Here is a 72089-nt window from a genome sequence, read left to right as displayed (position 1 = left end):
CACCATTGTAAAAAGCGTTAATAGCACCAATTTCATTATCAAATGAAAAACTAAATCCTTGTTTATACAAACCATGAAAGGAAATAATATTTCTCGTCATAGGACTTCTGGAGTTCAGTTGTCATAGCAGCCAACATGATACAAGACACCTTGGTGGCATCCTTCTCATGAGTCCTAAACTCAGCAATCTCCTGAGGAGTAGCAGAAGACTCATTGATTTCCTTATGCTCCTTGTCTAGGACATATTCCTTATCCTTATAGCGAGTGACAATCCTAATGTTCCTAATCCAGTTATTGAAATTAGTTGCATCAAAGATGACTCTCCCACAAAGGTTCATGAGAGAGAGAATGAGCTAGTAGGGTTTGAGCCAGAAGCAGTGTTGGAAGACATCTGAAAAGAAAGGACAAAGTTTAGATTAGATAATAGTCCTTAATATAACACCCAAATGAAATATTAAGGCTAGGACCTAACACAATATTTTACAATTTGGAAGAGGGATGCCGTAATCCAACTTGCAAAATATTTGAAAGTAGGTAAATAACGAATTTACCAATTTCCACCATGAAAAATGAAATAGATTACTAAGTTTTAATTCGATTGAAACTCCTAGATCCTTTGAGATTCATTGAACTATTCAATAGCATGTTTAAATCTCAACTATGCCCTTCAAGTTTGTGATTGGGATACCAAGGATCACAAACAAGGTGTGAATAACTATGCAACTTCACTTGGTACACTTGATGTCATTTATCACCTAATCGATGTGTCGGTTAACCACACACGCTCCATCGATCTATGAAAAACATTAAGCTACCTTTGCCACCCTTACTAGTCCAAGTTAATGTGTCGGTTAACCACACATGCTCCATTAACGACTTAGCAAGGTGCAAAGTGTAATTTCATGGATTAACATCAATTTCACATTTTCCTAAAGTAACTAAGATTGAATATTTTAATAAAACATTTAGTTACTTTATAATTATCATTATACTTTTAACGAGAATTAATGTCCTATCCTACCCATTCGGCTAACGACCCTCCACCAGTCAAGGAAGCGGTGGGTGAGAGTGGACACCCGTTAAACCACCATTTTATAGACAGTAACCTTATACCCCCTTATGGACCAGCTTAGTGAATGAGGTCTACTAACGGTAAGACTGACTTGACCTTATACACACACACACTCATATATATATATATATATATATATATATATATATATATATATATATATATATATATATATATATATATATATATATATATATATATATATATATATACACACACACTACTAAAAAAAACACGCCTTTTCTGAGGGACAATTTCCTTGGAAATTCCTAGGAAACCGGTGTTTCCGAGGAAATACCGAGGAAAAGTTGTGCGTAGGTAAAACCCTCCTAAGAAACTTTTTGTAAGGGATTTCCGAGGAATATTGCGAGGCATTTCCGAGGAGATATGTTTTGTCGGTAGTTCCGAGGAATTTTCTAGGCTATATGTTTTTGAGAAGTTTCCTAGGAAATGTATTTCCAATGAATTTCTTAGGAATTATTTTTCCGAGGAATTTTCTAGTAAATATATTTCCGAGGAATTTCTTAGGAAATATATTTCCGAGACATTTCCTTGTACAATACTTTTCTGAGGAATTTCCTAGGAAGTATTTATTCTGGCAGTTTTTGCAACAGTTTTTTAGTGACACTTTTATAATAGATTTTTCTAGGCATTTCCGAGGAAACCTGAGTTTTAAAAAAAAAATCAAAATGAACACACGAAACAAAATTTTTTTCTGACCAAAATATAGAAAAAAAAATCTAATACAAATGACCAAATTTTGTTTGAAGTTTATATACAAACACGGTAAACATAAATCCAAAATATTATCCATTACAATACAACTTCTAAACAAAGGTTTAAAAACAAACATAATATAAATGTCTAAACATAAAATAATATAATTGTTTTAAACAGTAATGGTGTTTACAACAATAATATAAGGATAATTAGGTGGATTGCAAGCTTGTTGCATGGATCAATCTTACAGCTCCACCAAGAAGTCCATTGTTATTCAAAACCAAAAGAGTTGAAATTTATTTGTCATTATGAGTGAAACGTTTCAAAAGTTAGAAAAACCATACCATGTGTAGCATTGCTTTCTGTATAGGTAACCAAACTGTATTTTTTGACGGTAATGGAATCTTCTATTACATTCCCTTCGCCATTCCATCATACCAAAAAGACACTAAAATTATTAATGGACAACATGAAGTTGGCGCTTAGTTATTCATCTTCATTTCTTGTTGTATCTGTCAGCATGAGAAGATCATAAACAAACAAAATTATAAGGGTCGTGTGCAGGTCCTAAAAAATGAACACCATAAACAGCAAGAATACCATTTTGTGTATATTAAAACTTGCAAGCTTTTGATAGTAATCTGCTCTCCATTTGTAGTCTGTTGAGATTTGAAATAAAAAAAGAAGATGATTTAGAATTTGAAAACATATTAAAAACAATTTACAAGAAAACCATATAAATTGCAGATAAGGAAACAAAAGCAATTCAAATAATAAATATGGAATATAAGATATTTAATCAAACAACGACTTTAGTTAAAAGAAGCAAGAAATTTAATAAAAAGAAAAAACACGATGTTGTCATATATGTATAAAAGCCTAATTTAATCTAACTCTACCTGTTAGCAAAACCTATAATCTTTGAAAATTATAAGTTTAAAGAGGGTGTTTCAACAAATATTAGCAAAACATCAATAATGTAGGAATAAAGCAGGAGTAAGGAAATTGCTAGAAGAAACCATGAACTTGTTAAGTGGTCTGATGGTTGCAATGGACAATCGCCCCTACAGTTAACAAAAAAGACAATTTGAGTAAGCCTTTACAATTAACCATTTTAGAAGGAATTGTCTCAATACTCCAAAAAGGTCTAGCCATAGACAAAAAATCACAACATGAAGGGAGAAGCAACACATCAGTAATGTAGGAACAAACCTCTACTAAGGAGACTACAAAGGTATTAGAGCTAGGAATAGAACTTATTAAAGTTCAAATAATCAGATACATATAACATAACATAACCTGTTACGATTGTTGTTGGTCATAGCAATAGAAGCAGGACAAATCAATGATCGTAGGAGCAAAATCAAGAAAATTTTACTAAAACACCCACCTTACTGAAAAAATCAACCCAATACTGCTCCAATTCCTAAACATCTTCCTGAAATATCTAATTCCTCTCTCACTGCCATCTCCACTATGTGAACATTATAAGGACTTATACAAACACAAGTTCTTTGAGGAATAAACTCAAACAGTTGGTATCCACAATACAAAATGTTAGGATAAACCTGTTTCTAGATACCAAATACAAAGTGTAACTGATTTGATGCTCAGGAAAGAGCATTAGGATTTAGGGTAAACAAAAGAAAAAATGGCAGAAACCAAACCTGGCGTTGGGAGGCAGTAACGATGCTGACAGAGGGAGGCGACAAGGGAGTTGGCGGTGACACATAGGAAGATGAAGTCACATAAGAAGAGATTGGAGAACAAAGTCGTTGACCGGACATTGACCGGCTAGTGGTGAAGGGTTGCAGATCGACTGCTGCACCAAAACGCCTTCAATGGTGAGTTGTGGTGTGGCGGTGAGGGCCGGCTAGGTCAACGAGAGAGAGAGAGAGAGAGAGAGAGGGAGAGAGAGGGGGAGAGAACGAGATGAGAGATATCAGAGAGAGTGCTTGTGTACCTTACTCCAGTGTGAGTGATCAACGTGACTGGAAGACGAAGAGAAGGATTGACTAGTGAGAGATCGGATTGCATAATGGTGGCACAGATTTTGAGGATAAACCTAAAACCAGGAAGCGAAGAATTTAGGGGGGGGGGGGGGGGAGGAACTGAAAATGGTTGAATTTTTTAGAATGCGACTTTTAGGATTTAAATTTGTCAAATTTTTTAGACATTTCCTAAGGTCCTCGGAAATACCGAGAAAATACCAAGGAAATGGAAACATTTGTTTGTGAATATCTTTTAAAACATTTATATAACTTTATCATTAACTTCAATTAAAATTATTATCACAAACATTATTTAGAATATTATCAAGGAAATCAAATACTTTTTTTTCGTTTATTTAAATAACACCATCATAAGGATTATTTTTAGTATATATATATATATATATATATATATATATATATATATATATATATATATAATAATTTCATATCCAAATATGTGTTGAAAAATTTAGATTACGATATAAATAGTTGAAAAAATAATAAATAATATTCAGTTTCCTCAGAAATGTGTAGGAAGTAATTTCCTCGGAAATGTGTAGGAACTTCCAGAGTGATTTCCTAGGAAATAAATTCTTTTCTCATTTTTCGGTGTTCAAACGCCATTTTTTTAGTTTCTTTTTTTTGTTCAACTTTGTTATAAACAAAATACTTTTAGCTTACCAAGTTATACTTATTATCCACATACACACAAAAATAAATATAAAATGAAAATGAATGTTTTGAGTAATAGATTATGAAGGTGTAAACGCATGCATGTACATATATATTGTATTTAACCGAGTAAGATAAAATTATTTAATGTATAACAAAGTTGTATTAAGTATGGAATGAAAAAAAAAACAACGTTTAAACCCCGAAAAACAAAAAACAAGTTTTAGTCCTAGGGAATCCCTTGGAAATACCTACGCATTTCCAAAGGATTAGTCGTTATTTTTTATTTGTTCCATACTTTGTGCAACTTTCTTATACATTAAATACTTTTATCTTACCAAAAAATGTATTATGCACATACATAAACATACATATGTACACATACACTATATAGAATGTATAATGATAAACAAATCTTTTGAGTAATGTGTTATGGTGGGGTCCACACTTACGTATGTATATATCATGCATAACTTGGTAAACTAAAAGCACTTCATTTATAATGAAGTTGCACAAAATATTGAACGGAAAAATAAATGTCTCGTATTTTAATATTAGAAAACGGATTTTGTTCCTAGGAAATCCCTAGGAAATATGTGGGAACTTCCGATGGATTTCAAAGAAAATACATTAGTTGTCACAAATTTATGGGAAACTGTCACACCCCAAAACTGAGAACGGCGGAATACGTTCTGGGGTGTAGGACGTTATGTACAGTATCATAACAATGCATAATAGTAAAAACAAGCAATAACATCCATTGCATTAATATAGTATTGTAATACAAGCGTGTTCTGTACAGTTTGATAGACACCAAAAGTTTAAACAAAAATGAAAGATGGGTCTTGTATGTGCTCCATCTTCTCAAAAGCTGCATCAATACCTGTCTATTTTTGACCTGAGAATACAAGTTATTTTAAAAATGAGTATCAACATAAAGTTTGTGAGTTCATAAGTATTTAGTGTCATTGCTTGTATAAAAGTGTTTTAATCGCGTACTGTAAAGGTTGTTATGTGACATCCCCAAAATCTCGGCCAGAAAAGACCGATTTTCATTTATGCTTTTAAATATTTTCAGAGTAAATCCTTTTGATTTGAAAGAGTTGCGGAATTTGTTCCCAAAAACAAAACATGATAAAACATTGTTTACCGAAGCATTTCATAAAAGAAATGTATTTTCATTATAATCAAAACTCGGGGTGTCATGTTCCGATTCAGACCAATAAGCATAAACGAATACATTACAAGTCATATAACAAATATAAACATATGCAGACTTGTAAACAAAACAACTTGATGGTTCATCCATCTCATGCCCTTCCGCCACTACCTGTAATACAATTTAAAACTGAGTGGGTCAGGCTTGGGAGCCTGGTGAGCATATAGGGTTTTCAACCCACAATAAATATCATATTTAATTTTCACCAACCAACAATAACCCAATTACCCATTCCCGTTATTCTCACTTTAATGTCCCTAAAACAACTAACATAAGGGACCTAGTCTAAGAATATTTCATCGGGGTGACAACACATGCTTCGGGGGTACCTCGGCAATATAAGTCAAATAAGGCAACCATGAGGGGGATGGAGTACAGCGAATGAACACCCAAGTTCATTAACACCTACAGGTGGCGAACCTGCTAATGTTTCCACAAGACTGTCTAGAATAGCCAGTGGTCGTCATCTAAACTCCGCTAGATGACTCAATCAAACAACAACGAGGCCTCTCATCTGTTTATTACACACCAACTGTCTACCCATGTTCTACCCAACATATTAGTAGATAAAAATATACATTTGTATACATAGTTTAAAGAAAACCTGTATAGCATGCTTTAATCAACACATATATCACATAACAGATGAGGCACACACACACATAACACATATCTCATAAAGAAATAAGCAGATCTATAAGATAGAAGAGAGTGAATACTCATTCACACATAACACAACCAAATATATACACATAGCACGTATTTTTATATAAAATACTTCGTATTATTGTATTAGAAGAAATAACTACACACTCACTTGATCAGAAGATGATCGGACAGCACTACGGCTTATAGAAGTAGTAATCCACAGCAGATCTGGAAGATCTTCTCGAAAATCGAACTTCTCGCGGGCAGAGCTTCGACTCGGGAACCGCACTTTTCGGGATCTTCAGGATCTCGGGACTTGCCTCGGGGCTAGAGTATGATACCGGGACTTCGGGGTAGCTTCGGGGGTTTTTGCACAGAGCTTCGACACGAAAACGAGAGGGAATTGGCAAAAATACCCGGAACCCTCGCATCCTATTTATAGGGGGCTGGAGCCTCGGAGTACGCGGGGCGTACTGCGTTACGCGGGGCGTACTGCCCAAAACGTCATTTCTTACGTATCCGAAGTGCTCGAGTGCGAGTGTCGACATCCCTCGGAGTACGCGGGGCGTACCTCGGATCAGATCGGTGACTCCTTCGGATAATGCTTCCGAATTTTGAATTAAAAATAAATACAAAATGATTAATAAACTTCGGAAATTCATAACTTCATCATACGAACTCCGTTTTTGACGTTCTTTATATCCACGCGAAGGTGAGACCATGCTCTACGACTTTCGTTTAGACTCCGTCGGCTAATTTTGACTTTATTTTTATTAATTATTTTTAATAGGCCGGGACAGAAACTTTCGTTATAAATTCATAACTTCTTCGTTTGACGTCCGTTCTCGCCTAACTTTTTATCGTTTCAATACCAACAATGAGATCTTCGATTCTCATTTAGATTGCTTCGACTAACAACCGCTCGATCTCAAATCGAGTAAAACAGGCTGTATATCGCTAAGCCGGAACTTCGATAAATCATAACTTCCTCATACGAAGTCAGATTTGGGCGTTCTATATATATTCGGAAACCTCGTTTCAACTACTACAACATTAACCAAATATATTAAGTTTATTTTACACTTAAATTTTGACGCTTATTTTTATTCTTAATTAATCAAACCACATAATTAAGCAATTAAGCACAAAACACACAATACTCAAATAATACAATCTTATTATTTCAAAACGGGTTACAGAGGTTAACCTAGACTATTACATTGCTACAAATGGCAAGCCCGAAACACAGGCGTTACAATTCTCTCCACCTTAGAATGATTCCGTCCCCGGAATCACACATCAACAAACAAATGCGGATAGCGACTCAACATGTCACTCTCCGTCTCCCAGGTGAGATTCGGCCCATTCGTGTGTTTCCATCGGACAAGCACTAACCCAACCATTTTGCGTCGCAACTTCTTAGTCTTTCGGTCAACAATTGTCTCTGGTTCTTCAATCAACCTTTTGTTCTCATCAATTCTCAATTCAGAAATTGGAATTATATCGGGAACTTCTCCCGTGAACTTCCTCAAATAACACACATGAAAGGTGTTGTGAATTCCATTCAGTTCTTCGGGTAATTCGAGCTTGTAAGCTTGATTCCCAATCCTCTGAAGGACTCTAAACGGTCCAATAAACCTTGGACTCAACTTTCCCCTTTTACCAAATCTTATAAGTCCCTTCCACGGCGAGACTTTAAGCAAAACCGAATCTCCAACCTTAAAAGTCATCGGTCTTCGCTTCTTGTCAGCATAGCTCTTTTGACGATCTTGAGCTGCTAACATTCTTTCCCTAATTATTTTCAACTTTTCAGCAGTTTGATGAACCAACTCCGGTCCCATAAACTGCTTTTCCCCAGCCTCAAGCCAACAAGACGGCGTACGACACTTTTGTCCATACAAAGCTTGGTACGGTGCCATCTTAATGCTCGAGTGAAAACTATTACTATAGGAAAATTCTACCAACGGTAAATGTTCATCCCAATTACCTAGGAATTCCAAGGTACATGCTCTCAGCATATCTTCAAGTGTTTGTATTGTTCTTTCACTCTGACCATCAGTCTGCGGATGGTAAGCTGTGCTTAAACATAACTTGGTACCCATTTCCTCTTGTAGACTTTTCCAAAACCTTGAGGTGAAACGGCTATCACGATCCGATACAATCGTTAACGGAACACCGTGAAGCCTCACAATTTCCTTCACGTAAGAATTCGCAAGCTTTTCCATAGACCATTTCTCCCTGGCCGCTATGAAATGCGCACTCTTAGTGAATCGATCAACGACCACCCAAATCATGTCGTGACCATTCTTTGTTCTGGGCAGTTTAGTGACAAAATCCATAGCAATGTCTTCCCACTTACCCATAGGCACAGGCAATGGTTCTAAACTCCCGTAAGGTTTCTGATGTTGTGTCTTGACTCTCGCACAAGTCACACACTCGGCCACATACTTTGCAACATCAAGCTTCATCGTCGGCCACCAGTAGTAGGGTTTTAGGTCCCTATACATTTTAGTGCTACCCGGATGAATCGAGTACATGGTCTTGTGAGCTTCTTCCATCAGAAGATCCCTAATTCCTCCTGACTTAGGTACCCAAATACGATCTTGGAATACCTTCAGTCCATGACCGTTAGTACCAAACACCAACGTTTTACCCAAACGTTCCTCCTTTCGGTCATTTTTCTCAGAAGCCTCCTCTTGAGCTTTCCTTATACTTTCCACAATAGTCGAGACAACTTCAATTTTCAACGCTCTTGGCCTCTTCTTTTCAAGATTGACTTTCCGACTGAGAGCATCAGCAACAACATTAGCTTTACCGAGGTGGTAAAGTATCTCGCAGTCGTAGTCTTTAAGTAATTCTAGCCAGCGTCGTTGCCTCATATTCAATTCTTTCTGATTAAAGAGGTATTGGAGACTCTTATGATCAGTGAAAAGTTTGCACTTCGTGCCATAGAGGTAATGCCTCCATATTTTCAGAGCGAAAACTACCGCTGCCAACTCCAAATCATGAGTCGGGTAATTCTTTTCATGCTCTTTCAACTGTCGAGACGCATATGCTATCACCTTTTCTCTTTGGGTCAAAACACAACCCAATCCAACACCAGACGCGTCGCTATAAACAGCGAAGTCTTCGACTCCATCGGGTAGAGAAAGTATCGGTGCCTCGCATAGCTTCTTCTTTAACTTCTCGAATGCTTCTTTATGCTTCTCACTCCAAGCATAAGTAGCTCCTTTGTGGGTCAAAGCTGTTAATGGAGTAGCAATCGAAGAAAAGCCTTGGATAAACCTTCGGTAATATCCGGCTAATCCTAAAAAGCTTCGAATCTCCGTGGGACTTTTCGGTTGTTCCCACTTCGTCACAGCTTCAATCTTCGCTGGATCAACCATTATCCCTTCTTGGTTGACCACGTGACCCAAGAATTGGACCTCACGAATCCAAAAATCACATTTGGAGAACTTCGCATAAAGCTTCTCCTTCTTCAAAACTTCTAACACTTCTCGCAAGTGTCTGCCATGCTCCTCCTGGCTTTTCGAGTAGATCAGAATGTCGTCTATGAACACTATCACGGATTTATCAAGGAAAGGATTACAAACCCTATTCATCAAATCCATGAACGCTGCTGGAGCATTGGTTAGTCCAAACGACATAACCAAGAACTCGTAGTGTCCATATCTAGTTCTGAATGCAGTCTTCTCGATATCTTGCTCTCTTACTTTCAGCTGATGATATCCTGACCTAAGATCGATCTTCGAGAAATAGCTCGAACCTTGCAATTGATCAAACAGGTCATCAATCCTCGGCAACGGATATCTATTCTTTATTGTTGCCTTGTTCAGCTCTCTGTAATCGATGCACATTCTCATACTTCCATCTTTCTTCTTTACAAATAACACCGGAGCTCCCCAGGGCGATGAACTAGGTCTAATGAAACCTTTGTCCAATAACTCCTGAAGTTGCATCATCAGCTCCTTCATCTCCGTCGGTGCTAATCGATAAGGTGCTTTTGCTATTGGCGTGGTTCCTGGTAACAAGTCTATTCTGAACTCCACTTGTCTATCAGGTGGTAATCCAGGAAGATCCTCGGGAAATACTTCCGGATAATCACACACCACTGGAATACTCTGCATCACCTTCTTTTCTTTCTTAGCATCAATCACGAATGCTAAATATGATGTACATCCCTTGGTCAAACACTTTCTGGCTTTCATTAGAGAAATGATTCCAGAATTCACTCTGCGTTTGTCCCCATACACCATAAACGAATCTTTCCCAGGCGGGTTTACTTTAACTATCTTCTTCTTGCACAAAATTTCGGCATCATTGGCGCTAAGCCAATCCATTCCCAAGACGATGTCGAAACCATTTAGTTCGATAGGCAATAATTCCTCGAGAAACTTATTCCCATTAAGGTCGATCAAGACGTTTTTCATACGATGGCTAACAGGTACAAACTTGCCACTAGCTACTTCGACTAATAAAGCATTATTTAGTCTATCAACAGGCAAAGCTAGCTTTCTACCAAACTCATGCGAAATAAAGGAGTAGTTGGCTCCAGAATCAAACAATATATGAGCAGGTAATTCGTTTACGAGAAAGGTACCTGAAGCGACATCAGCTTCATCTTTCGCAGCCTCAAGTGTCATCTGGAAGGCTCTCGCCTTCGGTTTGGTGGAATGTTGGGCCTAGCTGCCTCCTTCTTCTTCGGACAGTCTTTCAAAATATGCCCCTCTTCATTGCAACCAAAACACATCCTTTTGTTGTTCGGACATTCATTGGCAAAATGTCCAACCTTTCCACACTTGTAGCAGGTTACATCCTCGCTACATTTCCCAAAGTGCTTTTTCCTACACTTATCACACCACTTCGCTTCGCCTCCTTTTCCTCCAAACTTTTTCGAATCAAATTTCGAAAATTTACTCTTCTTACTGGAACCAGATGTTCCTTCAAACTTCCTTTTCTCACCAACCTCAACCTTGTCGGTGGTTCTTCCCTTTATCATGTTCTCCACAGACTTGGCAGCCCAGATAGCTGCCTCTAGAGTAAGTGCCTGACGTACCGGCACCTCGTACTCCCATGGAAGTCCCTTCGCATACCGATCCACCTTTGTCAGCTCGTCTGGAACGATACGCAAGGCAAACTCCATCTTATCGGTGAAGTTATTGGTGTATTCATCTACTGACATGCTACCCTTCGTCAATGTCAGAAACTTGTTCTCCAACTCCAACAGATTTTGAGCCGAACAAAACTTGCGCTTAAACTGCACCAAGAATTCTGCCCATGACAATTGCAGTGGCTCGCTAGGGCTTAAGGTCTTCCCTAGAGTGTTCCACCAACGAACGGCTCCACCTCGGAATTGACGCACGGCATAGATAGTCTGCAACTTGCCTCTACAGCCACATGTCATAAAGGCTAACTCCATTTCGGAGATCCAATCCATAACCCCAATCGGATCCTCCTTTCCATTGAAGGTCGATGGTTTACAAGTCAAAAAGTCCTTGTACTTGCATCCCATTCCATCATTCCTTCCATCATGGTTATCTTGCCTAACTATCGGTGGGTTGGCTGGACCAACAGACCCACTGAAGTTTCCACCTTCTGAGTGCCCTTCATTTAATTCAGGCTCTTCCACACGAATCGACAGTTCTTCACGATTTTGTTGAAGCAACCGTCTAGTTTCATCCATCTGACGATCCAACATCGTCTGAATCATCAATTGCACACCAGCCATGGTTATTGGCTCAGGTGCTGCTGCTACGACAGGTATTGGCTCAATCACTGGTGGTTGATTCCTGTTTTCGTCAGCATTTCCAACTCCACTTCTTGTTCTCACCATTTTGATCTACACACCGAATAAGGTGAAATTAGATCCTCAATCATGATAGATATTCAAATCATCCTTATCACTCCGAAACGTTTACATGCTAGTTCTAATATCGTAGACGTACGCTTAGAATCCTACACACATAAGGTTTCTAGATCCGGTCGGCAACAGACCATAGATCCGAACAAATAATATCATATATGGCAACATATAACATTTAGCACATAAATCATTTTAGGCAACTTTCCTAAAATAAACTAGTGCTCGTGTCTAAATCACAACAGACACACATCTCAAAACTTCACTTAGCATTCTAAGTTTAAGTCTAGAAATCCTACAAATTCCTAGTTCGCTTAAACTAATGCTCTGATACCAACTGTGACATCCCCAAAATCTCGGCCAGAAAAGACCGATTTTCATTTATGCTTTTAAATATTTTCAGAGTAAATCCTTTTGATTTGAAAGAGTTGCGGAATTTGTTCCCAAAAACAAAACATGATAAAACATTGTTTACCGAAGCATTTCATAAAAGAAATGTATTTTCATTATAATCAAAACTCGGGGTGTCATGTTCCGATTCAGACCAATAAGCATAAACGAATACATTACAAGTCATATAACAAATATAAACATATGCAGACTTGTAAACAAAACAACTTGATGGTTCATCCATCTCATGCCCTTCCGCCACTACCTGTAATACAATTTAAAACTGAGTGGGTCAGGCTTGGGAGCCTGGTGAGCATATAGGGTTTTCAACCCACAATAAATATCATATTTAATTTTCACCAACCAACAATAACCCAATTACCCATTCCCGTTATTCTCACTTTAATGTCCCTAAAACAACTAACATAAGGGACCTAGTCTAAGAATATTTCATCGGGGTGACAACACATGCTTCGGGGGTACCTCGGCAATATAAGTCAAATAAGGCAACCATGAGGGGGATGGAGTACAGCGAATGAACACCCAAGTTCATTAACACCTACAGGTGGCGAACCTGCTAATGTTTCCACAAGACTGTCTAGAATAGCCAGTGGTCGTCATCTAAACTCCGCTAGATGACTCAATCAAACAACAACGAGGCCTCTCATCTGTTTATTACACACCAACTGTCTACCCATGTTCTACCCAACATATTAGTAGATAAAAATATACATTTGTATACATAGTTTAAAGAAAACCTGTATAGCATGCTTTAATCAACACATATATCACATAACAGATGAGGCACACACACACATAACACATATCTCATAAAGAAATAAGCAGATCTATAAGATAGAAGAGAGTGAATACTCATTCACACATAACACAACCAAATATATACACATAGCACGTATTTTTATATAAAATACTTCGTATTATTGTATTAGAAGAAATAACTACACACTCACTTGATCAGAAGATGATCGGACAGCACTACGGCTTATAGAAGTAGTAATCCACAGCAGATCTGGAAGATCTTCTCGAAAATCGAACTTCTCGCGGGCAGAGCTTCGACTCGGGAACCGCACTTTTCGGGATCTTCAGGATCTCGGGACTTGCCTCGGGGCTAGAGTATGATACCGGGACTTCGGGGTAGCTTCGGGGGTTTTTGCACAGAGCTTCGACACGAAAACGAGAGGGAATTGGCAAAAATACCCGGAACCCTCGCATCCTATTTATAGGGGGCTGGAGCCTCGGAGTACGCGGGGCGTACTGCGTTACGCGGGGCGTACTGCCCAAAACGTCATTTCTTACGTATCCGAAGTGCTCGAGTGCGAGTGTCGACATCCCTCGGAGTACGCGGGGCGTACCTCGGATCAGATCGGTGACTCCTTCGGATAATGCTTCCGAATTTTGAATTAAAAATAAATACAAAATGATTAATAAACTTCGGAAATTCATAACTTCATCATACGAACTCCGTTTTTGACGTTCTTTATATCCACGCGAAGGTGAGACCATGCTCTACGACTTTCGTTTAGACTCCGTCGGCTAATTTTGACTTTATTTTTATTAATTATTTTTAATAGGCCGGGACAGAAACTTTCGTTATAAATTCATAACTTCTTCGTTTGACGTCCGTTCTCGCCTAACTTTTTATCGTTTCAATACCAACAATGAGATCTTCGATTCTCATTTAGATTGCTTCGACTAACAACCGCTCGATCTCAAATCGAGTAAAACAGGCTGTATATCGCTAAGCCGGAACTTCGATAAATCATAACTTCCTCATACGAAGTCAGATTTGGGCGTTCTATATATATTCGGAAACCTCGTTTCAACTACTACAACATTAACCAAATATATTAAGTTTATTTTACACTTAAATTTTGACGCTTATTTTTATTCTTAATTAATCAAACCACATAATTAAGCAATTAAGCACAAAACACACAATACTCAAATAATACAATCTTATTATTTCAAAACGGGTTACAGAGGTTAACCTAGACTTCGAGGACGAAGTCTGAGTCAAGTGGGGGAGAATTGTAACGACCCGTTCCCGGTATGTTAATTTATTGGGCTTTGTTGTGAGTTTTGCAGGAGGAACTCGGCGAGTTCATAGCCTGACTCGCCGAGTAGGGTCGCGGCTGCGAGCACGCGTGAGCCGGGGACTCGGCGAGTCCATATTCTGGACTCGGCGAGTCCATCCGTCTGGGTGAAACCCTAAATCCCCGGGTTGCCCACTATTTAAACCACCTTATAGCCCCATTCTCGCCTCCCTCACCCTGTGAACACTGTAAGAAAGAACCCTAATCCTCCCTTGTGTGAGCTAAGTGTTTTGTGCCATTTTGTGAAGGTGTGAAGAAGGAGAAGAAGAAAGAAGCAAGGAGAAGAGTTGGAGTGCAAAGATCCAAGGGCAAATCTGAGTTATTTGAGGTATTTTCGGAGTTCCCTCTTGTTATATGCCCTAAACTTCCATTGGAGCTCTTCTAAGAGCTAATTGATGTTTGTTCCAAGCCTTATGTTTGCATGAATGTCTTAATAAGTCGAAATACCTTTGGATCTGAATGTTGGGGTGTTGTAGAGCCCATATCTTCTGTCTTTTTGGAGTTACTTTGCATAATAATCATAGATCTACCCATTTTATGCATCTTTTAGCCTTATTTCCCTTATTCATGAGGTTGTGCACGTAAAGTTGGAAACTTTACGTGGTAAATCAACTTATTGGACTCAGATCTATCTATTGTATGCGTTGGATTCAAGCAAAATCGAGTAAAAATCAGTTGCATGGCAGCAACTCGGCGAGTCGGGAAGAACGACTCGGCGAGTTGGGTCGCGAGTTCCCGAGTCCTTCATTTTGACCAGTGTCGAGTGAATCCAGTGAGTTAGAGAGTGGACTCAGCGAGTTGAGGGTAGACTCAGTGATGAAGGGACTCAGCGAGTTGTTCATACAACTCGGCGAGTCCAAAGCAATCTTCTTAGGATCATGAACAACTCGTCGAGTTTGTTCATACGGCTCGGCGAGTCGGATGAAGATTGTCTGAGTTCTTGGATCAAGAGGGTACTCGTCGAGTCGATGCCACACTCGACGAGTAGCAGCATGTAGAACTGAGAAGTGAGAGTAGGACTCGGCGAGTTGGGGTGGCCCAACTCGGCGAGTCAGCCCCAAAAGTAAGTTGACTTTGACCAAGGGTAAAAGAGTCATTTTACCCCAAGTGCAGTGTTTAGTATTTGATTGAGTGTGTTCATGGGCTTGTAGCCGAGGAGATTCAGGAGCAGCAGCCGGTAGCTTTCAGAGACACACACTCAGCCGCCAGTTTACGAGGTGAGTTTCCTTCAAGTAGGGACGGGTCTAAGGCCACAATGCCGGCCCGTCCAGTTAGCAGTAGTTTCCGGACTTCGGTCCGATGTAGCAGCTAGAATGTTTGATGCCTTCGTGGCTCAGACAGGATTTATGTGCTATGTTTTATGTGTTACGTGTTATGTGTTTCGGGCTACGGCTCGATGTAGTATGCAGTATATGTGTTCATGCTAGTTGATATGTCATGATATGTTCAGTCAGTTAGTTCCGGACTCCGGTCCGATGCAGGGGACAAGGTCCCAGTTAGTTCCGGACTTCGGTCCGATGCAGTTAGTTCCGGACTTCGGTCTGATGCAGTTAGTTCCGGACTTCGGTCCGATGCAGTTAGTTCCGGACTTGGGTCCGATGCAGGGGACAAGGTCCCAGTCAGTTCCGGATTTTGGTCCGATGCAGTTTCCGGGCTTCGGCCCGATGCAGTGGGCAAGGCCCAATATGTGTTATATGCTATTGTATGGTATGTGGTATTTTGGGGGAGCTCACTAAGCTTCGTGCTTACGGTTTCAGTTTTGGTTTCAGGTACTTCCGCAAGCAAAGGGAAGAGCTCGGGATGATGGCATCGCACACACCACCGCCTCAGCTTTAGCCTGGGATTGATTTAGATGTTTTGATCTGATGTAGTATGATACAGTTTTTCCGCACAGTATTTTATTATGTTTTGGAATACATCACGTATGGTTTTATTATATGATGCTCTGATTACAGTTTTGATTATATTAACAACAAAAAATTTTTGGGTCGTATTTTTGGGTCGTTTCAACCCTAAGACCACAATCAAACAAGAACAGGAAATAATGTATGCTATCAGTCCTAAGCCCTTCAATCCTTACTTATATAAATATATTGGGGTAGATACATTTTGGGAACATAAGAAATTTAAAAGAGTTTCAAAATCGTTTTTATAACAATTTAACACAAAAAAAATGAGTTTGATAAACATTTAAAGCAGTTTTGATGACATAACGGTTAAAAGTATAGAAATCCTAACTGAAAAGGGAGTGACTCACAACTTCTCTGCTCCCTATACTCCATAGAAGAATGGCATAGTTGAAAGACAAAACCGTTCCTTGTGTGAAGCAGCCCGATCCATGCTCAGTTTCGCTTGCTTACCTCTGTATTTCTGGGCTAATGCTATCGCCACTGCATGCTACACTCAAAATAGATCCTTCTTGAATAAGTGATTTTCCCTTACTCCATATGAAATCTTAAATAATCGCAAACCTAACATCAAGTTTTTTCATGTCTTTGGTTCCAGGTGTTTCATTTTTAACTCCAAAGAAAACCAAAACAAGTTCGACGTGAAAGTGGAGGAAGGTATATTTTTGGGTTATTCGTTAACCTCCAATGCATATAGGGTTCTCAACAAACGATCCAAGAAAATAGAAGAAACCTATTATGTCACGTTTGACGATAATTATCTAAAACAGCTTTAATCAAGTGAAGGTCAAATGGAGGAAATCTTTCCAACACCAAGTCTAGCCACAATCCCAATAGCTAATCTATATCAGGAATATATGTTACTTTTTGATGAGCCAGAGAAGGCTATCAACTCTGAAGCAAAAGCAGCAGATAATAAAGTTGATGAAATAAAGAAGATAATTGATGATGCCACAAAAGAAGTGGAAAGAGAACCTCGAATCTCAAGCGAACCTCCAGAAGAAAGCACTCCAGGGGGTTCGTCTACAACAAATAAATCAGATTCGTCTTTCCATGGGAGAACCCATATCCAACCATGACCCATGAAATTTCACTCGAGGGGGAGAATTCTAAACCTGATGTTGAAACCTTCTCATCATTTGAGGGGGAGAATAAAAATACAAATGATGATTAAGATGTTCAATCAGAATTCGAAGAGGAAGCCAATGCTGAACTGGATCCTGCATATGATCCAAACTACCGTCCACTCACAAAATGGACAAAAAAATCATCCAAAATCTCAAGTTATTGGTGAATCATTTGAGGGAGTTCTTACACGATCTCAACTGAAAGCGAAGCAAACTGCTTTATTCTCTCAAGTGGAATAGTGTATGTTTAATTTGTTCGTCTCCAAAATAGAACCGAAAACAGTTAATACTGCACTCGATCACTCTGATTGGGTTCAGGCCATGCAAGACGAACTCAATGAGTTCGAACGAAACAAGGTTTGGAGATTGATTCACACACTACCTAATGCATTTGTGGTCGGTCTAAAATGGGTGTTTCGCAACAAGATGGATAAAGAAGGCAATGTCATAAGGAACAAAGTGAGACTGGTGGTGAAAGGATATTGTCAGAAAGAAGGGATTGACTATGAAGAAACTTTCGCTCCAGTAGCAAGGTTAGAATCGGTTCAAATCTTCCTAGAATATGCATCACACAAAAACTTCGAGGTATTTCAAATGGATGTCAAGTGTGCTTTCCTAAACAACGAATTAGAAGAAACTGTATATGTTGAGCAACCACCGAGTTTTGTGAATGAAAAGTATCCCAACCATTGCTATATTTTGGACAAAGTTGTTTATGGTCTGAAACAAGCTCCTAGAGCATGATATGAAACTTTAACTCGTTTTCTTAAAATGTCCAAATTTAAAAAGGGTTCGGTTGACCAAACCTTCTTTCGCAAGAAAGAAGGTGACCATTTAATGATCGTCCAAATTTATGTTGATGACATCATCTTCGATTCCACAAATTCTAGCCTAACCGCTGAATTCCAGAAGTTGATGGAGACTAAATTCGAGATGAGTTCAATGGGTCCAATTAACTTTTTCCGTGGATTGAACATAAGACAGGGACTAGAAGTCATCTTCATCAATTAGAAGGTTCCAATGGCATTCAAAACGAAGCTAACACCATCTCTAGAAAAACCAGCTGCGGATATGACACTCTATCGACAAATGATAGGATCACTAATATTGTATCTTACAGGTAGTAGACCAGATATTATGTTTTCTTTTTGTTACTGTGCCAGGTTTCAAGCCAATCCATGCGAACCTCATATGGTGGCAGTTAAGAACATCTTCTATTACCTGAAGCGAACCTCATCTCTCGGCATATGGTATCCATTGAAATCGGGATTCTTTGTTCAAGCATTCTTAGATGCTGATCTTGGAGGATGTGGTCTAAATAGGAAAAGTACCACAGGCGGGTGTCAATTTCTGGATGGTAAACTCGTCAGTTGGCAGTCCACAAAACAAACATGTGTACAAAGATACACATGTCGAAGATGGTAACGTTGAAATTCTTTTCATGCGTTCTGCTGATCAATTGGCTGACATATTCCAAGGCTTAAGAATGATAGAAGCCGAATCTGTACCGAAATCACCTTCACTTCCATAAGTATACTTTTTGCTTTCGCCTCATTAAAATTTAAACAAGCGAAATAGAGTGAAGGCTCAGTCTATTTCGGTTCCGATTTTTCCGGGCACCGAATTGTACCGACCGCTTGGTATATTTCGCTTCATCCATCAAAAGGTAAATGTTCGGTTGAAACTCTATGTATACTTTTTGTATGAATATTTTCTTTTCTGTTTTTATTTCTTTTTCAAAAAAATCTAAAATACAAAAATATTTTCCTTTCTGTTTTTATTTCTTGTTCAGAAAAATCTAAAATACAAAAATATTTTTCCTTTCTATTTTTATTTCTTTTTTAGAAATGCAAAAATATTCTCTCTTGTTTGTTTAATCTAAATTATTACGTATTTGCTGCTTGTCTCAACAATGCATCATGGGGAAGGTATAAACTCTTATTCTATATACTAGCTAAGTATCCCTAGAAGCATGTTGATGTATGTTGCCCGAAGCCTCATTTGACTCTACAATGAAGCCTTAATGGATCGATATACACCAATCGATTCTTCCCAATTAGGCTTCTAAATTCACTTAAGTCATGAGCTACCTTACTCTTCTCACATTGAGTTAAGAGTTGTCTGCTTGGTCACTTTCGTATAGTAGAGGTACTTTCGGTTCTTCAACCCATACACCATTTTTCTCCATTAAATTCATTTCCATTCAATGTAACCCTTGAGGCTCTCGGAAATTACCACTGAGGATTATGGTTACACAACATTTGTGTTGATGATCTTAATTTCATTTAACCACGTACTAAGTGAGACCCATAATCCAACACCCTAATGAATTGACGGTGAGCAATTAAATGTTCTAGTTTTTCACCCATGCATTAATGAAACCACTCTTGTGGTATGTACTAAGAAATCTCTTTTATTTTCTTTGCTGTGAGATCTTTATGAAATTGTCTAAAACTAAGGCTTTTATTCCCAAAAGATCCAATTTTATTTTACTTTTGAGATTTCTATCATTTCACCAAGTCACTGAAAAAGATTCACACCTACTTGATGTTATAGGCTACACTGGCCACACAAGTACTTCACTCAACTTTCAAACTAATGTCAAGTTTCATAGTTTGGTTGAAGAGAAAGCCACCCTTAAAGCCAAAATTAAAAATGCCTTTCAATGTTTCTTAACAAACATTTGATCGTACATCAACGGGAAACCACACAAGCACTTCTTAGTCTCTCTTGACTTTGAAGGAAGCGATTCGTGCCCGGGATCTATAGTTTTGTGTCTCTAATGACATCACTTAAGTCCCACAGATATAACTTGTTTTATTTCTTTTTCTTTGGCACTCTCTTGCACGAGAATCTCTTGATTTTCCAAAAGTCTTTTCCGTGGTACTTATGGCATTTTCAGTTTTGCAGATATTTTATTATTCGCTTCCAAAAGTTAATTAAAAGCGAAGGGATATATGGTGTCATATTGTGAAGATTGGGAATTGAAATGTTAGGAACAAGTTAATGATGACACGGCACACTTTGAGGATAAGAATTCAAACCAAAAATACACGTGAAATTTGAAACATCCTTATCATCACGCCATCTGAAAACTTTTTCGAAGGAACAGTTATCACTTGCACTTTTTCAAGCGTCGTTTCAGAGTTGGTCACACAATCGTCATCACTATTTTCTCTTTCCTAGTAATCGTCTAAAAGGATTTCCCATAAGGTTTTTTCTTCTTCATAGATCACAAAAACCCTCGAGCATTCAAAAGGGAAAAACTCTCTACTGTTCATCTTTCTCACCAAGCTTCAGCAATGGCAGAATCATCTTCAGTTCAAGAACACACTGCCCAATCCACTCTCTTCACGATCAAACCCAAAAAGAACCTGATCATCGCCTTGATGCCTTTCAAGTATGATGCATTCTTACTCTAGATCGTTGAATGTCTAAAATACTCACCACTGGTAATCGCTTTAACCAAGGTCGATATTATTCCTATGTCACTCCTATCTCAGGTTTACTCTTCGGCGAAGTATGTTAAGGATGAAGAACATATTATGTTCGAGATTTTCGATAAGAAAACTTCTGTCTCCAAAATTAGCTTTTGCTCTCTGTTAGGGCTACCCTATACAGACTCCATGGTGAATCTTGACTCGATTACTACAACTCAGCTCTTCGAAATGTTCTACAACATGGGTACACTGATCTTCTCTCAACTATCACAAAGGTCAAGAAATCTTGCCTCCTTTCTCAATGGAATGGGTTGTTTACCCTTCTCTTTAAAAGCTTTTCTGAACAAGTTGTTGGATCTGATGGTGCTAGCAAAGCCTTCATGACCATTCTCCATGGTCTATACCATGGCATCAATCTTGATTATGGGTCTATTCTCTGGACTCAATTGGTTCAGAGTTTGAATTCTTCTTCTCGTCACATCGAGATTTCATATGGGAGATTCTGGATGATCATTAATCAAAGGGCTATGGAGAAATTTCGAGTTCCTATTATGGCAAATTCTTTAATCTCTGCTATTGCTACTTTCCACACCACAAAGATCATCATCTCAGACTTTTCAAAGTTCGCTTTTATCGGGTCGATTCCTGAGTCAATTTATAGGTGTGTTACAGTTGCAAGCAAAATTATAATCGAATACAAGAAACTTCCAGCTTCAGGTCCAAGGCCCCTTACTTCAGAAATGAAAAGCTCCATCGATTAAGCTGACAAGTCAAAGAAAGGAGGTAAGAAAGGGGATAAAAGGAAGGAAATTCAAGAGGGACCCTCATCTAAAACTGTCACGCCTAAGAAGCGAAAGGTTCAAACCACCAAACCTTCGGCTCCTAAGAAACGAAAGCTGCGAAAGATGACTCTCAAGCCGAAAGCTCCATCATCAAGCGATAGTGACTACGTTCCCTCGGATCAGGATGATTGGGTTGAACACAAAAAGGAGCACAACGAGTCTGAGGATTCGGATCATGAAGACTCACCTGAAATAATATTTACTGAAACTGTTCCATGTCCATCTCCTTCTCCTAAACACACTGCTGCTCCTATTTTTATTGCTCCTTGACCGCCTCCTATTTCATCTCAACCACCCACTTATACACCTTTACCACCACCACTTTTGACCGAAACAACTACTACGACCACTACCACTACCTCTGCTGGACCTTCTGTTAATGTCAACGCATCTGATGCGGGGGCAAAGACATCAGGTTTCACTACATCTACTACATCTCTAGTTGCTCCTCAACAGCATGGTTCCGGAGATGTTCATAGGGGAGAAGGCTTTGATTTCGACACATTCCATTACAGTCCTTTCTCTATTCAAGACGATAGTGACAAAGATGCTCCCATTACTCAGAAGGATTTGAAGGCCCTGAATGACAAAACTGGATTCTATCCTTGCTTCTTCCACTGTTTCTTCCATCAAATCTTACTCTGAAGCCACTGTCAAGGGTATGCTTGACACCCTTGTTAAGGAACATGCTACTAATCTTAAAAAAGCCAACGAAGTAGTTGAAAATTCTACTCAATCCTATCTACAAGCGACCAAAAAAGTCGATAAACTAGTCTCTAAAACAAAAAGCGTGTCTAACCGAGATCAACATAGCTGCTGCAAACAATGCTGCTAACGCGAATGATGCCATCATAAATCTCAACGCTTCACTGCGAAAAGAACTAGAGTCCATTGCGTAACTTTGGGCTAATATTTCAGCTGACAACTCTGCGTTTAAGGAGTCTATCTCTTCAATACTTTCTACATTTCAAGAAGACTTAGCAGTTGAAAGCAAAATTATGGACCAACTTGCCATTCGTACAACTCAACTCAAGACTCAATCCGTTAAGCTCAAGCATGCACAGCAGGAGATAGACGAGCTCAAACTTGAGCGAACTGGTATAAAAATCCTTGTGAGTGATGTTAACTCACTCCTATGCAACCTCCTTGAAGCTCATGACCCAATCCTAACAATCACCATCAGACAACATCTCGTTGACAAGCTTCTCCCTGCAATTGCTATGTTAAACAGAATAGAGAGTGTTCTGGAGGTCCCTGTCCTTCCAGAACAAGGGGAGAGAAAACAAAGGACAAAACAAAGGCTGATAAAAGGAAGAAACCAATGGGAGATTCTGATGAAGATGATGATTCTGAGGAAGAACAATTAAAAAGAAAGGCTCGTGATCTTGGACTTAATGAAAATGCTTGCATAGCGAGGGAAGCTGAAGAGAAAGAGTGAAAGGAAAAAGAAGCACATGACGCATTGGAATGTAGAAAACTACTATTTCCTCTATGGACGTTGGAGAGAATGATGCACGAAGTTGTTGATTTGCCAAGTGTACACTGGTTGGAGCCAGTTGCTTCCTTTGATCTGGTTAACACGAAGGACTCCCAGTTTGATATTCTAATTACAAGAAGAGCCTTTGTGTTCCATTGCTTTGATAAAATAGCCGAAGTTCCTTCTTCGGGTGCTAAAGTAGACAGAGCCCATGTTGATTTTTATCTTACCTTCACTAAACCTCAATATTTAACATGGAGTGCCCATAAGATCACAACAGTCAAAGTCATCGGACCCATTCCAGCTGGTGATTTTGTGAACGTCAAATTCAAGGTGACTAGGGGTTCGGACAATTCTCTACATGAATTTTCTCTTACTGATCTGCCAAACATTAACCCTCATGACTGGATTGTGTTACTCAATCTTCTGCTGACCTACGAACAGAAATACAAACCAATCATTGCTCAACTGAAGAGAATGTTGGTTTCGTACATTTATGAAGCAGTGAAACTCAACATTGAGATAGCTAAGGTTATGAAGAAAAACCCTATTGTTAATCCAATCGGCAAAACCAGCGACATGAGCGAAATGACTTTGGGAAAAATTGATATGGCTCATTTGACGGTGATGTTTCAGCAAAGGATCGAAGTTGCTGGAACTTTTCTAAAATGTCTTTTTTCTCTGCCTGACAAGCATTTGTTCTCTACATCTTGTCTGTAACATGTGTTGGAAATTATCAACAAGTGCAACCTGAATGATGATGATGCAAAGAGGCACTTTAATGACATTATTTGCTGGTACATCCTGTTTCGTAGGACTATTCTTGCTGTGTTTCCCAAACTCTTCAAGACTGTCAAGAAGACACAACAGTGAAGCTCTCTTGCCCCAAATGACGCAAAGGGGGGAGATTGTTAGGAATAATTAGATTGTGTATTTGGGCCAGTTAGTATAAATCCATTATACGTTTTTGGGCTTGTCCAACCATTTTGTATTAGGGTTATTATATATATGGTGTGTGCATGCACCGTATTAGAAAAACGGTTGATTTTATCATTCAAAACAATATTGTAACCCTACCACACCTATACATTAGCAATTCTTAATAGAGTTCATCTGAGGTTGTGGCTTTTTAATCATTTGAAAATAGTTTGATTCATTTTGTGTTCTTGTTTGATTTACATTCTTGGTTTGATTGTTAAGAATCTAATCGATCTTAGAGACTTTTTAGTCTCATCAGGTTTGAACTCCAATCGAGCAAAAAACTTTTTCATCTTCATGAGAATCAACTTGAATCTTCTTATCATGGACTTCAAGAACATCAAGAACATCACATTGAACTCCATAATCTTGAACTTCAAAATACTTAAGAGCATGAAGATCACTTGGGTTTTCAACGAGAGAAATGTATTTCTTATTAAACAAATCTCTTTCTTCTCCTTCTTTTTGATTTCCACTCCAAGATAACATGTTCAAGGAGAATTCAACCAAGCATCCAGTCTTTGAAAGTGGTTGAAAAATCAATCCTCCGCGATCATCTTTCAAATCTCCATAAGAAACCGTAGTACTCCATGCAATCAAATCTCCTTTCAACAATAATCCATAGACTTGATTTTTGTTAACTTTGTATTTCACACCTTCAATGATTACAACCCAAGAATCATAATCCAAGAACACCATCTTTAATCAATCAATAAGATCTTGAGTTTTTGAAGAGAGAGAAATTGATTTGAAATGGGTTTTCTCAAGAGAGAAAGCAAAAATCACTTGAATTCTAGTGAAGAAAATCGAATTATGAGTAGAATCAATGAGGAATTCGATTTCTAGAATCCAAACTCTCATTAACATGATGATCAAAACTCAAAATGAAGAATCACCAAATCTAGAATGCCATCATAGACCGATTCTTGATTTAATCAAGAAAACCCGCTCTGACACCAATTGTAGTGGTGATGATTATGATGGCATGTGAGGATTTAGAAAAGATCTAGTGAATCATCATACAAATAATGAACACATGGAGTAAATAAATCTGGTTTAAGCTCTCATTAGTTTGATTAGAAAGAGTACAAGTAGGTTTGCTAAATTCTCTCTCTAAAACTAATGCTCTCCAAATGTTCCTTACAAGATCTTACATAATGAGTGTCACTCACTTCCTATTTTTAGGAACGGCAACTCATTTACACATACAAGAAGGCAAACACTAACACTCCACATCCAAGCGTGACTTTGCACCCTAACAACTCCACCAACTACAATAAAGTATAATGTGCAATTTTATAGGTTAGCATACAAATTCACATTTTCCTAAATTAAATAATATTTTGATTTAAAACAGCATGTCTAGTTACTTTTAATCTCATTATACTTATTAATGAGAATTAATTATCCTATCAAACCGTTCGGCTAACAACCCTCCACCAATCAAGGAAGTGGTAGGTGAGAGTTGACACCCATTCAACTACCATTTTATAGCCACTTTCCTTATACTCCCCTTATAGACCGACTTTGTGAATGTGGCATATTAGAGGTTCAACTAACTTAGTCTTATATGTATAGTAATAATTAAACATTTCAAGTCTACATATAGTTTAAGGCATATTTTTCAAAAAAATTTCAAAAATACTAGATTATATTTTAATATTTGAAAATTAAACCATTAATTCAAATTTATAATAAACCAAATAATATTTGACATTAATTATTAAGTTCAATTAATATCCAAACTAATTATTTATACACTTAAAAATTAATCATATTAATCAACAAATAATTAATCAAGTCAAAGACTTATCTTCTAACTTCTATGATTTTATTTTATAATGATATATTAAGTAAAATCGGATATGAAAAATAAATATAGTAGATAATTATCACATATAAGCAGATTAAGCAGATAAGCTTCCAAAAATTTCATCTGAACTGAGCTCACGTCATGAGCAACTGACTTAGTCTTATATGTATAGTAATAATTAAACATTTGAAGTCTACATATAGTATAAGGCATATTTTTCAAAACTTTTTCAAAAATACTAGATTATATTTTAATATTTGAAAATTAAACCATTAATTCAAATTTATAATAAACCAAATAATATTTGACATTAATTATTAAGTTCAATTAATATCCAAACTAATTATTTATACACTTAAAAATTAATCATATTAATCAACAAATAAGTAATCAAGTCAAAGTCTTATCTTCTAACTTCTATGATTTTATTTTATAATGATATATTCAGTAAAATCGGATATGAAAAATAAATATAGCAGATAATTATCACATATAAGCAGATTAAGCAGATAAGCTTCCAAAAATTGCATCTGAACTGAGCTCACGTCATGAGCAACGACTTTTAAAAAAAAATTAGTTTCTTTTGCTTTAATCAATTCACCAATGTACAAATACATGAAAGAAAGTCATAGACTTTGATACCACTGATGGAAAATGTAGGTTACAAAATTCTATGCACTAAATGGAAAAACATTTAACAATTAAATGATTAGGGCACATGTAACCTATGAAGGATCTGTCTTTCACGTAAAGGCAACATACTATAACTAGCATCCTACAAGACTTTTGTATATGTAACCCAATTCATAAGGATGAAAACTTACCTTAATGATTGTTATTGCAAACAATCTTAAATTTCTTCTTCAAATCTTCTGGAAGCAAACACCACAAGTGTCATGCCTTTGATGGTTCACACTCAACGCAAGAAAGAAAGATATTGAGTGAGAAAAGGGAAGGGGATCAAAAATTTCAGCCTAACTTTTATAAGGTATGAGTGGACGAAAATCTTAGCCCTAGGGACCTTTATATAGTGCAGTCAAGAAAACCCTAGATAAACCCAAATCTAATATAACAATATTATCTTGAATCGAGTAATTATCTAGCTTACTAATTATCCATCGAGGAGGGTTCTAGAATGCCTCTTGTTCAACTATTTAACAATTGCACTTCAGTACCTGCACTTTCAACTATTTGTTTTAATCACCAAATTAATTCCAATTAATTTCTGATTAAATATTAATTAAGTATTACTATTTCTAATTAATATATTATTTTCACAATATATCAAAAAATTATTTATTTCAATTTATTAATCAAATAATAAATCATTCTCTATCTCCAAAAATATATTGTCTATTGCTAGATTTGTGAGTAACCTACAAGGATTGTGCTACCATCAATTCAAGTTTATACCAGTTATAGTTATGGGCTTAAACACCTAATCCAACACTAACATCCTAATCATATTAATCATGGGCCGCCATTGGTGTCTTCGACATGCCAAACACAGTGTTGAGACTCAACTCAATCTGCCAAATCTATTTAATAAAATCTCGGATCGTTGATTCCGAATAATACCCATTCTAACACCATCAAATAATGCCCCATTAATAATTGGTCCACAACCCATAACCAAAATCCTAGTCTGGTGTCCAACCCTGAGGGTAAAAGTCTATTTAACTCTTTCCTTGCTTAGCCCAAAGTCCAAAGCCCAATCCAATAGCTTCAGAAAGTCAAATACGGCCCAACTTCCTAATTACACCGAAAATCCATCATGGGCCTAACCCAAGATGGCCTAAGACCTAGCAATGACCCAAAAATCAAAAGACTAACAACCCAACAAGTCCCAAACCCTAAAAGTCCAAAATATGGCCTAATATGTGAAAGTCAATAAAAGTCAAACTGTTGAGCACGCTAGGCGTACTCAGACTTACACTTAGCATACTCCTTCCAGGGTCAGTACGTGTAGCGTACGAGATGGGTACGCCCCATGTACTCCAGACACAGCCAACCCATCTTATTAAGCACTTGATCGGTTAAGCCACTAATCCATACTCTCATATCTGGTCCCAAATTGTAACTTAACATCTAGAGTTGGCAACTTTACTCCCATTCATGAGTTAATGGGATCCAAAACTCAAAAAGAACCATAATAAGGACCCTAACACATGCACGAACCAAAATAAATCATAAAGATTGCATTTTTACAGACAAAGGGCCTCAAAGGTGCTACAATCTAACATCAATGGCTTCTGGAGTAGGACTATACTCTCAAATATGGATTAAAGGACCTAAAAATGCATAAACTAGGCCATAAACTAGATCTAGCATAAGAAATCATCAAGTAGATAGCTTTATACCTCAAATAGCTTGCAATGATAATGATAATCCTGGATCTACAAGCTTAAGCCACACCAAAGCAAACTCCAAGTGTTCCTCTTCCTTCAAACTACCCAAAAACACCACCAAAACTCACTTCCAAGCTCAAATATCATAAATGGAAATTAGGGTTTTGATCTTAGGTTGTAAGGGAGTGGAGGCTGGCTAAAGGATACAACCAAGGCAACATAAGTTGTTTAAATAGGGCACAAACCCTAATTTTTAGGGTTTGCCCATGCTTAGCGTACGCCCTGCGTACTCCCACATATGGCTAGCGTATATGGGCACCTTCGCGACCATCAAACGAGATAGTACGAAGGAACGAGAGGGTCAATTCCTTGAAGAGCTTAAATCAAATCAAAGAAAGTAATGGAAGGGGGCTGTGATCGAGAATCAATTAGAAAGAGAAGAGGGTTGCGATCTTTGGTGATTGTGTATGACGATTGAGGGTGAAGACGAAAAGAAGAGCAGCGATCGGTTTCTTGGGAGGGTACGAATTGAGTGTGAATCAACTTTAGAAGAAAAAAAAAGAGATTTAATAAAGTCAATTTTTGTTGCTGGATGTTGGTATACATGAAGACAAACAATAAATCGAATGGGTTGTTATCTTTCATTCTTCTCCCAAATCACTTCGATCTTGTGACATAAGCATTTCATCCTCGAACTTATTATTATTATTATTGCTTTATAAGGGCATAAAGTGAGTTTTTTTGGTGTAAATGGTCACTATCACATGGTGAGAATGAGTAAAAGAGCAGGTCGTATCCTAGTTTAGGGACCCATAAAGCTCAACAAAAACTTTAGGGACTGAATCGACCAACGCAACAAACTTTGTAGGGAATTTTTGTTATTTCCCCATTTAAATAACAAGCAATTTGAAATAGGGATGTCAATGGGGCAAACAGAACGGGGGTTGCAGCCCCCATCCCACCCCCGAAATTCCTCTGTTCCCCCACCCTCGAAATCTTCAACCTCCCTACCCCGCCGCCGCCCATGCTCCCGAATTCCTGGATTATCCTCGCCCCTTATTGAGTTTGGGTTGTCTTTTTTTTTTGGGCTAAATAATTTTTTTGGGGCTAAAATAAGTTTTGTTTTGGGGGGTAAAAGATACTATCTTTTAGGTAAAAAAATAATTATTTATAGCATAATTTTACATGTTGAAAAAAAAATGTAATTACATCTTAAAAACATTATACTATCAACTTATAAAGATGGTATATAGTTGAATTTTAGAAGTTCAAAATGATTGTTATTATATATATATATATATATATATATATATATATATATATATATATATATATATATATATATATATATATATAATAAAAATGATTTTGATACTATAATATTTACAATCAATTTATGCATTGAAATCTTGTAAGTCATAAATTCAAAACTAAGGACTGATCGTCTCTTAAATATATCAACACCGAACAAACTCTTCAAAAACATGAATTAGTCAAAATTGAATCGATATTTCTTCACATTATTTAGTCGGTTAAATAGGTCAACGGAGATACACTTTATATGTCATATCTTCTCTCAGATTTGTCAAAATGGTGCTACCTTCGACGACTCACCATCGCCATCTCTCTAAAAAAAACTATACTCCATCACCATGTTGCCATCCCTCGTCTTCTATAAATATATCGCCATAAACCCTAGATGAAGTCACATTCTCCGTTATATGTTCCTTTAATGCTGTAATGTTTACTATCATAAAAGGATCATTTTGAAGTATATAAATGCTATTTTTTAGTTAGTTTGATACTTCCCAATGGCATTTAAGTGCTATTTTTCCTATAGGTCAAAAGTACGGGTGTTGGGAGAGCTCTAGACCGACATTTTTTTTCCTCTGGCTCTCTTTATTGTTGCTACATGTAACTTAGTGAGCTTCTATCCATGAATCATTTTTGCTACCGATCCATGGTTTTCCCTTCACTTTTGTTCATATATTTGTGAGTTTCTCTATAGATAATGCTTTCGTGCATTTTAAAATAGATGCATGATGCATCCCCTTTTCATTTATAAATGTTCTGTTTTTTGCTACCAAATTAATTCTTTGGCTTTATGTTATTTCATATATTTGTGTCCTTTCATATTTTTATCAACACATCATAATCCTGCATAGGTGATGATTTAGAAGTTGTAATTCATGAGGCAACTATATGCCAAAGTTTGAAGGGATGTTGGTTGACTACATATTTTAAAGGTTTGTAAACATAGAAATGATATTATGTTTCCATAATTGATTTTATTATTTGTAGATTAGGCAGTCAAATTCGTTACTTTGAAACTTTGAAAGAATGTGCATTACATGAAAGAAAAGTTAAAAGGATGAGACTTTGTTGCATTTTTAGAGGAAACTTGAGGGTCATTTTTTCGTTTATGCGTGGCCTTAAGTTTTCAATTTTTAAACCTATAATTGTTCCATTAAAATGAGTTATTTTTTAACTTATTTTGACTTTTTTGTGTTATTTCATATGGGAACATCTTCCCATATTTTTATATGGAATCCTACAAATAGGATTTGTTATTTTGGAAAGTACATTCAAGCCTTTTAGTTAATTTTAATGTTATATGATGGTGATTTCAATTTTTGGAACAAAACTACCTTTGCTTTAGGTTTAATGTCTTTTCTGTCTATTGGGATGAAGTGTAATAAGGTATTTTGGCCTACATTGGTCGATTTTTCCCTTAATGCTGATGTCACTGTTTCTTTCTGATGGGGTTATTCGGAATATGGAAACTGCTATCTTTGGTCTTTGATATTATTGTAATATATATTCTCTATTAATTTAAGATGAAAACAAATTAATAGGTATAAAGGATTAAGATATTATGATGGAAGATTTCTGGTGGTGTTTGGGGATATGTTTACTTAATCTAACCAGTCGAAAATGTCACTAAACAGAAGTTGTTTAAGATAAAGCAAAGTCTCGATGGTTAATTGAAACTTCATTCACTTTGGGTGATATTTATGGAGGTGTTATAAAACACTGTTGATGTCAATGTTAAAATGGAGTGCTCAATAGTTAATGGATATATCACCTCAAATATGACTGTGAAGTTGTTTCTCTTCATCATTTACAGATTTTGATGTCTTTCTTTGTTTTACTCTTTTTAAAGTTGCTTATTTAGTTTAGGAAGAAGTTCATATATGCCCCTCTTAAACTTTAAAATATCATATTTGTCCAACTTAATTTCTCAATATCATATTTACCTTTCGAAACATCATATTTGCCCAAATCTTATTTTATAATGTTTTTAATATTTTATAATCATTTTTAATACCTTAGAATTATTATAATAATTAAAAATTTAAACATATTATCTTTATGTGTATGATAATCGAGTGTGAACTTCTAAATTGTTTGAATGTCGTCCTCTTGGCAAACAAGAAAATTCATCTCCAACCCTTTATATGGAATGTATATTTTGATTGTTTAGTTTTTGTTGTTGTTGATTATTATCATGTTGTAGATGGAGAATATTTTAGATATTATCATTGATATTTTGATGTTTAAAAAGTTTATATACGATATTTTGATATTTAAGAGAGGCATATATGATATTTCATGTTTAAAAAGTACATATATGATATTTTGAAATTTTATGAAGGGTAAATATGATATTTAGAAATTTTATGAAGAGTAAATTTGATATTTAAAAATTAAGTTGAGTAAATATGATATTTTGATGTTTAAAACTGGCATATATGAAATTATCACTTTAGTTTATTATGCTTAGTTTCTGTAATTCTCTTTTGTTCTTTGGATTCTTTGTATCTAGACTTGGCAATTCGTGTATTCGTGTTATGAAAACGTGTTAGCCCCAAATTTGACACGATACGATTACACAGTGAGAAATAAGCTTTATCTCAATTTTTAAGATGTATTCGTGTCGTGTCGTGTCTCTCATAGATTCGTGTTTTCGTGTCTGAAATTGTCAGGTCTATTTGTATTAGTCCAACTCCCTGCTAATATTCGTTACAAAATTTATGTTAAAATACATTAAATCATGTAGTTGGCTTTATATTAAAAAGTTTTCATTAATTATGGTAATATCGTTTTACAATCATATTTTACTAACTTAATAAAGAGTGTAATTTTTTAAATTCATTTATTTTGAAATGTATTTTTTTAAAGCTTTCTGACAGATGTAATTAAATTTAAAATCATAATGGACATTAGTTAAAAAAAATGATTAAACTATTTAAGATTCAAATCAAATTGGACCATTAGATAAAATCAAGGGTAAATTACACGGATTTACTATATGGTAGGGTGTTTGGTTCCTAACAATTTCTTTTAACTTGGATCATCCATACTTTATATTATTGTTGCATGCTTGGTCCTTGTCCATTCTAAAAAGACTGATTTAGCTCCGTTCAAAAAAGACTGATTTACCAAGACCAAGAGTGCAACAAAAATATAAATATAAAGTAAGGACAATTCGAGTTAGTAAAAATATAAAGTAGAGATGGTCTGAGTTAAAAAAAAATGTTATTAATCAAACATGCAGATTACCCTAGACTACAGGGAGCATTCGTGTAATTTACCCTAAAATCATTAATCCATTTTTATAATATATTTATTGCAAATTCATTATTTATTGTGAATTTGGATTTCATTAAAAAAAATGCAAGGATACTTAAAAGAGGCATAAAAGTTCTATATTTTATGGGCTTTTATAAAATTTCTATTTTGTTTTTGTCGCGTACTTAGAAGATAAAAGTTACTTAATGGTTGTTATGGTTGCTGTTTCACATCCTATTAAGGTGAAAAGAAAACTTTGAAAACCGATTAATTTTGAAATTGGTCTTGATAATGAAATATATTATTCAGAAAAAATACTAAAGTAAAAAATGCAGCCACTAAAAACTAATTAAGGTAACAATTTCTCCATTTTTCGTTTAATCACAATTGTCTTAAGTTAACAATTATTTCTATAGCTTTTGTGTTAAAGACATCCAATCACTGTGGTAATGCGTTTTACCTAACTTCCTAACACATGCAATTTTTATGGTTATAAGAAAGGTAAGTACGATGTTATTATGAGAGGTATGTTGTTATTTGTAACAACGGAATTATGTTGCAGAAAAAAAAAACAATTAATTGTGCGTGATCTTTATTATAGTTTACCATTATATTATTTATTATTATTAGTACATGTTACTTTGAAAATTGACAAATATGAAAAATAATACATTGTGCGTTGTAAAAAAAATGAATCATTGAATTGAAACTGATGTTTAATGACATTTGTCAATATATTGCGTCTTATTTTTAATATAACATATTTCTTAAAACAAAATAATTGTTGAATTGAATCTAATCATTGTTTGCTCAAAAGAAACAAATTACCAAAACAAACTATTTATATATGTTGTTTAACACGGCTAAACGGCTAATATATATATATATATATATATATATATATATATATATATATATATATATATATATATATATATATATATATATATATATATATATATATATATATATATATATATATGGGGCCTAATTAGGGGATTGGGACAAGACTCCTAACCATTCCCTAAAATTAAAACATGGGTTAAACTTGTTTCCGCCCCGCCCCGCCCTGCCCCTAATATTTTTAACAAATATCTTTCATACGGGATCGGGGTCCCAAGGGTTCGAGTACCACTAGACTTTTTGACATCATATTATGAAACAAGGCTTTTAAATTGTAAGGTGATGTGACTTTGGAATCTCCGTTCCAAAACAACTCTGCGAATTGGCGGCTTGCGGCTTCACTAGGATGAGGGGCATCAAAGAAGACATAATCATCAGGATTATCACATAATTCAAACTCTCGTATTCCTCTTTTTCCTCCACAACTATAAATCCCTCGTAAAGGACCACTACTACAACACGAACTATCTCCTACCTTAAAACCTGCACATCCATCAAATTCCAACCATGATTCATATGATACTTCATGAATTCAAAGCAATGAAACTCACTCAACTATGAGTACCATATTTTGAGGGGTTCTTCATTCGTTCGCTAAGAGCAATCGAGTGATCATAGTTTGCATACATGAGTCCTTCAAATTGTTGTGTCAGCTGTTGTAATTTCTTGGAAAATGCGCGATTATGTATACTCGATATTGTGTTAAGTTCTTCATTGCAGGTAGTGCCTGGTTGTTATGCACGAACATAAGGCAAGCAACCTAATGGTGGGATGGAAACAATACCAATCTTCCTCCCACCTTTTTCATAGATTCCCTTTTTATGTTAAGAAAAAAGAGGTGTTTAAATATTAAGATAATTTATTAATTAAAAACGTAATTCCTGTTTAATTACCTTGAACACATTGGTCAAGTTTCCAATCACCACTCCCACATACTCCTCGTAATGAAGATTATTCAAGTTGTTGGCGGTGAGGTCTATATAGTCGTTGCATCCGCAGCTAAACAAGTAGACAACATTGGACAACAGCTGCTCGGCTTTCACATCACCTAAATCTTTCCTATAACGTTTTTCTAAATCGGATAAATATTGTAGCTGTGTTTTGAGATCAAGTACCTACATCCAATTTGTCAGATGTCATTTTATGGTTATTTTGAATTATTATTTTTTCACATGTCATTTTATGAGTTTTTCTATTTTATTAAATTACACATAATATTTTAATATAATAATTACAATAAATGTAGTAATAAATGAATATCAATTTCATTAATAAACTTATCTTTTAATTTTAAAATTCCTAAAATTAAAACTTATTAGTTTCTTTTATTTATTTATTATTATTATTTTAATTTAAAAGATAAAAAATATTTTCATTATAACAATTCATTATTTTTCTTATTTTCTTATAAATTCAAAGTTCTTAAATATTTTAACATTTATATTTAGTTTTTTTTTTTAAGTTAAATCATGTAATAGATGAGTCTTACGCCTAGTGAAATCAATATATGAGAAAACTCAATTGTAGATATGAAGATGGAATACATACCAAGAATTTTGTATTGGTTTCAAATAAAGCACCAGCTCCCCTAAAGCAAAGTTTGCTCCATACAAAAATTCATTATAATGGGGGTCAAGATACGCGGGAATGAGAGGCAATCCAGCATAATCAGCTGTCAACGAAAACAAAATCAATAGTAATAAGAAAGAAATTGAAAGAAAAAAAAAGATTGACGATTGTTTGAGATGTTGTCACCGATGAAATCAGAGATGAGACGACCATTAGAGAATCTTCCACTTGGCAGATTGAAGTATGATTCTCCATATGGCCAAAAATTCGCTTGGAAGCTCGGATCAGTGTTTATGTAGTTATTGTTTCCAGGATCGAAAAGTGAATCTCCAAAAATGAAGAGCGCAACATGTTTGTTGAAATGCCCCTGAGAATTCTGGCAACCTGTAAAGAGGAGGAACAAACACAATGTAACAGCCCGGATTTCCAGGTATCTTTTATGCTTATGATTTTGATGTTTTGTGAGGAGACTCGGCGAGTTGGAGCTCAGACTCGCCGAGTAGGATCGCGGTTCTGGACGCGGGTTTGCGCCTGGACTCGGCGAGTCCAAGGTATGGACTCGGCGAGTCCGTGCTGTTTAATGAAACCCTAATTTCTCGGGTTTGGGACCTATTTAAAGGGCCTTAAGGCCATCATTTGTGCTCACCAGTCCCTTGAGTGAAACCCTAGCGAGTGTGAGTGTTTAGAGCAAAGTAGGAAGCCATTATTGACCTTGGAGGTGTCATCTTGCAAGGGAAAGGAAGAATTAGCTAAGGGAAAACAAGAGGAGCCACTTCCTGAAGGTTTGAGGTCCAGAACATCACATTTGAGGTACTATCTTCGAGCTATTTTCTGTTATGTTGATGTTTATATTGATTTAGGGCTTATTGAGCCCTTTTGTGGCTAGATCTAGTGCTTCCTTGGTCCTTCAAGCGATTTAGATTATAGATCTGGACCCTTGGAGGTCCAGAGTGTCCCTTTGCCCAAGCTTTTTATGAATCCATGGGGGTTTTGGATTAGGATCTTTATGCTTAAGGTCAAAACACCATTTATGAGTCATGGGGTGTGTTATGAACACCAAGATAAGGACTTTACGTGATGAATAAGCTTAGGAAGGCCAGATCTATGAATTGTTGGAGCGGATCTGACCTCAGAAGCAAGTTTGAGTTGATGCATGGCATGGACTCGCCGAGTCCGACGAACAGACTCGGCGAGTAGCATGAAGATGGTCCTTAACCACTCAGTGAGTGGTCCTGCCGAGTTATAGGTTGACTCAGTGAGTCAGGGCGAGTTAGAGAGGGTTGACAGGTAGACTGAGTCGAACTGGAACTCGCCGAGTTGTTCTTGGGACTCGGCGAGTTGAGTCGGGGTGGCCCCGCGATTCTTACCAGGTGGAACTCGTCGAGTCAGGGGAATACTCGACGTGTCAAAAAGGGAATCCTAGAGAGTTGGTGAAAACGTCTAGACTCGCCGAGTCACCCTAGTGCACTCGTCGAGTCTGGTCAAAGTTGACTGTTGACCGTTGACCAGAGTTGACTAGTGTTGACTTGATAGGGGTAGTCAACCTTAGTGGTAAAAGTGTTAATTAGAGACATATGATGTTATAGGGGGATTGTAGCTCGGAGGATCGAGCACGAGTGATTCCCAGGATTTGCGAGCTATCGAGATACACGAGGTGAGTCTTCTCACTATACTATACTCGGAAGGGTTTTGACTGTGTGACCAGAAGGTCGGATATGGTATGAGACATATGTGCTATGTGTGATAAGTTAATTATTATATGTGCCATGTATGATATGCTTGATATGGGCCGGAAGGCATTATGTTATGGGCCGGAAGGCGAATATGTTATGGGCCGGAAGGCGTTGTAATGTGGACCGTAAGGTTGGCGTGGGTAGGACCGGAAGGTTCACCCAGTCGGGACGGAAGTCCCCTGAGACACACGGACCGGAAGGTCGGGGCCTGGAAAGGCGTATGTGCGTAGGTTGTATTTTGGGGAACTCACTAAGCATTTATGCTTACAGTTGTTGTGTATGTGTTTCAGGTACTAGCGAAGACCGTGGGAAGGCGCCGGCGTGATCTGTACACACTGATGGAGGATTTATGATCTTGGGATTTATATGATTTGTATTGTGACATGATACATTGGATCTTTATGCCTTATTTTGGATGGAAATACATTTTTAAGAAATGAAAATTTTGTTTTAAAATTTCCGTTGTTACAAGTTGGTATTAGAGCCTTGGTTTGAGGGATTCGGGTACACCTTGGGGCGTAACTGAACTCAAATCGAGGATTTGAGGAAAACTTTCAAAAACAAAGGCATAAATTTTTTTTTATAAAGGATTTTGTGGTAAACAAGAATGAAGCAGTGTGTATGATCAGCCAGCGCCCGAACGGTAAAAATCCCCAAAATACCCTCACAATATTGTGTTATGAGATATGATATGATATGATATGATATGATATGATATGATATGCATGCTAGAAGACTAGGTATTCATAATAGGACTAGAGTGGCCTGATTTGTGATGCCTTAGTCTAGGGAAATTTGTTGCTATGAGATGCTTTGAGAGCGAGCGGGTAGTTAGTGCATGGCAAGAGTAGAGTACTCAGGATCCGGGGTTTGGGGAGGAGGACTTGGGATGAATGCTGATGCGGTGTAGTCGGTAGTATTGGGCCCGTGCTACCGAAGACACCGGGTCAGTGGGCGACCCAAGTAAGAATCCCTGGGTATCGGAGACTGAGTAGGGTTGCGTTATCGAGTGCGATTATGCTCGATAGAGTCTCTGATATTTCTATGCTGTATTTCAGAGGCATCATGGTTGGACCATGCCACAGGCCTAGTACGAGCAGTGTGAGTGACGAGGAGATTCGTCAGATGATTCATGAGGAGGTGGCTGCAACGATCCGGGCTGAGATTCCGGAGATGTTTGGGTCTATTAAGACCACTCTGATGGAGACCTTTGATGAGCGGTACGCCGCGTTGATTGAGGCTGCAGCCGCTGCAGCTACCGCAGCTGTGGCCGCTGCCAGACCACAGGGAGGTGACTCGTTGCTGTTCCGGGAGTTTAGCAACACGAAGCCACCTGAGTTTGATGGGACGCAGGATCTGATCGTTGCGATGAGATGGATTGCTGATATTGAGGGATGCTTCTACACTTGTTCATGTCCGGAGCATCTGAAGGTACGGTTCGCCTTGAACCAGCTCCGCCTGGGAGCAAAGGATTGGTGGAAGTTTGTGACGGCGAACTTCACTCTGGCAGAGGTTTCAGCTGTGACATGGGAGAGGTTTACCACTATGTTCAGAGACGAGTACGTTCCCCCGGTGGAGAGGGAACGGTTGGTTCAGGAGTTCTTGACCCTCAAGCAGGGTAATGATTATGTCACGGTGATCACACGGAAGTTTCATGAGAGGGCGATGTTCTGCCCAGAGCAGGTGTCCACGAAGCAGGCTCGAATGAGCCGATATTTGGGGGTGTTGAGGAGGGATATTCAGGAGTTCGTATCGAACTCGTCATATCATACTTTTGCTGAGCTTCAGGCGAATGCCAGGAAGCGCGAGATCGAGTTGGAGACCCAGGCCAGGGAGGAGGCCGAGTCTCAACGGGTGGATCGGCGGCCGGCTCAGTCTCAGCCGGCTGCCAAGCGGACTAAGTCCGCCGATTCGAGGATGGGAGGCCAGAAGGGCCGCACTTGCGGAAAGTGTGGAAAGGGTCACGAGGGGACATGTCGATCAGGTGCTTGCTACAAGTGTGGCAAGGAGGGGCACATTGCTAGGGATTTCCCCAAGGGGTTTATGGTTTGCTTTCATTGCAACCAAACCGTCCATCGGAAGGCCGAGTGCCCTCAGCTTCACCAGGGATCTGCACCTGCTGCTAGGGCTGCTGAGACTCGACCAGTGAAGACCGAGGCCCCGAGGGCTCGTGGGAGAGATTTCCAGTTGACTGCAGAGGAGGTCCGCGCGGCGCCTGATGTTGTGGCTGGTATGTATTCTTTCATGTAATTATTATTCTTTTATGGAATGTTATGCTTATTTCATGTTTATGCGTAGGTACTTTTCTTGAGAATTTTGTACCTGCTTTAGTATTATTTAACTCGGGTGCGAGTCGGTCTTTCGTATCTCTGGCCTTTATTCAGCATATCAGTGTTAGTCGTGAGGCGTTAAGTCGGCCTCTGAGAGTTTCCATAGCTGACGAGAGAGTGATTTGTGCCACAGAGGTTCTCCGGGGATGTGTGTTAGAGATTTTCGGGGTTGAGTTTCCGACTGATCTGGTTCCTATTGCGATGGGTGATGTCTGTGTCATTGTGGGCATGGACTGGTTGAGCAGATTCAGCGCAGTTATCGACTGCGAGCGTCAGCTGGTGACCATACGAGACCCTAGTGGGGGAGTTCTTTCGGTGTACGGCGAGGGTACACGTTCGGGATCAGCTTTTTGTTCGGCCGCTAGGGCGAGGCAGTGTCTACAGCAGGGCTGTAAGGGTTTTGTGGCATATGTGATGGATACGCGGGTGGCTTCCGAGAGGCCGAGTTCAGTTGAGGAGGTTCCGGTGGTGCGTGAGTTTCCAGATGTTTTTCCCGAGGAGTTGTCGGGTGTGCCTCCTGTGAGGCAAGTGGAGTTCAGTATCGATTTGATTCCGGGGGCCGCGCCTATCGCTAAGGTGCCCTATCGCCTTGCACCTCCAGAGATGCAAGAGTTATCCTCGCAGCTTCAGGAACTGCTGGGAAAGGAATTTATTCGGCCGAGCAGCTCGCCGTGGGGAGCGCCTATCCTATTCGTCAAGAAGAAGGATGGTTCACATCGGTTGTGCATTGATTACCGGGAGTTGAACAAGCTGACGGTCAAGAACCGTTACCCGTTACCGAGGCTCGACGATTTGTTCGATCAGTTGCAGGGGGCATCTTGGTTCTCCAAGATCGATTTGCGTTCTGGATATCATCAGGTGAGAGTGCGGGATGAGGACATCCAGAAAACAACGTTCAGGACGCGTTATGGGCATTATGAGTTTGTGGTGATGCCTTTTGGGCTCACCAATGCCCCGACAGTGTTCATGATCTCATGAACCGAGTATGTAGGCCGATGTTGGATCGGTCGGTGATTGTATTTATCGATGACATTCTGATATATTCGAGATCTAGGGAGCAGCATGAGGAGCATTTGAGAGAGGTCCTTGGGGTTCTGAGATCAGATAAGCTTTATGCAAAGTTCTCCAAATGTGATTTCTGGTTGCGGGAGGTCCAGTTCTTGGGACATCTTGTTAACCAGGAAGGGATATTGGTCGATCCGGCCAAGGTTGAGGCGGTGATGAGTTGGGAGGTGCCGAAGTCACCCTCTGAGATCAGGAGTTTCTTAGGGTTGGCAGGGTATTATCGGAGATTTATCAAGGATTTCTCCAAGATTGCAGTGCCACTCACCAGATTGACCCGGAAGGGTGTTGCTTTTTCATGGGGTCCCGAGCAGCAGGCCTCCTTCGAGACACTTCGCCAAAGGTTGTGCGAAGCCCCTGTATGGGCTCTTCCGGAAGGGATGGAGGACTTTGTGGTATATTGTGATGCATCGATTTTGGGGCTGGGAGCAGTGCTGATGCAGAGAGGACATGTGATAGCATATGCATCGAGGCAGCTGAAGCCTCATGAGACGAGATATCCCACCCATGATCTTGAGTTGGGGGCAGTAGTGTTCGCGCTCAAGATTTGGCGTCACTACTTGTATGGGGTTCGGTGTACGATTTACACGGACCATAAGAGTTTGAGGTACTTGATGGATCAGCCCAACCTAAATATGCGACAGAGAAGGTGGTTGGATGTGGTCAAGGATTATGATTGTGAGATCTTGTACCACCCAGGCAAGGCTAATGTGGTAGCCGATGCGTTGAGCCGCAGGGCGGAGAGCACTCCACTGCGGGATGTATGTTTGAGATTGACCGTGATGGCTCCGATATTGGATGCCATTCGTGGGGCACAGGCCGAGGCTGTGCAACCTGAGATGCAGAAGTGGGAGCGGGTTGTTGGTTTGGTATCAGGATTCGTTACGAATGGTAGAGGGCTTATGACTTTTCAGGGTAGGATTTGGGTACCGTTTGTGGGCGGTACGCGTACTATTTTGATGGAGGAAGCGCATCAATCGAAATTCTCGATTCATCCCGGGGCTACGAAGATGTATTTGGATTTGAGAAAGGAGTATTGGTGGCCCTGTATGAAGAGGGACGTCGCGTGGTTTGTTGAGAGGTGCTTGACCTGTCGTAGGGTTAAGGCCGAGCACCAGAGGCCGCATGGCAAGTTGCAGCCATTAGAGGTTCCCGAGTGGAAGTGGGAACAGATCACTATGGGTTTCATCACCAAATTGCCAAGGACTGCCAGAGGAGTTGATGCAATTTGGGTGATTGTGGACAGGTTGACGAAGAGCGCTCACTTCCTTGCCATCAGTGAGAGTTCTTCAGCAGAGAAATTGGCGGAGGTGTATGTGAGGGAAGTAGTATCTCGGCACGGGGTGGCGATCTCGATTGTTTCAGACCGTGATGTGCGCTTCACTTCCAGATTCTGGAAGAAATTTCATGAGGAGTTGGGTACTAAACTGCATTTTAGTACCGCATATCATGCCCACACAGACGGTCAGAGTGAGCAGACGATTCAGACGCTTGAGGACATGCTCCGAGCATGTGTGTTGGATTTCGGGGGTAGTTGGGATGCGTATTTACCCTTGGCAGAGTTTTCCTACAACAACAACCATCATTCGAGCATTGGTATGCCACCCTTTGAGTTGTTATATGGGAGGAGGTGTCGGACCCGCATTTGTTGGAGAGAGGTTGGGCAGAGAGTGATGGGCAGTACAAAGATCGTGCTTCAGACGTCAGAGCAGATTCAGCAGGTCAGACAGAGGTTGTTGACCGCTCAGATTCGACAGAAGAGTTATGCAGACAGACGTCAGTCCGAGCTTGAGTTCCAGGTCAGCGACCTTGTTCTCCTGAAGGTCTCTCCTTGGAAGGGAGTGATTCGATTCAGGAAGAGGGGCAAGTTGGGGCCCCGATATATTGGTCCATTCCGTGTGATCGCGAGGGTAGGCCGGGTAGCCTATCGTTTGGATTTGCCAGCAGAGTTGGGGCAGATTCACGACACTTTTCATGTGTCGCAGCTGAGGAAGTGTATAGCCGATGAGTCGGCAGTGGTTCCATTAGAGGATATTCAGGTGGATGCGAGCCTGAATTATGCCGAGAGACCAATGGCCATCAGAGATCGGAAGATCAAGGTTCTGAGGAACAAGGAGGTACCCCTGGTTTTGGTTCAGTGGCAACATCGGAAGGGATCAGAGATGACCTGGGAGCCAGAGCGTGAGATGCGTGAGCAGCATCCGGAGCGATTTTCAGAGCGAGACTTCGAGGGCAAAGTCTAGTTCTAGTGGGGGAGAGTTGTAACAGCCCGGATTTCCAGGTATCTTTTATGCATATGATTTTGATGTTTTGTGAGGAGACTCGGCGAGTTGGAGCTCAGACTCGCCGAGTAGGATCGCGGTTCTGGACGCGGGTTCGTGCCTGGACTCGGCGAGTCCAAGGTATGGACTCGGCGAGTCCGCGCTGTTTAATGAAACCCTAATTTCTCGGGTTTGGGACCTATTTAAAGGGCCTTAAGGCCGTCATTTGTGCTCACCAGTCCCTTGAGTGAAACCCTAGTGAGTGTGAGTGTTTGGAGCAAAGTAGGAAGCCATTATTGACCTTGGAGGTGTCATCTTGCAAGGGAAAGGAAGAATTAGCTAAGGGAACACAAGAGGAGCCACTTCCTGAAGGTTTGAGGTCCAGAACATCACATTTGAGGTACTATCTTCGAGCTATTTTCTGTTATGTTGATGTTTATATTGATTTAGGGCTTATTGAGCCCTTTTGTGGCTAGATCTAGTGCTTCCTTGGTCCCTTAAGCGATTTAGATTATAGATCTGGACCCTTGGAGGTCCAGAGTGTCCCTTTGCCCAAGCTTTTTATGAATCCATGGGGGTTTTGGATTGGGATCTTTATGCTTAAGGTCAAAACACCATTTATGAGTCATGGGGTGTGTTATGAACACCAAGATAAGGACTTTACGTGATGAATAAGCTTAGGAAGGCCAGATCTATGAATTGTTGGAGCGGATCTGACCTCAGAAGCAAGTTTGAGTTGATGCATGGCATGGACTCGCCGAGTCCGACGAACAGACTCGGCGAGTAGCATGAAGATGGTCCTTAACCACTCAGTGAGTGGTCCTGCCGAGTTATAGGTTGACTCAGTGAGTCAGGGCGAGTTAGAGAGGGTTGACAGGTAGACTGAGTCGAACTGGAACTCGCCGAGTTGTTCTTGGGACTCGGCGAGTTGAGTCGGGGTGGCCCCGCGATTCTTACCAGGTGGAACTCGTCGAGTCAGGGGAATACTCGACGTGTCAAAAAGGGAATCCTAGAGAGTTGGTGAAAACGTCTAGACTCGCCGAGTCACCCTAGTGCACTCGTCGAGTCCGGTCAAAGTTGACCGTTGACCGTTGACCAGAGTTGACTAGTGTTGACTTGATAGGGGTAGTCAACCTTAGTGGTAAAAGTGTTAATTAGAGACATATGATGTTATAGGGGGATTGTAGCTCGGAGGATCAAGCACGAGTGATTCCCAGGATTTGCGAGCTATCGAGATACACGAGGTGAGTCTTCTCACTATACTATACCCGGAAGGGTTTTGACTGTGTGACCGGAAGGTCGGATATGGTATGAGACATATGTGCTATGTGTGATAAGTTAATTGTTATATGTGCCATGTATGATATGCTTGATATGGGCCGGAAGGCGACTATGTTATGGGCCGGAAGGCGTCGTAATGTGGACCGTAAGGTTGGCGTGGGTAGGACCGGAAGGTTTACCCAGTCGGGACGGAAGTCCCCTGAGACACATGGACCGGAAGGTCGGGGCCTGGAAAGGCGTATGTGCGTAGGTTGTATTTTGGGGAACTCACTAAGCATTTATGCTTACAGTTGTTGTGTATGTGTTTCAGGTACTAGCGAGGACCGTGGGAAGGCGTCGGCGTGATCTGTACACACTGATGGAGGATTTATGATCTTGGGATTTATATGATTTGTATTATGACATGATACATTGGATCTTTATGCCTTATTTTGGATGGAAATACATTTTTAAGAAATAAAAAATTTGTTTTAAAATTTCCGTTGTTACACACAAAACAACAAGTCGGAATCCCAAATCACTTTTAGCAACTGCCATATGTCTGAAGCTGATCATCTTCAACCTTCACTTCGAGACTTTGAGTAGTTAAATTTAGAGTAAAGAGTAAATTTGGTCTAGTTTGTTGTTGTCGTTGGCTTTGATTTAAAAAGGAAAAAAATTTTAGTCCTTATCTCAACGTAGTTTTTATACAATTTTATATGGATTTAACCATTTAAGTATAACAGACTTACCAAACTATTAGAAAAACAAAGTAGGATCTTTATTTGGATAAAATATAGTTTGAATGAATTTTAAATGTTTATTACAATAAAACGTCTTAATGTCTGTTATAACGAAAACATAGTTTTTTAAACATTTTTGTGAAGTTCTAAAGTGAAACATGGATCCATTGATGTTCTAAACATGTTCCATGCAACATCACAAACATGTTTTAAGAGTTAGGTTACAAACTATTGAAAAGGTAGGGCATTTTTGTCAATATAATATATAAATAAGCATGTTATTAATTTTCTGTGAAATTTATCAAGATTATGATATGTAGTTTTTTCAAACACGTTAAATCGATACAATAAACATATTTTGTCGGTTGAAATTGAGTCTAAGGTGAATTTGGATAGTATGGCATTACTATAAGGTGAAATATTTTTCCATGAAAAATTCATACCAAAAAAGATATGTTGGAGAACACAACGAATGATCATTTGGGAAAAAACTTAATTTAATAATGATTTTAAAAAACAAACAACATAAACGAATCTGTCGAAAATCAATTGAAAATTACTGACAAAATTCCTACGAAAATTAAGGAAAATGCTTCTTTTCATTAAAATACTAATTATCTATCGGAAATAGCGGCAAAATACCAACCAAAATCATTATTTAAAGAGAAATAAAAAAATCCTTCTACATTTTATTTCTACTATCTTCCTACCCACATTAAATGGTAACACATGGATTAAAATATTATCAATTTCATTAAATGTGACACGTATCAACATTTCATATAGTAAAATGTAAAAGGATATTTAATTTTTTTTTAAATCTTATTTCCTTATAGGCATTTTCTAATTCTTGTAGGAAGGCCCATTCGACATGACTACAAGCATTGACGTTTATTATTATTTTTTTAGAGCAAATTATACTAATTGTTCTTGTGGTTTTGGGTTGATTTACATGTTTGATACTTAATTATTTTATTTTTTTTAACTTGGACTATCATTATAGTTTTGTTTTATTATAGTTTTGTTTTGTTTAGTATTTGTTGGTATTTAATCTTTACGAGACAAGTAATGATTATTATATTTTATTAGTTTATTTATGTTTTTAGCTTTTCTTTGTTATTGGTTTTATATTTTGAATAATATTTGTTATAATGGGTCCATTCCAATTTCAAAGGTGATCTCTCTCGCTAACAAACATTCACCTTCAACAACCAACGCCATCACATATCAACCAACAACCGCCATTCCATTCCCACCTCCTTTGTTTTCTCCAATGAGCTCAAACATGTCAAACCAAAACATTCCAAAATTAACCCTGATGCAACCTCTATGGATGGTAGGATTTAATCCATTGAATTCTCCCATTGAACTATCACTACAAGAAATCAAGGCATTAGCGGCGACACAATTAGCGGCAACAAAGGCTTTTAGCGGCGACATGATATTATGTCGCCGCTAAAAGCCTTTGTCGCCGCTAATTGTGTCACCGCTAATGCCTTGTTGACCGAATCCGCGTTATCCCCTTCTGGTAAACCTTAGCCGTCCGATCGAGTATATAATCCAATGGTTGGGGCCTCGTTTTCGCACAAAAGCAATACCGGCGACAATTTTGTCGCCGCTAAAGGTTGAAAATAGTCGCCGCTAAAGCTAAAAAAAAAAAGACGCGGCATAAGTTCCCTCGTTAGTTGTCGCCGCTATTGGCTTTTATCGTCGCTAAAGGCTAATTGTGGCCGCTATTGATGTCGCTGCTAAAGGTCGACGCAAATAACAACCCCTTTCTGCTTTCACAACTTTCATTTGTCTGTGTTTTTATCCATTCTCTTCGAAGATTTTTGCTCAATCGAGTTTCCCAGAGGCTAGAAGACATACCGACGATGCCTATAGACCACTGGAAACTCCCCACTTCCACATCTCTGATGATTTAACTGTGAAATTAATTCAGGCACTGTTGTTGTCGATTTCCTCTGTGGTTTGTGTTTTCGTCACTCATTTCTTCTTTTCCTTCTCTTTTAATGTCGATTTCTACTTGTATTTATGATTAGTTGCACAAAATTGTTTCATCATAGATTCTTCTCCACTGTTGCAACATCGAAGACTACCACCACCAAATGAAAGAGAGCAAAATTTTGGGAACCACAAGTGCATTTTTTGTAATTTGTTATATATGTGTGCATATATGTGTGTGTTTTGTGTATATATGTGTGTATTTCATATATATGTGTGAAATATGTTATGTGTATGTGTATTTCATCTATGTGTGTGAAAATTGTGTGTATTTCATATATGTGCATGTATAAAATGTACGTATATATGTGTATAATGTATGTATGTATGTATTTGTATGCAATTTGGATTGTGTTGATGTTGTTTTATGTGTATAAAAAGTATGTATATATGTGTATAATGTATGTATGTATGTATTTATAAACAATTTGGAGTGTGTTGATGGTTGTTTTATGTTTATAATAAGTATGCATATATGTGTATAATGTATGTATGTGTGTATTTGTATGCAATTTGGAGTGTGTTGATGGTTGTTTTATGTGTATAAAAAGTATGCATATATGTGTATAATGTATGTATGTGTATTTGTATGCAATTTGGAGTGTATTTGTATGCAATGTGTAAACTACAATGTCTTAATGGAAAAAAAGTAACAAAAAACAAGTAGGATTATTATTGAAAATGTTATTTAAAGTAAATTACTATGATAGTTCCTATGTAATGTGTATTTGTTGATAAATTTGTAATTATTAGTTTGTTGGTCTGTTAGTTTGATTGTTGGTTTAATTTAGAAGGTTAATATAGTTAGTTGGTTTGTTAATTTGATAGATTGTTGATATATAGATAAATTGGTAATCGGTAGTTTTCTTATCATTTGGTAGTTTTTAGTTTGGTTTAAGTTAATAGGTTAAATTACAAGTTTATATGTTGTTATTTACTTTGTAGTTGGAGAATCTTCTACCAATGTCCAACAATTCGGAGAATACTATGGAACTTATAGGAGGGAACGAGGGTAGCGGTGATGACGACACGTCGTATTAGTTTTATCTTTTATTAGAGATTGTAGTACGACAAAAAGTTATAAGAATTTTGTTATTTATTTTAGTGTATGTATGGTATTATAAAACTTGAATGTTATGTAATCGTTTTTCTGCATTTAATGTATCGGTTTTTCTACATTTAACGTTATTATGTATCGGTTTTTTGACAACTGGAAATTGCTGCTTTTAAAAAAAAATTAAAAAAGCCAATAGCGGCGACACTATTGGCGGCGACAGTGACCATTAGCGGCGACTTTTTGAGCAATAGCGACAAAGCAGTAGCGGCGACTCAATAGCGGCGACGTGTCGCCGGTAAAGGTATTAGCGGCGACTTTCGTTAGCAATAGCGGCGATTTTTGTCGCCGGTAATACCCTTTTTTCTTGTAGTGCTATATATATACATTATGGATGTTCTAATCTCCGAAGAAAAAAACAAAGAGGAAACATAGGGCTTGAAACAATTTTCGTTGTATATATATATATATATATTCATTCAAATATAGATACAAAAATTAAATATTCAAAGCTGAACTTGTAGCTAAAGACTAGAATAAACACAAGAGCACAAAATTAAACTTGTCTTTAACCTGGGCTCAACTAGTCCTCTATAAATATATAGTTATCTATTGGGTGGTATGTTGAATGATATCAATATACGTAACTTGAAACAAGCTTTTTAAATTGTAGGGTGATGCGACTGTGGAATCTCCCTCCCAAAACAGCTCTGCCAATTGAAGGTTCGCTGCTTCAGTAGGATGATAGGGATCGAAAAATAAATAATCGTTAGGGTTCTCACACAGTTCAAACTCTCGTGTTTCTCTCTTCCCTCCACAACTATTAATAGCTCGAAAAGGTCCAGTACCACAACATGCACTGTTTCCTACCTTTAAACCTGCAAATCCATTCAAATCCCAGCAATGAATTAAATGATAATAGTTCATGATCAATTTAATTAAAGAATTGAAACTCAGGAGTACTACCACCATATTTTGATGGGTTTTTCATCTGTTTGGTAAGCTCAGTCTGGAGCTCGAACTTTGAATACATGAATCCTTCCCATTGTTGCGTCAGATCTTGCAGTTTTTTGGAAAGTGCCTTATCGTGTAGACTTGATATGATGTTAAGTTTTTCATCGCATGTATTGTCTGGCCTTTCTACACGAACTGCTAGCAAACAGCCTAATGATGTGAGCGTAGTGATTCCAATTTTCCTTCCTCCTTTTTCATGGATTACCTTTTTTAAAAGATCATTGAAGTAATTAATTATGTCGTTTGAATTGAATATGTTGATCAATGTAATTGGAAACTGTTAATTACCTTGAATACTTTAGTTAAATTAGAGTTTTCTGTTCCAGGGCGAACTCGTCGAGTTGCCATATATTTCCAACACGTCGAGTTTATGCCTTAAACTCAACGAGTTGACCTTTAAAAATAATGTTTTATTTCTATAATTAACCTTCTAAATTCCGGGTGTTACATATGAAGAATTCATTAATTAAATAGAATGATTGACACTATAATGGCATTTTGGCATATTTGATTATCTATATAATAGTATAATTGTATTTATTAGCATTTTACTTTGTGTGCATGTACTTGACTGTATGTGTGTTTAGAAAGGGAAATATAGGTATTATGAAATTGTTGAAGATTATCAAGACCATTTCTATTTATACTCACTGTTTCTATTAAGGTTTTAAACAGTTTATGTAAAAGTTAAAAAGCATATTGCTATTATTTATTTAAGTGAAATTAGGTTGCTACTAAAGTACGTTACTATTCAGTAATGCGATTAATGCAATTAATAGGATGCTACACACTTTTATCATCATTCTAATTTTATTATAATCTAATTTGACAAACTTATTTATGTTTTATAATTACAAAATCAATGGTTTGCCAAAACATTACTTTGATACAGGACTTTGGTAATTTGAAATATGATTACACACTAAAGGTTGGTATACTACATTTATCGAAACCAACATGGGATTCAACCCCAAACATTCCTAAATCAATCAAAATGATACTAATTGATGAGAAGGTATTTTCCATTTTTATAACATCTATTTACTTTATTGTTATTCTTTTACTTATACGTTGATACTTTTTATACAAAACATACATTATTTATGTGAATATAGTACAAAAGTTCAAGCTAGCGTGTATCCAAGGGATTTCACAAGAGTGCAATTCAAACTTGTGGAAGATTATGCTATTTTGATAAAAATCCCCCACAATTGCCCCTAATAGAGCACCTTTTAAAATTAGTGATGTAAAATACAAAATAAACTTCTATAGCAAGACATTTATTGCTGGGTGTTTGGACCTTAATTCCTGAAGTTTTTTACGATTTTTTTTCTTACGAGACGTTCATTTCTGCAACAAGTCCATCTAATAATTCAATTGGTAATTTTTTACCTTATGCCGAACAAATAATATAAATACATCACATTTTCATATTATACTATATATGAGTTTATATCATGTGGACATATTCTATCATATGCTTGTAGATGTTATTGGTGAAGTTGAACTGGAAGATAAACTGCTAGAACTAGAAAAAACACGTGAGCACAGAAACTTGTCTTCAAGCTTGTGATGAACTAGTCCATGAATCTAGCAGCTAAGTTGGTATGTTGGACAATATCATTATGCATGCCTTGAAACATGCTTTTTAAGTTGTAGGGTGATGCGACTTTGGAATCTCCCTCCCAATACAGCTTTGCTAATTGCAGGTTCGCTCCTTCAGTAGGATGAAAGGGATCGAACAATAAATAATCGTTAGGGTTATCACACAATTCAAACTCTCGTGGTTCCCTCTTCCCTCCACAACTATTAATAGCTCGAAAAGGTCCAGTACCACAACATGCACTGTTTCCTACCTTTAAACCTGCAAATCCATTCAAATCCCAACAATGAATTAAACGATGATAGTTCATGATCAATTTAACTAAAGAATTGAAACTCAGGAGTAGTACAACCATATTTTGATGGGTTTTTCATCCGTTTGGTAATCTCAGTCTGGAGCTCGAACGTTGAATACATGAATCCTTCCCATTGTTGAGTCAGATCTTGTAGTTTCTTGGAAAGTGCCTTATCGTGTAGACTTGATATGATGTTAAGTTTTTCATCGCATGTATTGTCTGGTCTTTCTGCTCGAACTGGTAGCAAACAGCCTAATGATGTGAGCGAAGTGATTCCAATTTTCCTTCCTCCTTTTTCATGGATTGCCTTTTTAATTAAAAAAAATAATAATAATTGAAGATATATATTGATGGACGTAATTGAAACAATATATATTTGTGTTAATTACCTTAAACACTTGAGTCAAGTTTCCGATCACCATTCCCACGGACTCCTCCTGATATAAATTACTTTGATAGTCGTTGCTTCCACAACTGAACAAGTAAACGGCATCGGATAATAGCTGCTCGGCTTTCACATCACCTAAATTCTTCCTATACTGTTTGACTAAATCAGTGAAATATTGTAGCTGTGTCTTGAGCGTTATCTACATTTATAAATTTATATTTGAAATCAGTAGATGAGGAGATTCAATGGTAGAATCGAAGAAAAGTATATCCACATACACTTGAAGGTAGTGTTTCATCTAATACGCCAGCTCCTGCGGATGCAAAGTTTGCTCCATACAGAAATTCATTATTATGGGGGTCCAGATATGTAGGAATGAGAGGTAGTCCAGCAAACTCAGCTGTTAACAGAAGGGAATTAATATAGGAATTTAAAAAAGAGAGTGATAGTTTGAGATAGATATTTTCACCGATGAAATCAGGAATGATACGGCCATCGGAGAATCTCCCACTTGGAGGATGGAAGTAGGATTCGCCATAGGGCCAAAAATTCGCTTGGAGATCAGTTATAGTGTTTATATATGTAGTTGTTGTTCCCAGGGTCAAAAAGTGAATCACCGAAAATGAAGAGGGCGACATGTTTGTTGACATGCCCCTGAGAACTCTCGCTACCTGTAAGGATCAACAGAGAAGAAACAAGAACTGAGATACCCAAATGGGTTTTTGCAAGAGCCATATGTATAAAGTTGATCTTATTTCCTTCCACTTAAAGCATATTTAATTTAATAATGCATGGACCAACGAAATTTGTAAAAATTGGTGCATTTTATAAAAAGCTTTGCAAGAATTGTGCTTTTTTTTGTGTGTGTTTTGTAAAAATGGGGATTTGGATCCATATAGAAAATATGATTAATAAGAAATTCATTTTACAACTTTAACCTTCTTATATCATAATATATTCAACACTTTATGGTTATAACTTATAATATCTAGTTTTTTTTTCTACAATTTTATTTCAGTATACTTGTTTTTTTTTTCTCAAGTTAACCGGTGTATATATTATAAAATTTTCAGTATACTTGAAGCAATTATGACCGAAATGCTTTGTAGCTAATCTTATTGTTAAAATCGGTGAAATAACCTAATTCATGAACTTCTACGGTGAGTCTCCGATGCATAAGATAGGATAATTGTTTGAAGCAAGTCCTCAGTAAGTATATTTTTTATATAATTAAAAAAAAAAAAAAAAAAAAAAAAGAACTTGTGTAATTTTTTAAGGATTTCATTTTATTTCTATAGGATAAATTACATAAATCGGTTCAGAGTTGTATTAACGGCCATCCGTGCTTGATTTTACCATCATTTTAGCGTTAATAGAAATTGGTATGGTGCCATTAGCAAAATCTTTTCTAAAGCGATTATTTAATCATTGCTTTAGACAGTCGCTATGGGAATCATATCTTAAATTTAAACAACAAACATTTTGAAATAGAAACGTCAAGTGTCAACAGGGTCAAACGGGACGAAAGTTGTAGCTCCAGCCCCCATTCCCGGAATTCCCCTTTCCCAACCCTCAAAATCTTCAACCTCTCTACACCGCCTCTTAATTCTTGGATTACCCTCGTCCCTGATTGATTTTAGACTGTCTTTTTTTTTTTTTGGCTAAAATAAGTGTTTTTTGGACAAAAGAAACTATTTTTTAGATAAAAAATAATTATTTATAACGTAACGTTACATTTTGAAAACAAAAATATTATGATATCTCAAAAACGATACACTAACAACTTATAAAGATGGAATATAACTTAATTTTAGAAACTCAAATTATATATATATATATATATATATATATATATATATATATATATATATATATATATATATATATATATATATATATATCTTATACTATATTATAAAGCATATTAATAATATCTTGAATTGCAAAATGTATAAGTTAAAACGTTTTTTGTACAACTCAATTTTGCATAAATATCTTTAATACTTACCAAAAAGTTGAAGGCTTAAATTAAAGAACGTTATTAAAAAATTAATTTGGAGCAAAATGATAATTTTAATGTATTAAACAGAAACCAATATTAATTTGGAGCTTTTTGTGTTGTTTACAAAAAAGACATTGGTATTAATTGATCTGCATTAAATGTATAAACATGCAATATAAATATAAGGTCTAAATACAATCATTTTATTTAAAAGTGGTAATTGTTTTTACATAATAACTAATAATAAAATCTAATAAATATTTCCTCATAAGAAAACTATTCTCCAAAAGAGCTATTTATCGTCGTCGTTTTATACGGGTACACATCTAGTGTGTGTGTGTGTGTGTCTGTGTGTGTGTGTGTGTGTGTATATATATATATATATATATATATATATATATATATATATATATATATATATATATATATATATATATTAACGGGCCCACATTGGGGCTTGGGACGTGACTCCTACCCCTGTCCCGCCTCCAAAATTAAGACGAAGATTAACCAAGCCCTTAATATTTTTAACAAATATCCTTCATACGGAATCGGGATCCTACGTGTTCGAGTCACATTGGACATTTTGACATCCTACCGTGAAACAAGGATTTTAAATTGTAAGGTGATGTGACTTTGGAATCTCCGTTCCAAAACAGCTCTGCGAATTGGCGACATGCTGCTTCACTAGGATGAGGGGCATCGAAGAAGACATAATCGTCAGGATTATCACACAATTCAAACACTCCTAGTCCTCTTTTGCCTCCACAACTATAAATCCCTCGTAAAGGACCACTACCACAACACGAACTATCTCCTACCTTAAAACCTGCACATCCATCAAATTCCAACCATGATTCATATGATACTTCATGAATTCAAAGCAATGAAACTCACTCAACTACGAGTCTACGAGTACCATATTTTGATGGGTTCTTCATCCGTTCGCTAAGAGCAGTCGAGTGATCATAGTTTGCAAACATGAATCCTTCAAATTGTTGTGTCAGCTCTTGTAATTTCTTGGAAAATGCGTGATTGTGTAGACTCGATATTGCGTTAAGTTCTTCGTTGCAGGTATTGCCTGGTTGTTGTGCACAAACATAAGGCAAGCAACCTAATTGTGGGATCGTACCAATACCAATCTTCCTCCCACCTTTTTCATAGATTCCCTTTTTAAGTTAAGAAAAAAGAATTGTTTAAATATTAAGATAATTAAATAATTAGAAACGTAATTCCTTTTTAATTACCTTGAACACATCGGTCAAGTTTCCAATCACCATTCCCACATACTCCTCGTCATGAAGATTACTTAGGTTGTTGGAGGTGAGGGCAAGATAGTCGTTGCATCCGCAGGTAAACAAGTAAACAGCATCGGACAACAGCTGCTCGGCTTTCACATCACCTAAATCTTTCCTATAACGTTTTTCTAAATCGGAGAAATATTGTAGCTGTGTTTTGAGATCAAGTACCTACATCAATTAACTTATATATGAAATCAATATATGAGAAAACTCAATTGTGGATATGAAGAAGGGATACATACGAAATTTTTCGTATTGGTTTCAACTAAGGCACCAGCGCCCCCTAAAGCAAAGTTTGCTCCATACAGAAATTCATTATAATGGGGGTCGAGATACGCAGGAATGAGAGGCAATCCAGCATATTCAGCTGTCAACGGAAACAAAATCAAGGATAATAGGAAAGAAATTGAAAGAAAAAAAAAGATTGGCGTTTGAGATATTGTCACCGATGAAATCAGAGATGAGACGACCATTAGAGAATCTTCCACTTGGCGGATTGAAGTATGATTCTCCATATGGCCAAAAATTTGCTTGGAAGCCCGGACCAGTGTTTATGTAGTTATTGTTTCCAGGATCGAAAAGTGAATCTCCAAAAATGAAGATCGCAGCATGTTTGTTGAAATGCCCCTGAGAACTCTGGCAACCTGTTAAGAGGAGGAACAAACACGAAACAACAAGTCGGAATCCCAAATCGCTTTTAGCAACTGCCATATGTCTGAAGCTGATCATCTTCAACCTTCACTAAGAGTAGTTAAATTTAGAGTAAAGAGCAAATTTGGTCTAGTTTGTTGTTGTTGTTGTCGTTGACTTTGATTTAAAAAGGAACATTTTTTTAGTCATTATTTCAACAGTTTTTCTACTATTTTATATGAATTTAAAGATTTAAGTATAACAGATTTATCAAACTATTAGAAAACAAAGTAAGATCTTTAGTCGGATAAAATATAGTTGGAATGAATTTTAAATGTTTATTACAATAAAACATATTTTTTTAAACATTTTTGTGAAAGTTATAAAGTGAAAAATGGATCCATTGATGTTCTAAACATGTTCCATGCAACATCACAAACATGTTTTAAGAGTTAGGTTACAAACTATTGAATAGGTAGGCATGTTTGTCAATATAATATATAAATAAGTACGTTATTAATTTTCTGTGAAACTTATCAAGATTATGATATGTAGTTTTTTCAAACACATTAAATCGATACAATAAATATATTGTCGGTTGAAATCGAGTTTAAGGTGAATTTGGATAGTATGGCCATTACTATAAAGTGGATATTTTCCCATGAAAAAATCATACCGGAAAAGATATGTTGGAGAACACAACGAATGATCATTTGAGAAAAAACTTAATTCAACAATGATTTTAACAAACTACCAACATAAACAAATTTGTGAAAAATCAATTGAAAATTACTGACAAAATGCCGACAAAAATTTAGGAAAATGCTTCTTTTCATTAAAAGAAATTAAATATCTTTCTATTTTTTATTTCTACAAATCCTTTACCCAATGAAATAGTGACATGTATAACATTTAATGCTCATTTAATAATATTTTAATATATTAATATGACACATGTCATTATTTAATTGGGTAGGAAGATTTATAGGAACAAAAGTAGAATGATATTTAATTTCTCTTTCATTAAAATACTAATTATCTACGGAAATCTGTAGACATTTTCTTTATATTAAAATACTCATTTTTTAACTACGACCATGATTATAGTTTAGTTTTGTTTCGGATTTAATCTTTGCAGGACAAATAATGACTGTTTATAGTTTAGTTAATTAGTTTAGTTTAGTTTTATACTTTATTTACGTTTTTATCTTTTCTTTATTATTGGTTTTATATTTTGAATGATATTAGATATAATGGGTACATTCCAATTTCAAAGGTGATCTCTCTCACTAACAAACATACTCTTTTCTTTTTGTTCCTCTTCTGAAAATCAAAAGAAATGCCACCCCTCTTTTCTATCATCTCACCGTTGATACGACATTCACCTTCAACTATCAACCAACAACCACCCTTCCATTCCCACCTCCTTTGTTTTCTCCGATGAGCTCAAACGTGATGCAACCAAAAAAATTCCAAAATTAAACGTGATGCAACCAAAAAATTCCAAAATTAAACGTGATGCAAACTCTACTGATGGTAGAATTTAATCCATTATAGATGCTCTAATCTTCAAAGAAAAAAAAAACAAAAAGAGGAAACATAGAGCTTGAAACAATTTTCGTTGTATATATTTCATCCAAATGTATTTACAAAAATTAAATTGTAGCCAAAGACTAGAATAAACACGAAAGCACAAAATTAAACTTGTCTTTAAACCTGGCCTCAACTAGTCCTCTATAAATATTTATTTATCTATTATTGGGTGGTATGTTGAACGATATCAACATACGTACCTTGAAACAAGCTTTTTAAATTGTAGGGTGACGCGACTTTGGAATCTCCCTCCCAAAACAGCTCTGACAATTGCAGGTTCGCTGCTTGAGTAGGATGATAAGGATCAAACAATAAATAATCGTTAGGGTTATCACACAATTCAAACTCTGGTGGTTCTCTCTTCCCTCCACAACTATTAATCGCTCGAAAAGGTCCAGTACCACAACATGCACTGTTTCCTATCTTTAAACCTGCAAATCCATTCAAATCCCAACAATGCATTAAACGATGATAGTTCATGATCAATTTAACTAAAGAATTGAAACTCAGGAGTACTACAACCATATTTTGATGGGTTTTTCATCCGTTTGGTAATCTCAGTCTGGAGCTCGAACTTTGAATACATGAATCCTTCCCATTGTTGCGTCAGATCTTGCAGTTTTTTGGAAAGTGCCTTATCGTGTAGACTTGATATGATGTTAAGTTTTTCATCGCATGTATTGTCGGGTCTTTCTGCTCGAACTGGTAGCAAACAGCCTAATGATGTGAGCGAAGTGATTCCAATTTTCCTTCCTCCTTTTTCATGGATTACCTTTTTTAAAAGATCATTGAAGTAATTAATTATGTCGTTTGAATTGAATATGTTGATCAATATAATTGGAAACTGTTAATTACCTTGAATATTTTAGTCAAATTTCCGATCACCATTTCCACGTACTCGTCAAAAAGAAGACTACTTTCGTTGTTTTCGAGGAGGTACTGATAATCGTTGCTTCCGGAACTGAACAAGAAGACAGCATCGGACAATAGCTGCTCGGTTTTCACATCACCTACATTCTTCCTATAACGTTTCACTAAATCGGTGAAATACTGTAGCTGTGTCGTGAGCTTAACTGCCTACATTCATTAATTCATGATATATGAAAGAGGAGGAGATTCAATGGTAGAAACGAAGAAGGTATATACACATACAACTGTAGGTCGAGTTTCATCTAATACACCAGATCCCGCTGATGCAAAGTTTGCTCCATACAGAAATTCATTATTATGGGGGTCGAGATATGCAGGAATGAGAGGCAATCCAGCAAACTGAGCTGTTAATAGAAATGAATTAAGTTAGGAATAAGAAAGATGTCGATTTATAAAAGATCGAGATTGAGAATTTGGTGGTTGTTACCGATGAAATCAGGGATGATACGACCATCGGAGAATCTTCCGGTTGGAGGATGGAAGTATGATTCGCCATAAGGCCAAAAATTCGCTTGGAGATCAGTAGTAGTGTTTATGTAGTTGTTGTTTCCAGGATCGAAAAGTGAATCACCAAAAATGAAGAGGGCAACATGTTTGTTGAAATGCCCCTGAGAACTCTCGCAACCTGTAAGGATCAACAGACAAGAAACAACAAGTGAGACACCCAAATGGCTTTTTGCAAGAGCCATATATATGTCTAAAGTTGATCTTATAGCTTCACATTCACACTAAGTATTTACATTGCCTTCCATTTAAAGCATTATGGACTAGAGAATTTTGTGAAAAATGGGGCTGTTTCTAAAAAGCTTTGCAAGAATGGTGTTTTTTTTTTTTTTTTTTTTGTAAAAATGTGCTTTGATCCACGTGGAAGATAATGAAAGTTACGTAAACGCTCCTTTTTTTTATTTTACAACTTTAACCCTCTGATTTTAAAATATGTTATAGTTATATCCCATATTTTTTCAATATTTAATTTAGACAAAATTGCAAAAATGGTCCCTGTGGTATGCATTTTTTTTGGGTTTTAGTCCAAACTACGACTTTTTTGGATTGATGGTCCTTTTGAGCTAGTTTCATTGCATTTTTAGTCCCTTTGAATAATGAAATGACTGTAATACCCTTAAGTTATTTATTTTTCATTTCTTTCATTTTTTTAAATCTAAATACTTATTTATTTATTTAACTAATTAAAAAATAAAAGTCTCTCTCTCTCTCTCTCTCTCTCTCTCTCTCTCTCTCTCTCTCTCTCTCTCTCTCTCTCTCTCTCTCTCTCTCAACTTGATTTTTCTCATCTTGTACCTCTTCTCATCAAACCAACCCTTCTTCCCGTAGCCATCTTGATCTTAGGGGTGAGCAAAAACCGCATAAACCGCAACCGCAATAAAAACCGATGGTGAGGTTTTCTGTTTTTCAAAAACCGCAAATTTATGGTGCGGTGCGGTTATTAGTTTTGAAAAACCGTAAAAAAACCGCACCGCACCACATATATTATATACAATTTTTTTATTAATTATTAATATATTAAATATTAAAAATAAGACAAATTTCATGGATAAAAAATAGATAAAATACTAGAAGACAAAAGTGTTGGTCTTTGTTATGTTTAACTTTGAAAAATGGTGAAATTAAACAATTTTAAGATATTTATTGTTAATTACTATTGATTTGATGTTTTTAAGATATTAGTTGTTTGTAATTTAAGTTAATTGTCTTATATCTTATGATTTTTTATTATTACAAGTAATATGTTTGAACTCTTAAAACCATTTGAGCTCTAACATGTGGTTAAAAACCACACAAAATAACCGCACCAAATTCATGCGGTTAATAACCGCAACACAATAAAAACAAAACCGCACCGCAAAAATAACCGCCTAACCGCATCGTAAAAATAACCGCACCAAGCGGTTTAGAAAATGGATTAACCGCATTTGCGGTTAGTGGTGAGGTTTTATCTAATAACCACACCGCGCTCACCCCTACTTCATCTTCATCCTCTTTGTTATCTTCATCATACGGAAGAACAAGAAGAATGCAAACTCAAATGAGACAGTGCACAATCAAAAGTTCGATGAAGAAAGTCCTTCCATCAAGCTTTGCGCATCATCATACATGTTAGTAGACATCGATGTTGCCACAGATGGATTTAACGAAAGAAGAATCATTGGAAAATGAAGGTTAAGACTAGTTTTGGGAAGAATATCATCACAGTTCAACCCTTTCAACCTAGATGCATTGAAGACGATGCAAGCAGCAACATTACATATATGATGTTCGTGTTCTCTCTCTCTCTCTCTCTCTCATGATGAAAGAAGAACATCGAATCATCTTCTTGTTCATCCTCACTTCCCAATTAATCTATAACAGCTTGTCTTCCTTCTTCTCATCTTACCTTCCCAATTTCAAGGATCAGTTCCATCTCCAAAGTTAGAGTACAAAGAACAAACCTGATATCCCAAACCCTAGATGAGAATCCAATTGAAACCAACATCACAATTCCTGTATCCTTCTTCACCCTCGACGTTCACCAATCAATCGAGAATAATCATTATTCTTTATCTATAAAGTTATGCACACAGATCAACACAGGTTCAACCTAATTCCATTGGTGAAATTGATGTTCAACACGATTTCTACAAACAGATGAAACGAAGATTAATTTTTGATTTCAGCAAAAAAACAAAACAAAAAACTATGGTTTCTTGGGGTTGAAGTTTGAAATCAATTTTTTCAAGAGTTCTTAGGTTACAGGTTCGTCATTTTCCTCTTCTAAAGTAATCAAAATGAAACTTGTGACATAACATTTTTTTTAGAAATCTGGATGTGGTTTCTGGTAGCTTATATCCTCCTCCTACTCAGCTCTTCCCTAATTTCATGGTTGTTCTTGTGGGTTACATGTGAAATCGATCCATTGCAAGAGAATGGGGGTGTGATCATAATAGAGTGAATCAATTTTAACATAGTTGTGCACCAATCGATCGACAATTGAAAAATGGTGATGGTGTTCGGACAGACCAGTTTCCACAGTGGTCTACGATTTTTTCTTTCGGATGGTTGTAATGGAGGTAGGGGATGTGAGCAAAAGCAACGAGAGGGAAGAATTGACAGTGAAAGCACATGCGTAAACTTGTTTATTTGGATTTGGATTTCTTTGGAATCGACACAAACGAGAGAGAGAGAGAGAGAGAGAGAGAGAGAGAGACTTTTATTTTTTAATTAGTTAAATAAATAAATAAGTATTTAGATTTTTAAAAAAATGAAAGAAATGAAAATTAAATAACCCAAGGGTATTACAGTCATTTCACTATTCATAGGGACTAAAAACACAATGAAACTAGCTCAAAAGGACTATAAATCCAAAAAAGTCATGGTTTGGACTAAAACCCCAAAAAAATACATACCACAGGGACTATTTTATTCAATTTTGTCTTTAATTTATACCTTCTCTCTGTGTGTGTGTGTGTGTGTGTGTGTATATATATATATATATATATATATATATATAGGCTTAGGTTATTATTGTGTAGATGTAGGAATGATTGTAAACCAATCATTTTGGTTATTTTAAAAAAGACATTTATTCATATTATTAAATTAAAAAAAAAAAAAAAACAAAATGTTATTCTATTAGAATGATGTTCTATGATATTGTTTTTTGTACAATGTTTTTCTATTTGAATAATAATGAAGAATAATAAAATTCTTGAACCTGAAATTTAATAATAACAACATTCTAATATATTCGTACACGTCCAAACTTAAATACAAATTTATAAATATTCTTACAGACTGATACATTTTAATATAATTGTAAATATTCTAACAAAGTATCATCAAAATGAATAAAGTTCTTAAGATTAGCATTCTCAAATATACAATTATTGAACAAATACACTTAATCTTCTTCAATGGTCCAAATAATCGACTTGTTTACACTTAATCTTCTTCAATGTAACTTGTTATTGAACTCAATTCCAAGTCTTTCTCTTGTATGGTCAATCAGTGATTCCTTCTTCAAGTCATTCTAAAAGAATAATTCATTACCAAATGAATAAAAAACTAAATTCATTTGTACAAATCTACAGACTTGTGAATTGCACCAAAAAATGCATAACCAATAATTATAGAAAATACACAAAACACAGGAAATACCGAGATCCAATTCCCATAGAATCGAAAATCGTGATTCCATTCCGACATAATTGAAATTCAAGATTCAATTCTGACATAATTACCCTCACCATACTTTTATAGATTGATTTTATGCATGTTCTAACTGAATGTTCGACTAACATATTAGTTAAAAACGTAAAGGTAACATATTTTTAACCATTAAATTTCACAAAAATGACATGTTTTAATAATGTTTGGTATAATAGTCTATATCTGTCATTAGTTAATCTATAAAAACACATAAAAGATAAAGATGCAAGCTGGAAAAAAAATCATTCCCAGTAAGGTAAAATTAAACATGAATTTAACAAATAAAATCCAATACTAAGAAAAACCAGGTTTAGATTACCTTAAGTTTTTATTAATAATCCCACTGGCTGTGATAATGGAAAAATTAGTAAATTAACACAAGAACTTTCCAAGAAAAGAAATTAGAAATATATACATACATGGTGGTTAGTTAGTGATCCATATGAATATGATGCATTTAGAGGAATCAACCCAACACCCATGTGGATTCTGCTCCTAGTCATCAATACTTGATATGTAGCTCTTTGGATGATTGGCCCTATCAAAAATAAAAACACAAATAATGAGTAATTTAAAGTTACGCACATATTAAAATGACTCAGATTGATAACAAATGAAAGGGATTGAATCAATATGTAATTACCTTATTGTTAGAAGGATTAACAAAAAAGACAACATATCCCCTCATGTTTTTACAGCACCGTCAACAAAACTATTGATATATTAGGATCCGTACCAATCTTCATTAATAACTTGTGCTCTTCAGCTGACCGATATCTACATGAATCATTTACTAATCAGAATTTGAGTATGGCTAAGATATATAAATAAAATTCACCAAAACCATTCAACCAGAACCAAAAAATTACATAACATGAAATAATTTGAGTATACCTTTGAGGCTTTAAACCAAAGAGAAATTAGATGATATTTTTTTTCAACCTTTTAAATCAACTTACCAGACTTTTATGATGATTAGGAGAGACTTGTATGATGATTATGAGGATATTTAATTTTCGATAGATTTAATGATCCAACTGAAGCAAGGTGTTCAAGTGTGGAAGAACAGTTGGGTCAAGGGCTTAGAAACATTACATTTAGGTAGAGTGACATTAACTAGTCTAAAAGCACACAAAAACTTCGAAACATATATCCTTTATCATAATGGATTGAATCCCTTATCATAATGGATAAAATTAAGTATAAAATCAAGGAATATATATGGGAGCATGAAAAATGATATTTTTTCTGTAAGAAATTGAAAGAAAATTATGTTAAAATAGTAAACTATACCTTAGTGACCTCCATATTTCCAGATTGTAAAAAAAACCGTCCAACGGTGGTGCGTTAATGTTATGGGCAGCAGGGTTGCCGCTCACAACAGTTTTGTGATTTTTCTTGAGGATCTAACGAAATTGTTAATCTTTGATGGATTGATATTCATCAGCTTCAAGAATGGCATATGTTCCCCTACCTTTAAACCCGATTTCGAAACTTAAATCCATTCCCCCCACCCTCATCGCCTCCACCATTGTCGATATTCTATTTCCTCCCTTGAAGACTAAATCAATTTGATATCGATCTGGTGACGATTTGAATGTCGAGGAACCAAATCGTGATTTTTGAAGTTCTATTGTTTTAAACCAAATCAACACATTCGGAAGGAGAGAGAGAGAGAGAGAGAGAGAGAGAGGGTAATGTGAAGGGTGAGGCGCAAGAAAGGGGTGTTTGGTAAGCCGAGGGCAAAGTCTTTTTTGGAAAAGTTGTGAAAAGTAAGGTTTCTGTGACTTTTCTAAAAAGTTCATTTTCCTTATATAAAAAAGTAGTATTTACAAGATTACCAAACATCTTTTGCATTTTTATCTTTTCCTAAAAGCTAAAAGATGTTTTAAAAGATTAAACAAACACTCCCAAAGAATGAGATGCATGTTTTCTGTGCTGAGTTAGGGTTTTAAATGGTTAAACTATTTACCTAAATTAAAGGGATTAATTAAATATTTATTTAATTACCAAAATTAATTAATAGGTAAGATTACACTTTTACCATTATTTAGATTTTTGAAATGATTGACCCATATTGATTCCTACATCCACACAATAATTAGTTAGAATACTTGAACATATCTCTCTCTCTCTCTCTCTCTCTCTATATATATATATATATATATATATATATATATATATATATATATATATATATATATATATATATATATATATATACTAGCCATTTACCCGCGCTACGCGACGGGTGCTAATATTTTTTTTCAGAAATTAGTTTCTAGAGGCGATTAACTTTTTTTATACAAATAGATACTACATCTAAACAATTATCAATAAGAGTCATGTTAGCATAAAATCAATAAGAATTAAAACTGAAAAGTTGAGATTTTTTACAAATATAAATACGTTTGTTGATTTTTAATAAATGAAATGTATGTCATAAGTTTGACTTAAGAATAAAACCATTTTTTTCATTTTTCTATTTTTATTACATTAATTATTTTCATTTGATTTTTAATAAATGAAATGTATGTCGTAAGTTTGGGTTAAAAATAAAACCATTTATGTAATTTTTCTATTTTTATTACATTAATGATTTTCATTTAGTATTTCTTCGAATAAATATCATTTTCAAATCAAATTTTGGCCAATAAATTTATACATGAAACAAATAACTTACAGATTGAACATGTGATCCTTAATGAGAAAACATTCAAACAGATCATTTTTGTCAAAGTTCATACAAACACAACACATATCTTAAACTTATATGTTGTCAAGATTCATACAAACACAACATATATCTTAAATTTTCTACGTGAGCTAAATTAAAGTATGGATGTTTCATAAATTTCATAAAAGTCTATTTAAGAAGCCTCTTATCCAATTCTTAGTAAGGCCTTGTAGCATGAGTTGCAGAAGTTTTGCCATCATCTTACACAATAAGACAATGACCAAATTGACCTCTATATTTAGAAAAAAAAAATAGTGTCACATTGCATCCAAATGTATTTCATTAACATTAAATCAATTACACAATTCAAAAGATTTCATTATCGTTCTACCCCATATAAAGTAATAAAAAAAGGTTTCAAATACAATGTTTTGTGGCTTATGATTGTAATATCGCCGGTTGACTTGATGTCAGCAACAATAAAACTCTCATGTCTTCTTTTGCTTGTCCATACAAAAATTAATGCAACTTTGTCTTGTGTCTCAATTGGATTTTCATAGTAATAAGAAAGAAACAATAAGTATACAGATATAATTGGAAAGATCTTCCAAATTGCTGTATAAAAAAAAACCTCGTGTAAGTAAGCCACACATACTCTGTACTAACCTCATGCAAGTAAGACAACTCAATTGCTCATGTCATCCACACAGTCTGAGTTCCAATAAACTATGCAAAAGCACTCGTATTCAAGAAAAATCTATTATTTAACAACATCAACAACTTGAGATGCTTAGGTGGACTGTTCAGCCTTTTCATTATCTTTCAGCTGAAATTTCAAATAAAACTACACTTTTATCCCATGGAAAATTACATAATATTCAAAAGGATAAAAGAAGATTCACCTTATTAGCCATCTCAGTCAACTGAATAACATCATAAATGCACTGCACTGAGCATGCTTCACATTATCAAAGGCTAAACACCTTATATATCCATTTGGGTATGCCTTCTTGCATTCTTGGAATTCGGTCAAAACTTGTCACGCATCCATGCAACCAAACTTGTGTACTTTCCACATTTTCCAATATATTAGATCATAGTAATTTGGGATCCTGCTATCATGGTGGATCAATTAATCCAATCTAAATACCTAAAACGGAATAAAAGAAACTCAAATTGTAGATTAAATCACAATATCCAAGAAAAGTTCACTACTATAATAGAAAAATGAAGGCATGCCACTATTATGTTTGAATACATATCCACTTACCATTGTTAAGAGGCAACATGTGATGTTTTGGAGATTAATTCTCTTGTTTTCTCAAATACACAGATTTCTAGATTTCTTGCTGAAGTTTCTTTGCAACATTAAGTTTTTCCTTTATTACCAAGATTAATTACAATTATGAAATCTTTCATATATATGTAATCTTGTTATTAAAAAAGTAATCAAACAGACCCATCATGAATTTGACACATGGAATCCTCTTTATTGCATCATCATTATGAGTCATTAGATGAAAGAAAGTTTTCTTCACAAGGTCAGTCAACCCGTTGGTACCTTTTGGGTAGCTGGCGCCAATAATGATTTGTAAAAACTTTGAGATGATAATAAAATAAACAAAAAACCTAAAATTAATTGAACCAAACCATATACCACTTGAAATGCTTTATTGAATAGATCAACTGTAATTAGCATCATGCAAATCTGTCAATTTTTCAATACAAATAAAATCTGAGATCACAAATCCCTGCAAAACATACAAAAAAACATATAAACATAGTGCCAAGAAATATTAAAAGTTAAAATAAATCTGAAAATTCTTTTTTAAATCTAATTTACCCATATCCAAAAACTATCTTTCATCTCAAAAGCCATTTCTCATCCAGATCTGCAACATAGATCTGAAATATCAATATAAACAAATCTAAAATGCCATAAAAAGAGTTATTTGTAGTCCTGATTGCAAAATATACTGCCAACATAACAATATCGAATACAAACAAAATTTCGCATCTAATGACAAATTAAAATGCAAAAAATGAAAGAAACACAACAAATCGAGCATAATTTTATAGTAGGGACATTTAATACACACATTATTATCATTCGTTTCTCTGTTTGGATCTATTTTGGCTAAAATCGATCATAATTCAGGTTAAGAAATACGAAAAGGATGAGTATTTGATAAGAAAAATGGAAAACATAAGGTGGAAAACGTGTAAGTTGTAACTGTACAAAGTTTTGACTTTTTTGTTAGCTTCAGTCTTGAGTTGTTTATGTTTTGTCAGTGGATGTATCAAACCTACAAAACAAACATGAAACAACATAAAACTGATGTAGAGATAGTAAACATGCCACACGAATTCCATATCTAATGAGTTCATCCATCAGTTCAGTGATCAAATTAGATTGTTAAAACTTACAAAGCCAAGACATACAAGCACCAACAGGATGAAACAAAAATTAATAAACATTATCCAAGACAAAACCAACATGTTTACCAGTCAAGATCTATTGACTGAAATTTTATATGAAGAATTGAGAAATCTTAGAATCTCGATTCAATTCAACTTAATTTTAGTGCTTTGAAACTACAAATAAAGAATATATGATTTTTACCCTGGATAATGGTTTGGGAATAATTTTTTTAACGTTTTCTCTATGAAGAGGCTCCATTCTGTTTTTCACTGAAGCAAAAAAAGAAATAAGAAACAAATTAGAGACATTGATGGATCTGATGGCTTTGATGGTGTGATCGTACCTGGACTCGACGAATCCGCCTACATAATTTTGAGGTGGTGATGGTGGATGTTAGAGAGACAAAGAAAGGTGGAGCATATAGGGTTTACAGGTTATTTGTGTTGACAGATCTAGTAAGGAGATGGACGATAGAGAAGATGGTGAAGCCGACAGTTGGTGGCAACGATGCGTACAATCGAGGAAGTGGCTAAGTGGGACAGGAGATGAGAGATTAAGGTGAAGGTGTTGTTGGTTTGACTGGATTTTAAGGAGATGGGATAGTGAACCATCGTGAGATGAAGTGAGACAGTGGTGAAGGTGGTCATGGAGGAGGGTGAACCGAGTTCCAGAATTCGTTGATAAGAGGGATAGTTTAGAGTGTGGTAGTGGTGGGGAAGAGATAGGATATGCTATATAGACTTCATCTGTAGACCGATTCTATTTGCTTAAAATAGGGAATACTAAATCTAATTTTGACCTATTCAATCGACTAAAATTGAGGAAATTGAGGGATTGTTAGGTTCAATTTTGACGGATTCATAAATGTTGACTGAATAAAATTTCAAAGCATAAAGTCATTGTACATAATGTAATAATGACTTGTACCTCTTAAAATTCAGCCTTTGACCAAATATGTATATAAGGTATAAAGATATATATATATATATATATATATATATATATATATATATATATATATATATATATATATATATATATAAAATCTCTTTTACTAAAAATATTTTTAAAGTTTATATATAACTTTTAATGATTTATATCGCTAAAAGTATCTTATTAATGCCTACAAATCAGTATCAATATTAATTATATTTAAAATTTATATATATATATATATATATATATATATATATATATATATATATATATATATATATATATATTGTCACACCCCCGAACTAGACGGCAGAAACGTCTGAGGGCTCGTGTGATTATAAATTCAACTATCATCACAGTGAATATACATGAAGCATAACACAATCGTCATCAACATTACATATTACAACTGGTATTGTTCACATCAAGTACATTGTTTTACATTTCAAACTAGGTGAATAGTCGCGCGTTGCGCAACGTAAAATTACGTACTTAAAATTTTGACAAATAAATATTAATATATGTTATTGATATTTATATCATAATACCTTTCATATTTTACCCTACTATTTCATGTTATTCAAAATACAACGTTTTCATTTTTAGAAATATATTAATGTTGTTTTTTTGTACTTGATGGGTTCTTTTCTATCAAAGCCAAAACATCCAACAAATACTATGAAATCTATGTTTGTTTATCACCACACAACTCTACTTCTCAGATTAAATCCCCATTACGCTACTGCAAATGCACAAAGTGACATTCATATCCAGTAACATCGATTAAGTAAATAATGTGATGTACTTATTATTTGTTAAATGCATATCGATGCATCATATTAATTTTCATATTCCAACATTAGTAAACTAAAACCACATAGGCATAGTCTGGATACCAACATCTAATTTCCATTAGAGACTAATAGAAACACACCCATGCCACACAAATGCTTGGTTCAGACTAAACGTATATATATACAAAAAAATGAAAGCTAAAAGGATTACGTTATCATGACTTGAAAAGGAGCATGTCAACTCATTGGTATCGGTTAATACCAGTACAACATTAAAATATGCATGACCTGCCTTTAGTTCACATGTGATATTTTATAGGATCAAATAGGAAATCATGACTTTAGTGGAAACTAAGACCAATTGAGATGTAAACAATTTATATGTAGCAATACATTTGCTAATATGACTTCATATTTTCCAATATCTTCTAGGGTTCAATAAATCCACCTTGTGATGCCAATGATGAATATATCACTGTTTTCCATCTTTTCTTATATTCTTAGATATTAAAATGGTTTTAACAAAAAAAATATTAATAAAAATAGAAGTTCTTACACGCATGGATACATATGGAAGTGTCAAATAGTGAAGGTAGAGATAATTTCCATTGTTGAAGGAATGATGATGAAAACCGAATCTATTCAAATAATTTAAAATGCTCAGCAAGATTTGTTTGTGTGTACGTGAGTCAAATATTAATTTAGTACCTGTAGTGAATGGAATTAAGTGCATCTTTATGCAAAAGCTTTTACTCCGAATATAACATGTGACATACCTGAAGCAACCACACATTGAACGGTTGGTGAAAACAAATATATATATATATATATATATATATATATATATATATATATATATATATATATATATATATTGAAATTTGTATGAAAAGAAATACACACATAAAAGTCTTTTTTTCTTTCTTTAAAGGTCTTTAATCCTTGCAAAATATGACAAAGATGTTCCTATTATTCATCGTATTTATACTTGGTCTTGTTATGTTTGATGTTGTTCATGTTATTTTTACATTAAAGAACCAATTAATAATTATTATTAAAAAGTCTTTTGAGTGGTATTAATTAAATTAGGAGGTTTCAAACGCATAATAATCAAGGAAATCAAATTAGGGGTTTCAAATGCATAAGAATCAAGGAAAAATGCTTCTTTTATAAGTATGTATGATTTGAAAACATAAATTGTTCGATAGTAGACATTTGCACAAAAGACATCCCAAAATACTCCTGACGGTTCTTCAGCCTATCAATTACCTGAGAATACAAGTTGTTTTGAAAACGGTCAACATGTATAATGTTGGTAAGTTCATAAGCATGTTTGATTGAAAAACTTTTTATTGGGCGTGTAACCCATAAAATCCGATATTTTCTGTAAAATTCTTAAAAAGATGTAATGATTAAGTATAAATGTATGTGTGATTTTCATAGTAAAATCATGTATAAAAAAAAGATCCAAATTCCTTGTATTATATCTGTTTTGAGAAAAAGGTAATGATTATTAGTGTTTCCCCAGAGAATCTAATATTTTGTGATTTATAAAAGTGTTATAATTTTTTTTTTTTGCATTATCGTATAAATTGTTTTGTATCGACACGAATCGAAGGGTTTGATCTCCGAAGTGTTAAGATGGTACTGGATCTCTATGTGAGCCGTTATAACCATGCATGATAATGATTAATTTACCTGCCTTGGCATTTTTCAAATGTCGGTGTTTGATTAAGGTTTTGTCGCCCTAGACTGGCCTAGTCTAGCTGTAGCGAACAGCTAAGGCGTGGGGGGTCACCTCGTATAGATCTATACAGAAACTCTCGCTCTCCCTCCAGGAAACTTTGATTATAACTACAGGCTATGGTCATACACTCAGTGATGTCAACCGACAAGTCCCACTAGATCCCAAATATTTCCACATGAATATGTATAGCGTTATATGTATTTAGTTTACAAACACTAGTTGATATATGGATGCGAAATGACAAAGCCCAACAAAACATGAAAAATGACAATTGTTGTCTATTAGACATGTAAATTGTTTCAAAGCTTGTTAGATATGCAGAAGGACACTTAAGGCCCATTAAGCATATAATGAATAGTTCAGGCCTAATTATCATGTAAATGGGCCACTAAGGTCCAATAAACATGTAAAGGATAATTTAGGCCCATTAAGTATGTAATTGGGTCACTAAGGCCCAATAAGCATGAAATGAATATAATGGGCCCATTATTCATGCAAACGGATCACGAAGGCCCAATAAGCATGTATAGTAAGTATTAGGCATAATATTCGTACCCTTATCGTATTTCGTTTGTTTGTTATAGTATGATTCATTTAGTCGGAAAAATTTATTCATAATGTTATGAGAAATCTAGTGTATTGTCATAATGTTATTTCTAGTGGAATACGTCACAATTCTGTAATTTGAACTTGTTTTTAATAAAATTACACTTTAGGTCCCTTCCGAACTAAATTAACATTAAAAGGCTTATTTTTACATAAAATGACATTTTTGGTCCATTTTAATTAAAAATAACATTTTAGTCCATAAATTTATAAAAATTTGTAATTTCGCCCCAAATATTTAGTAATTTTATGATTTGGTCCAAAAATTCATATTTTTACATTTTCGGCCCATTTTAGCAGAAAATTACATTTTCAGCCCCTTATTTGCATAAAATGACATTTTCGGCCCAATTTTTTTAAAATATACATTTTTGGTCCAAATCTCGAGATAAGTGTCATTTTCAGCTCCTAATTTCGTTTATTCTCATTTTTTGCTCAAGTTTTGATTAAATAACATTTTAATCCCCAAAGATTGATATTTTTCAATTTTGGGCCCAATAAGCCGTGAGGCCCACATTAAGGCCCAAAATGCCAAATTTTACACTTTTGACCCTTAGGAAATTATGGTTGTTATAAAAGCTTATTTTTTTAAGCTAAAATACCCTTTTAGCCCTATAAAACCGTAGATGTCACTCTTGTCCCAAAACTTTTGTTTATTTGCCAAAAATGATCCTTATACAAGATTTTGTTTAGTTTTTCACAACTTAGGAATTTACAACACTTTTAACTTTGTAGTATGATGTATAAAGTGTTTTTGTTTATGAATCTTGCTTATTTTTGTTAGAGTTTTATAGATCCATCGATTTTATCACAAAAAGACAACAAAAGCCAAGAAA

General features: G+C 36.0%; 4 protein-coding genes, 2 long non-coding RNA genes and 1 pseudogene across 9 annotated transcripts; all 7 read right to left on the bottom strand.

The window, feature by feature from the left end:
* Nucleotides 1-1859: 1859 nt before the first annotated feature.
* LOC111887323 (uncharacterized) lies at nucleotides 1860-3913 on the bottom strand. Of its 2 annotated transcripts, none has more exons than XR_006183636.2 (4): nucleotides 3756-3913; nucleotides 3460-3614; nucleotides 2393-2451; nucleotides 1860-2304 (listed from the first exon to the last, which is right to left on the bottom strand). It is a non-coding gene; the product is annotated as an uncharacterized LOC111887323 (long non-coding RNA). The 2 variants fall into 2 exon arrangements; XR_006183635.2 differs by having other exon boundaries at nucleotides 3460-3611; nucleotides 3756-3912.
* A 30364-nt stretch (nucleotides 3914-34277) lies between these two features.
* On the bottom strand, nucleotides 34278-46494 carry LOC111887311 (GDSL lipase-like; annotated as a pseudogene).
* A 2227-nt stretch (nucleotides 46495-48721) lies between these two features.
* Nucleotides 48722-49474, bottom strand: LOC128125875 (GDSL lipase-like). The gene is made up of 3 exons (XM_052763901.1): nucleotides 49415-49474; nucleotides 49079-49331; nucleotides 48722-48990 (listed from the first exon to the last, which is right to left on the bottom strand). Exons 1-3 carry the CDS (start codon nucleotides 49472-49474, stop codon nucleotides 48722-48724), a joined length of 582 nt encoding a protein of 193 aa, XP_052619861.1.
* Nucleotides 49475-50473: 999 nt separating this feature from the next.
* Nucleotides 50474-52305, bottom strand: LOC111887328 (GDSL lipase). Its single transcript, XM_023883483.3, is given in 6 exon segments — nucleotides 50474-50990; nucleotides 51082-51331; nucleotides 51414-51611; nucleotides 51691-51812; nucleotides 51882-51996; nucleotides 51998-52305. Coding segments are annotated over 6 exon segments (1122 nt in total). The 5' UTR covers nucleotides 52148-52305; the 3' UTR covers nucleotides 50474-50703.
* Nucleotides 52306-53620: 1315 nt separating this feature from the next.
* Nucleotides 53621-55585, bottom strand: LOC111887324 (GDSL lipase). The gene is made up of 5 exons (XM_023883480.3): nucleotides 55162-55585; nucleotides 54958-55082; nucleotides 54662-54883; nucleotides 54334-54583; nucleotides 53621-54243 (listed from the first exon to the last, which is right to left on the bottom strand). The coding sequence occupies exons 1-5, from the start codon at nucleotides 55442-55444 to the stop codon at nucleotides 53987-53989; spliced, it is 1137 nt and encodes a 378-aa protein (XP_023739248.1). The 5' UTR covers nucleotides 55445-55585; the 3' UTR covers nucleotides 53621-53986.
* A 1366-nt stretch (nucleotides 55586-56951) lies between these two features.
* Nucleotides 56952-58662, bottom strand: LOC111887325 (GDSL lipase). The gene is made up of 5 exons (XM_023883481.3): nucleotides 58296-58662; nucleotides 58091-58212; nucleotides 57794-58015; nucleotides 57461-57710; nucleotides 56952-57369 (listed from the first exon to the last, which is right to left on the bottom strand). Exons 1-5 carry the CDS (start codon nucleotides 58555-58557, stop codon nucleotides 57101-57103), a joined length of 1125 nt encoding a protein of 374 aa, XP_023739249.1. The 5' UTR covers nucleotides 58558-58662; the 3' UTR covers nucleotides 56952-57100.
* A 2921-nt stretch (nucleotides 58663-61583) lies between these two features.
* Nucleotides 61584-63781, bottom strand: LOC111887306 (uncharacterized). Of its 3 annotated transcripts, XR_008224158.1 has the most exons (5): nucleotides 63365-63779; nucleotides 62715-62848; nucleotides 62491-62609; nucleotides 62391-62418; nucleotides 61584-61892 (listed from the first exon to the last, which is right to left on the bottom strand). It is a non-coding gene; the product is annotated as an uncharacterized LOC111887306 (long non-coding RNA). The 3 variants fall into 3 exon arrangements; XR_006192049.2 differs by having other exon boundaries at nucleotides 62391-62609; nucleotides 63365-63781; XR_002848731.3 differs by lacking the exon at nucleotides 62391-62418 and having other exon boundaries at nucleotides 63365-63776.
* Nucleotides 63782-72089: the final 8308 nt, after the last annotated feature.

Source organism: Lactuca sativa, chromosome 5, assembly GCF_002870075.4.
Source record: "Lactuca sativa cultivar Salinas chromosome 5, Lsat_Salinas_v11, whole genome shotgun sequence".
NCBI classification, from domain to species: domain Eukaryota; kingdom Viridiplantae; phylum Streptophyta; class Magnoliopsida; order Asterales; family Asteraceae; genus Lactuca; species Lactuca sativa.
The sequence above is the reverse complement of the archived record's forward strand: the minus strand, read 5'-3'. Positions and strand labels throughout refer to the sequence as shown.

What these genes read in the sequence shown, in the direction of transcription:
- LOC128125875 (XM_052763901.1), bottom strand. Translation starts at nt 49,474, where the DNA reads ATGGCAACTCGACGAGTTCGCCCTGGAACAGAAAACTCTAATTTAACT. An exon ending in ATTTAACTAAAGTATTCAAG is followed by an intron (nt 49,332 to 49,414) that starts GTAATTAACAGT and finishes CTTTTAAAAAAG; the next exon opens with GTAATCCATGAAAAAGGAGG. An exon ending in AAACCCATCAAAATATGGTG is followed by an intron (nt 48,991 to 49,078) that starts GTAGTACTCCTG and finishes ATGGATTTGCAG; the next exon opens with GTTTAAAGGTAGGAAACAGT.
- LOC111887324 (XM_023883480.3), bottom strand. Translation starts at nt 55,444, where the DNA reads ATGATCAGCTTCAGACATATGGCAGTTGCTAAAAGCGATTTGGGATTC. An exon ending in AAACCAATACGAAAAATTTC is followed by an intron (nt 54,884 to 54,957) that starts GTATGTATCCCT and finishes TAATTGATGTAG; the next exon opens with GTACTTGATCTCAAAACACA. An exon ending in GAAGAACCCATCAAAATATG is followed by an intron (nt 54,244 to 54,333) that starts GTACTCGTAGAC and finishes ATGGATGTGCAG; the next exon opens with GTTTTAAGGTAGGAGATAGT.
- LOC111887325 (XM_023883481.3), bottom strand. Translation starts at nt 58,557, where the DNA reads ATGGCTCTTGCAAAAAGCCATTTGGGTGTCTCACTTGTTGTTTCTTGT. An exon ending in ATTTGACTAAAATATTCAAG is followed by an intron (nt 57,711 to 57,793) that starts GTAATTAACAGT and finishes CTTTTAAAAAAG; the next exon opens with GTAATCCATGAAAAAGGAGG. An exon ending in GAAAAACCCATCAAAATATG is followed by an intron (nt 57,370 to 57,460) that starts GTTGTAGTACTC and finishes ATGGATTTGCAG; the next exon opens with GTTTAAAGATAGGAAACAGT.